The following is a 69,180-nucleotide window of genomic DNA, read 5'->3' on the forward strand; positions in this document are numbered from 1 at the left end:
ATAAAAAGCGTGTCTCGTTAGTGGCAGTGTTCCGCCTGATGAGAGGTCCTTGCTGACCCAGACAGCATGTTTTTGCTGTTCATTTCAGGCAGTTAACATCATTGTAAAAGCCTTAACACAGTAAATGTTTCTTCACTGACAGTGCATTTTAGACTGTCACATCTTGAATACATATTCAAGTTAGTTTTCTAGGTCTGGTTGAAGGAACGTTATTACCTGCAGTGAATTAGATTTTTTTTGTCCCCATTGTCGTCCGGAGCAGGGCTAGCTTCTAAAGCACTCACTGGCCTTCTGAAAAAAATGGCCACTTAAATTCCTCTCATTGGCAGTTTCTAGTCTCCTTTGCAGGCATTTCTGTGCTCAAGTGCTCAGGGAAGGACGGTGACAACATGATCAATACAGCCTAAATGAGCACCCAGCTAGGGACAAAGAGTTCATTCAGCAGCCCACATGACATTGGGACATCTACTTTAAAACACAATGAGCTATTTCTCAGAGTTGCCACTAAAATGAGTCACTGCTGAACACATATTTAACCTGCCTATAGCCGTTAGATGCTTCAATGTAGAGTTAATAGAGGACATCTGCCTGTTCTTTAAATGTATTTTTTTTGTTCAACAAGAGAGACTGTTGTTAAGGGTGCATTGCCAATTCCTGGTCTTCAGCCTTGGAGAGAGACTGGCAGGCTTGATGGTAGACAGGCTACACAAGTAAGTTTCGGTGGTGTAATCAGTGAGATCTGCCTAGAGCAAGGATTCTGTTGTCATGCCTGGGTAAAAGTGGAACAAAAATAAAAGGAGCATAGTTGAAGCAAGAGTGGAAAAACACACTTGAGTTACAATTCTGTAGTGAAATTAAAAGGTACTGAATTATGTCTCTGCTTGATAAATTCATATCATATCCAGCTATAAAGTACAATGGTTGGGATCATATAAATGACATTGTGCACAGTGACTACTATGTACATTAACTTTTATGTCCCAAATCGTCTCAGCAACTACACAACGGGATGTATTGATTGCTACTGCCAATGCACTACAGTCCATCCGTAAATTATACTTGCACTCAACTCCCACGAACAGCCAATGAAATAAAGAAATTGGTCACGTCATCTCTATCACAAAACTGGGTGACGTACACATTGATTAATAGTTACAGGATGCGTGGTGTGTGTGCGCGCGCAGTTTCGAATTACAGTCTTGAGGAACCAAATAAAGATGGGTTAGAATAGCATACACATATATAACTAGATTGGTTCGTATTTCCTTAGTTTGTATTAGTAGGCCTACTACTGTAACTAAGAAGAGCAAAAGGATTGACGTTACTACGCCTCCAAGTGGGCAACTCATCAACTACACTTTTGTGGATGTGCTTCTTGTACGGGTTAGTCGCCATCTAGTGGTCATATTTCCTTCACTTAGTCGACGGAGGATAAAATCACAAAATTATCAAAATCAGAATCTTTATTCGCCAAGTTTGCACAAACAATTAATTTACCATGGCAGCAAGATGCATACTGTAGAGAGTTAGTAGTTAATATATAATAGTTTTAAATATAGAATGTAGAAAATATAAAATGTAGAACATTTTATCAACACATTCAAGCGGGTTATAAGGATGTGTCTAACCGATCCACCCTCTCGGTATAAGCGGGAGTTTTCTGCCCTGGCAACGACCATGCTGTATTCGCAGGTGCGAGCGCAGGTGTGCATAGACCTTCACAAGGGTATGTTTATTCGATAAACCGTTTCTTTCCTTCCTTTTTTCTTATCAGACAAAACATCTGTACGTACTGTGGTACTCTGTGAGCGGTAACTGTGTGGCCTAGATTTATGTTTATTTGGAAATTACTTTACTGTGTAAATGATCAGAGTACATATGTATTATCATTAAGATGTTGAAAGTCTCTTGAACGTGGAATAATTACATTTTAAAATGACTTGAACAAGTTTGATCGAGGCCTCGTGCCTTTGCTGTTTACATCGGAACATCCAATCTGCTTTCTTACAGCAACGCGCATCACCAGCCTGTGCAACCAATCAGTGGCGGCAGTTGGCAGTCACCGCCAAGCTTGTGTGCGGACTCTTGCTCTCTCAGGAAGTGGCGGAAGAGACAGAGAACGGTCGCTTCGTTGACAGAAAGTAAAGAAAGTGACTTTCCCGTCATCTTTTTGTTTACGGTATCTTACGGGACTTGATCAGTAAATGCACGGATACCAGGCAAAGGTAATTTAACATGTTTTTCCCCCCACATTTACACCAGTATTGTTTATCTATTTTCTATCAGAAACGGTGTGTCAGAGGGTGTCTAGAAAGCGAGCTAGCTGTACATCCATTCTAGGTTAGACAAGTGCAGACTGTTCAATGGACTGCTGGGACTGACATACGACCTGGCTAGGTTGACTAACAAGTAAGCCAAAAACGTTTTATTTCGTAGATTGCGCACTTTATTTCATAAATTCTAAAGTACTTAAAGCTACTATTCCACATGGGAATGCAGTTCGGTTATATTGTGGCTAGTTGGTCATTTTAATTGACATCGCCGACGGCGTAGCTTGCAACTAGCCTAGCTACTAAGCTAGACTAACTGACGAATGTGTGGTATATAAACTGGTATAGTCAAAAAACAAGTCCAGTTTAGGCAAATTAAGGTTACTGACTTTATATTTCAGGTCAACAACCCAGTCTACCAATTTGTAGCAAGCTCTCGGCTAATTGGGACAGCACTTTTGAGCTAGCTAAAGCTACTGGCTATGTACTAGTATTCTAGCTGAAGTTAATGTCCTAGCACTACTGTACTGTAGCTAAATTACTGAAATTTAGCTAGCTACAGTAGCATGGCTAGCTGATTAACAAGTTAGACGTGCTATATTTTGACTATCCCGCAAACATTCCACGTAATTATCATTTGACTTCATTGTTTGACATTGTTTTTTCAAGCTGCTTGTTGCGAACGTGTTTCTTAAAAAATACAACCGCTTATGAGGTAATACAACCTATCCAAGGTCGAAACATTTTTACCTGTGAATAGCCACCCACACCGATTATTTGCTGCAATCTGTAAGGCACTAGCTGTCCCATTTTGACACCAAAGAATTGGCTCTAACTAAATTGAACGTGAGCCTTTGTAACCCCCACCGGAGGAGATAATACTATAAAGGACACATAAGGTAGTTCACACAACTACGTTCGTTTATGTGGAATGGTCTGCTATAGAGAACAAACCCAGGGTATATTGTGCTGGTTTACTGTGCCACTCAGATTGAGGACAAGCTGTCAGATCTCAGTGCGACATCTGCTGTTTCTGCATTCAGAGCGTAGACATAATCCTCTAACAGTGGAGGAAAGGGGAAAGAGGAGACCCTTGCACATAAGGTCATAAAATGTGGCACAGGTGTCTTCCTGGTATTCAGGCTGTACTGTTAGGTTGGAGCTGTGTACTATAGCGTCAGTGAGCAAGTGTTCCCCACAGTGTGCTATTGCTGGAAAGGGAGCCTCTCTTTAAAATCCCCATGGTGATTCAACCACTCATTGTGCTTTATGAGATTATGTAGCTCTCGAGAATGGGGGGTGGGGGGTGGGGGGTGTGTCAGTGGCAGCATGTGTGTGATTTTTTTTTTTGCGCGCCAGTTTTCCCAGCTGTCTTGGGCACCGTCTGTTTCCAAAGTCACTGGCATGTCCCTGGGGTTATTAGCAGTGTTCGGAGAGGACGGAGTCTTGCAAAGTTGGTTTGACACCGTTAGACGATTCAACCCAGCCACCTGTAAACCCCTAAAGTGGGCAAGCCCACAGATCTAAGGAATCACTCACCCTGCCCACAGTCCGCTTACAAACTAAATGGTGCATACATGCATATGTTGCCCATTTGTGTCATATAATATGAGATGTGAATTGTTTTATTTAGGATATGGTTAAGAGATGAATTGCATATTGTGTGAATTTGCCTCATCACAGCTTTTAGTGCGCAATATTAATACGATTTGTAGAAAAACAGGCTGACCTTGTTGCTTAAAGGGGGCTGGGGTGGATAATGGGCTTGGTGACAGATGGAGGAGGTCACTGTTTAGAGTGTCACGTACGCCTCATCTTCTAGTCAGTTCATTCCACCCACCCCCCAACACAAGCATTGTTCTCAGTGGTTGCTGTGTCAGAATAGTGCTTGTCCGGATCCACAGATTCCAGGTCAGTGGCCTTCATTCTTGAGCTTAAGGCTGTTGGGGGCGGGGCTTGTTACAAGGCATTTAAATGGAAGATGCCTGCCATTGTGTATTAATGCTGAGTGGGCACTCAATCTCTGAGATACCAGCTAGTATTTGTAGACTGACAATAATAATTTGAGTATACTGTCCAACTTTGATAACAAGAAAAGGATAGTGTACGTTTTACAGGACAATATACAGACATAACTGTTTGATTTTGAGGATCTCAACCATTCCACGATTTGTTCCCCGATTGGCTATATATTAAATAGGAGATGTTAGGCTACATTGACTACTGTGCTTTGATTGATTGAGTTCCACATGATCTAATGTGTACTTCTTTATTTTGTTTCCATCTAATTGGAGAAGAAGCAGTGATGGAAAAAGAGAAAGACCTCCAGCTACTCTAAACCTTCTCTTCTCCCTCCGTGGGCTCTTTCCATGTTGGACAAAAGCCCATTATGTGGAGTGCAGCCAGGGGGCCACGGGGGGGGCTATTGTGGGTTTGAACGTGGGCGGCACCGCCCTTTTCTCTGCTATTGATCCATTGAGTGGAGGCTCCGTCTCTCTCTGTGGCCGAGCTAGGCTCGCCAGCTGTCCACTTTATGGCCTTCCTGGGGTTCTTGTCGCGGTGGCGACAAAGGCCTGCATTCGCACGCTCAGAAGGCATTTAACAGCGTTGTGACGACGACTCCTGGCGTGCGCATCCTGCATCATAATGATCCTGGAACTCTGGGCCAATAATACCAGTGTGTCAGTATGTGCCAATGATTGTAAAGTGTCATTAGGGACATGAAAGGTTGTCCCTAGACCATACACACCTGTGATCTTAACATCTAGACCCCAAAATTAAATAAGCGTCATAAGTCATGTTGGTTCATTTACAATTTTCTAGGTATTTTGACTGAGTAGGCGGTTAGTTGTTGATAGACAGAAGGAGGAGCTACCATTACCCTGGGCAAGGGTGGTTTGAGTTGTGAGAAGCTGGAGGGGAGCAGGGGCCTCCCTCCCTCCCTCCCTCCCTCCCTCCCTCCCTCCCTCCCTCCCTCCCTCCCTCCCTCCCTCCCTCCCTCCCTCCCTCCCTCCCTCCCTCCCTCCCTCCCTCCCTCCCTCCCTCCCTCCCTCCCTCCCTCCCTCCCTCCCTCCCTCCCTCCCTCCCTCCCTCCCTCCCTCCCTCCCTCCCTCCCTCCCTCCCTCCCTCCCTCCCTCCCTCCCTCCCTCCCTGCCTCCCTCAGCATGTCTTTCTCTGGCCAGTGATGCTTTCTACCAGCCTCCCTGGAGCTGCGTATCCACAGGCAGGTGTTCAGCGTCCGTTTACTGGGTTTGTGTTCATAGGAACTCTGTGTGGCCTGAGACATCGGAAGGACTGCTGTTTGGCAAGAGGAGCTGTGTGTTAGCTGCAACACGATGGCCAACACTGTAAGTGGACTTCTTTCATTACTGTGTCGTACTGTATGTCTTTTGATGGTCACCAATAGTTCATAAAAGCCATGCTTTTAAAGCATCTAATACACGGTGAATTGTAGGCCCAACACTGTACTGCATTAGCATAGATTACAGTCTGTTATGTATAGTTCAGATCATATACAGTACATCATGGTCTGTATTACTCAATATATTAGCTAAGGCTTATGGTAGTTTGCCAGACAGTGTGCAGAACGTTTGTATATTTAGTAGAATGAGTGAGAATGAATTTGATAATCCTTCTCAGTGTTTGTAGCCTGGGTAGCTCCCATGACCAGGGTATCGTGTCACTAGTGTTGATTTCACTCGTCTCTGGCTCTCTGTTTCCCAGGTGGGAGCTGCCACAATCTGTGGAGACCTGAAGGCATTCCTGAGCAATAACCAAAACCTCCCTAAAGGTAAGAACCCACGTTCATAAGCGCATCTGCCAGTTATGTAAGAGTACATGTAGGCCTTGCACGCATGTCTGTGGAGCTGTTGAGGCTTGGTTAAAACTGCTGTAACAGATCAATAAAGTTACATCTAATATGAAGCCTAAATGTCGGTATAGCTTTTTGTTGGAAAATGAATCAAATTTGAAAAACTTTGATTCTAGGAGTCTCTGATTTACTCTGCGTGGCATTTTGCAAAATGCCGTTCATTCATGTTGTTTGATAACTTCAGCTTTGGATGATTTCACCATCGCTCCCCTACTACTAGGGCATGATGTTATCTGGGGTTACCCTAGCTGTTGATGAGCAGTCCTAGACTCTGCTGGCTGAGCAGCAGGCTCTGACGTGCCCAGTGCACTACCCCCTCTCAGCTTCACAGGGAAGCTGCTGCTCTCCCAGATCAGACAGACCAAAGTAAAGGATTACCCATTAGCCCGGGATCTCAGCCTCCCCGGCCGTGCAGAAGTGTTAGAGAGGGGCGTCCGTGTGGCTGCTCAGGGTGGTGGGTGGCCGTTGACGGACGAGCAGGGCGCAGTCGGTGTGAATCGAGGCCTCATGGTCCCGGCACCCGCCTGAGTTCAGGTGGACTCTGAGCTCGTGCGGCCATGCCTGGCTGGGTCTCTCAAGTTTCCATTGAATGGTAACAAAAGAGGCAGCAAGAGGGGGAGCATGTGTGAGGAGGGCCCTGGATCCCCTGGCAGCACGAGCTGAGAGACATGTGCTCTGCACTTCAGGTAAACCGACGCTCCTTTCCTTCTCTCTGCATCTCGTCTCGTTCTAAGGGGATTTGCTGTGTGTGTCTGGGATTAGCTGGCACACTGGGAACAGGGAACAGGGGGAGGCGAGGGAAGGGAAGGGGAGGGCAATAGAGAGGGAGAGCCCCCCCCCCTCCCTCACCCACTACCACCTCCAGCCCTGCTGGAAGTTGTTCACTCGCTGCATGCCTGCGGGGGGAGGGGTAGAGTAAGGCTACTCACTGTGGGACTGGGTCTGGGGCAGAGAGGGAGAAAGAACCATGGAGGTTGTGCTGGTGCCTCTCCATAGACAGACAGGTAAATACAATTTGCTGCTCCTGCTGTGTGATGTTTGTGAAATCTTTCCCGGGATTGGCTGTTGGCGTTGATACTCGGGGAACGTTGTTCTGTTGGCTAGTTCTACCTGTAGGTGACTTTTTCTCCTCAGGAAAAAGTCATACTGAAAACTCCTTCTGTGTTGAACGACTTGTGTTGTTAACCACTGTCTTTAACTGCTTTTGCTAGTCATGGTGGCGCCCAGGTTAGTTTCCCTATGGCTCTTCTGGTTGTGTGACTGTTTGTTTTCATAGTAGCGCAGAGTGTTGTGGTTTGGAGCAGTTTCAGGCTTCATGCTGAAGCAGGGTGGTTTCCAAGAGCTGCAGGGGACTAGATTACGGTTCACACTTGTTTTGCCTCTGCATGAGCTGCACTTGGCAGAACAGTCAAAGTATGGGATCAATCTGGCCACGCTCTTTCTGTCAATGTTATTGATGACAAACATGTCTACTTTTGTGGGATTCTTGATTAGAAAGAGTGCCCTTTTTTTTGTTGGAAGGACACCAGCAGAGTGGTTGTTCTAGAACCGTGTTGCAGTTTTTTTTCTTCTGTTCCCTTGTTATGTTAGCTGGTTATGTCCAACCTGGTCTCAGGTTTCAGTTTAGTTTTCGGGTTTTTCAGAGAACAACTGGATTTGTGAATGGACAATGATTTATCTTTTGATCAAAACCCTCTCCCTGACAAGCATTTCTCCCTTTGTAAATAGATCAAAATGAACCACCACAGTAATTTCCTCCTCAAGTTGCGTCCTGTGTGTGTGGTGTGTGTGTGTGTGTGTGTGTGTGTGTGTGTGTGTGGGGGGTGTGCATGGTTCTATGTGTGCTGGTGTGTTTGAGTCATAATGGAAATGAAAGCTGAGTGCACCAGTTCAGCTGTATTCTAATGAAGCAGCCTTCATTGTTGCTCCTTAAAGCGACGGCTGCATTCCAGAGAAGACCAGCCCTCAGTCTACACACGCACGCACACACCCACACACCCACAGGGTGTACTGGTTCGCCCGGGCCTCTCTCTCCCAGGCTGGGCCTGGTGGTGGCCGGCACAGGGCCAACCTGCGCCCCCCCCCCAACCCCTCACTGCTGCCAGGGTCCAGGGGTCACTACACATCCAGCTCCAGTTAACAATGAGAGACTCTCTCTGTGATGGAGTTCAGGCTAAAGGCTATGACGTTTGACAGCAGACGAACTGTGTCGGAAGACGTGGACAGGGTCGTCCAGATTTGCCTAGAACATGTCCTGGTGTTGAACTGGGACAGTATTGTTTTCTGTGTGTGGGGGGGGTCATTCTGCCGGGGGTAGATCTTGCTGGCGGGTCACTTACTGCTGTGATGTTGGGAGTGAGGCCTTGGCATTTAAGAGTATCTACATGCGTCAGACTCCAATTCATTTGCATTTCTTACAAATGGCCACTCCATGTCTAGGCAAGCTTTTGTTCCTCAGTCTGTTGACTATGCAGTGTGGAAGTATGGAGTACAAATGAAACAGGTAGCTGTTGGGTAACATCATGGTTTCTCTCTCTTTACCCCTTCCCAGGAGTATCCTTAGTGACTCAGACAAACTACAGCCCAGCAACTAAGATCACTCTAGGAGCAGTCAACGCCAATGTGGGGTCTCAGATGGTGAGTATTTCAGAATAACTTCATTAACAATCTCTCGCAACCAGATAGCTCTCTCGAGTGGCGTTTAGGCAGCCGGGCCAGTTGCAGTTCCACTTACCGACCACACGGGGGCAACGAGAGACAAGGCTGTGGAACGGCTCCGTGGAGATTCGCCTCTGACGTTCATGGACGTTACGCATGCATGTGCAACTACTTCCGACACCCACATTGTGTTCCATGGGGGTGGCATGGGGGAAGGGCATCCCCACCGTCACTCTAGCTGAGTGAGAACAAAAGCCTGCTGTCTCTTAATGAGATCGTTAGCTGTTGGGCGTCAACGAGGGGCTCGTTAAGAAGGCCCCGGCTCGTAAGCGTCGCGAGTGACTCTGGTGCGTCGAGGTAGCGGAGCTTCCTTCCTGACCTCGGCCCCCCCGGCCTCACTTCCCCCGGCCTCATAAACGTGCGTTGGGACGCGCGGGTGTGGAGCCCCATGTTTCTGCCTGCCGCGTTTGCGCCAACTCTTTGGAGCCGTATGAATATTTATGAGGAGCCGGAATCACGGCAGTGGTTCAGTTGTGGTGGTGGGGGGAGGGGGAGGAAGGGGGCTACAAGCCGACATCACGTCCTGTTGCAGCTGTGGTGATTGATGGCTCAGGTGCAGCTGTCCTTGAGCGGAGGTCATGATCCCCCGCAGCACAGATGGAAGAGGACGCTTGATAGGCTATCCAGGCGTGGGGGGAGGGGGAGAGAGGAGCAGGAGAGAGTGAATCCAAGGATGGCTAGAATGAGGAAGCAGGAAGTATGTTCTGTAGGCATGTGTTCCTGTTTGCTGCTGTCCATTGGAAGAGCCACAGCATTGTTTCTGCTGCGACCCATTGTTTGATGTGGGGAAACACAAAGATTTGAAGATGTCGCCGAAGGAAAGTGATGAGCTCCTCACATGCATGCCTCCATCAGAGTGTCGAATGCTGTGAAGCAGTGCATTTTGGGTCCGTGGGTTCAGGAGGTCTAGGAATAGCCCCCGGTATTATTGGCATCCAGCTGACCCCCACCCCCCTCTTAGATCTGCCTTGGTCTGGCTCCGGTTAAACCCAGACTTCCAGATATCAGAGGGTGTCCTTCCCACCCTCCACCACCACCACGACCACCCTGAGTTCCCCCACTCACTGTCTCCCCAGAGCACACCTCTCCACCACCCAGGCAGTGCACCCCCAGCCCCCCGCTCACCGTAGCCCAGCCGCCCTCCTCCTCGTGGGGCAGCGTCTCAGTCTCTCTCCCCTCTGGTGCGTGTGTGTGTGTTGCAGATCCTCAGCACGCCACAGAGAGTTCCGCACGCAGGTAGCATCATCATAAGCAGCCCGTTCACTCACGCTCCCAGCATGGTGGCCCCGGGACGCCCGCAGGACCATAACGAGTGGACCCCGGGGTGAGCCCGCCTCGCTGTCACGCACGCACGCGCACGCACAAGGAGAGCTCTTTGGAACATTTCTACATCCTCTGAATGGACCGTGTATTGATCGTGTTTGTCTCCTTGTGATTCCCAGGGCCAAGAAACGCACACACGAGTACCTGGACCCATATTTCTCAGACCGGTGAGTTAATGGGTTCATGTACTTGATGACGTATGTAGATATTGATAGGATTCTTCCTCTGTTAGGGATCAAATCATTTCATTGCATGACAGTACTCAGGCTTCTAAGCCTAGTTCTAAATAACAGTATTATGACCTTGTGATTCAGTCACATACGAAGAAATGTTTCCATTAATGCCAGAGAGAGAGAGAGACACTAGAGACGTGCATTTCTCCTCTCACCACAATGGTCTCTGCTGTGAGAGAATGGTCACAAGAGGCAGGGGCTGCCAGGATCGAGAGATCCTCTGGACACATATCCCTCTCTGTCCATGTCCCTGTGTGGCTCTGTCCGTCTGTGTCTCTAATCGCGTCTCTCTGTGTCTCTGCAGGGACGGGCTCTTCTCAGGAGACTCCTCAGCCAGGTAACTCTCACTTCCTGTGAGTATCGGGGGGTCTGGCAGGGGGCTGACTGAGTGACTGAGTGAGTCGGCCTCCATCTATATCGATGTGGAGAACGTGCCAGGGCTGCTCAGAGGCTGCAGAGATGCAGACATCCTGCCCTGAGAGATCCGAGGACTGCTGACTCACCAGGGCACTGCGCCTCATCTCTCTCTTCCTGTCCTTGTTCTCCGTCTCTCGCCTCGACGCTTACCCTCTTCTTCTTCTTGTTTCTGTTCTGTTCTCCTCTGTGTTCTTACTACAGAGTCCCCCCCCTCTGCCGTTCACTGTTTGTTTCCCAGTAACGTTTCTGTTGTCAGAATCATCACCGTCTCTTCCCTTCCGTCTCTCCCAAGAAACAACAACATGAAGAAATGAGATCCAGGATTATTACTGATGAGGGTGGACAGCTGGTCAATTTTTCGTAATGTTAACAAACAACTCGATTTGACAGGGGGCTAAGTAGACAGATTGTGTGTGTGTGTGTGTGTGGAGATGGTTTCTGTGGTGTGCCACGTATTGCGGGCATTGAAATATTAAAACCCTGAGAGACTTCCCGTTTCCTGCATCCCACGTTTTCCCGAGTGAATAATTCACAGCATAGTAGGAATGATGAGACCGACCCCCACTAACTCACCCACCCCCCTCCCACACTCACTTTCAGCCTCTTTGCCCTACACCTCCCTCGCTCTCTCCCTCTCTCTCCCTCTCTCTCCCTCCATCACTCCTCCACCATTTCTCCCTCTCTCTTTTCCCAAACACAGGCTACACTCGCTTCTGTATTTTCTCTAAACGCTCCTGCTCCCCCCCCCCTCAAGCTCCACTCGCTTGCAATGTTTCCACAAGCTCCCCTCTGCCCTGCGCGTCCACAGGAATCTCCATCTCCCACTCTGCTCTGGTCATTTCTCATGTCTAGTCTCTCCTCATCTCTCTCTGGCGACACACACACACACACACACTAGGTGAGAGCAGCTCCTCACTATCAGCCCTCCCCCCCCCCCTCTCTCTCTTCCGGATGTGTCTGCTGCGTTCCAGTAAAGGGTCATGTGGTCCATTCCCAGGCTCTGGAGACACACTGTCAAGACACAAACGGTGATGGTTAAATGGAGGCACCTCTGTTGCTAGGCAGAAATGAAACGTGCCGTGGCCCTGGGGATTTGCTTGTGAGCATGTGTGTGTGTGTGTGTGTGTGTGTTTGGGAATGAGATGCACACGTGTGTGAGTGTAAACACGCATGTGCTGGCTCATGCGCCGTCACACACTGTGTCCCTGCCCCCCACTCTCCTTCATGAAATATCCTTTTATTTCTTTTTTTTTGTGTGTGTCACTACTCTCCTCCAATCTTCCCAAATTTCTCAAGCTAAGGACCCGGAACTAACATGCACTGACAACTGCCAACCCTTAGCTTCCACCATGCAGCGTGCTGCCACCCCCACCGTCATCCCCCACCTTCCCACAAGCCCCTTCTCCCCTCCCCTCCTCCTCGTGTGCTTCTCACAGCTTGGGTTATGTAACGAGTAGCTCCACAGTTGTCTCCTCTACTCTACTCTGCTGCGTGAGCCCTATCGAGCAGCACTGGAGGGGGGGGGGGGGTGCGTATGCTCCGCTACGAGGGTGGGGGAGGTTTGTGAATGGACGAGTCAAACCCTTACTCTGCCGCTTGCCTGTGTGCATGGCCTACATGTACATGTCCTTCAGTCCTCTTGCTCTCTCTCTCTCTCTCCATTTCTCTCTCGCTCCCTCTCTGTCCATTTCTCTCTCTCTCGCTCCCTTTCTCTATTTCTCTTGCTCGCTCCCTCTCGCTCTCCATTTCTCTCTCGCTCCCTCTCTCTTCATTTCTCTCTCTCTCTCGCTCCCTTTCTCTATTTCTCTTGCTCGCTCCCTCTCGCTCTCCATTTCTCTTTCTCTCGCTCCGTCTCTCCATTTCTCTTTCTCTTGCTTGCTCCCTCTCGCTCTACATTTCTCTCTCTCTTGCTCCCTCTCTCCATTTCTCTTTCTCTCGCTCCCTCCCTCTTGCGCTCTCTCTCTCTCCATTTCTCTCTCGTTCTTGTCTCCTTTTTTGTTCTCACACACATTTACGCCCTCATGCATACATACATTCTGCCTGCATCCCTTAGTGTGACATCATTTTCCCTACATCACAGCCCGTTCGGCCAATTAGACGTCACCGCTCGCGGTACATCTGTGTGCTCTGGGACTGCGTAATTGCCGTATGACGGTTGCGTAACCTAACGGAACACAAAAGCGACCCGTCTCTGAAACTCTTCCTCTTCAGACATCCTCCTCATTATCTTTCCAATGCTGCCTAATCCTTTTGGTGTCCTCTTGTTCCTCCATGTGCTCATCCAAGCCTGGGAGCCTCTGAATGAGCTTGTGTTTGAGTCACGACCGTGCGGCTAGTGTCCACTACAGCATCAGCTGGGTTCATTTCTTCATGTTCACGTGTCTTTTTCTTTCCCGGCTGATTTCTAGAATCTCTTTTTCTCAGGTTGTAAGAACGGCCGCTGCCTCTGACACATCAGGGTGCCATTCAGTAAAATAATGAATGATGGTGGTTGTGCCATGTGGAGCTAACTAGGGTCATGAAATATGAGCCCCCCCATCCCCCCTCTCTCTCTCTCTTGTCTCTCTCTCCTCCCCCCCCCCTCTCTCCCCCCCCCTCTCTCTCTCTCCTCCCCTCTCTCTCTCCTCCCCCCCTCTCTCTCCTCCCCCCCTCTCTCTCCTCCCCTCTCTCTCTCTCCTCCCCCCCCTCTCTCCTCCCCTCTCTCTCTCCTCCCCCCTCTCTCTCCTCCCCCCCTCTCTCTCTCCTCGCCTCTCTCCTCTCCTGCCCCCCCTCTCTGTCTCTCCTCCCCTCTCTCTCTCCTCCCCCCCCTCTCTCTCCTCCCCCCCCCTCTCTCTCCTCGCCTCTCTCCTCCCCCCTCTCTCTCTCCTCGCCTCTCTCCTCTCCTGCCCCCCCCTCTCTCTCCCCCCTCTCTCTCTCCTCCCCCCCCTAAAATAATGAATGATGGTGGTTGTGCCATGTGGAGCTAACTAGGGTCATGAAATATGAGCCCCCCCATCCCCCCTCTCTCTCTCTCTTGTCTCTCTCTCCTCCCCCCTCTCTCTCCCCCCCCTCTCTCTCTCTCCTCCCTCTCTCTCTCTCCCCCCCCTCTCTCTCCTCCCCCTCTCTCTCCTCCCCTCTCTCTCTCTCCTCCCCCCTCTCTCCTCCCCTCTCTCTCTCCTCCCCCCTCTCTCTCCTCCCCCCTCTCTCTCTCCTCGCCTCTCTCCTCTCCTGCCCCCCTCTCTGTCTCTCCTCCCCTCTCTCTCTCCTCCCCCCTCTCTCTCCTCCCCCCCCCTCTCTCTCCTCGCCTCTCTCCTCCCCCTCTCTCTCTCCTCGCCTCTCTCCTCTCCTGCCCCCCCTCTCTCTCCCCCCCCCTCTCTCTCTCTCTGGGGTAAGCCTACAGGGGGCCCGGGTTAGACTGCAGCCTTGTGAGAAGGAGGACATGTGTGCTCTGCTGCCCAAATGCCAGAGGCCCAGCGTGGCAGCGTGCCTCACGCCATGTGCTCGTCATCAGCAGGCTGCTCTCTGCAACGCTCGGGACAGCCCTCCAAGGATCACACACAGCCCTCCAAGGATCACACACAGCCCATAGTGGGGAGATGGAGCCGATCCATGGGAGGGGGTGTGTGTGTGTGTGTGTTGTTGGGGTGTAGAGGTGGTCTGTTACCCCAGATTTATGAGGAGCCAGATTTGACCAATGATATCCACCCGGGAGCAGACGTATTACATCCTGGGTAAAGCTCATGGTCTCAGCGCAACATCAGATGGGTTCTATATCAGGAGTGGGTTGAAAGGGCTGTTGTGATTGGCTTCTGTTCACATGACCAGAAGCTGAGAGGTTGTTCCGTTTTGGGGGGTCCTCGCGCACGTCGAGAAGATTTAGTTACATAGGTCGGGGCGGTGAACGTGTTTAAAAAAATATATATATATTAAGGACCCTGCATGTTTTGTGTTCCTTACAGCAAGAGGATGAGGAAGGGAGACAAGAACGGCAAGGGCCTGAGGCACTTCTCCATGAAGGTGTGCGAGAAGGTGCAGAAGAAGGGAACCACGTCCTACAACGAGGTGGCAGACGAGCTGGTGGCCGAGTTCACCAGCGCCGGCAGCGTGATGCCCACCGACTCGGTGAGTTTGTGATGCGGAAGCTGTGTTCAGGACCATGGCAACGCTCAGCTCTCCGGCTCTCACGCTCTTCTCGGAGGAAGCAGGAAGGGCCGGCGTTGACGCCTGAAATCCGAGTCCGTGTGTTTGTTTTCCAAAGCAACCCTTTCCCTCTGACTTCTGCGTGTGCTTGGCGAATACTTTCCATTATTACTACTGACAGGCCACTCAGAATACCCTCACCCAAAGCCTTAATCTGCTTTACTTCCTGAGGAATGCCAAGAGCATAAGTCATTAAAAAAGATTTAGTATGTGCCTGGGCTCTGGAGGACGCACACCCGAGGAGCGGTCCAGGCCACGAGGCCACTGTCCCAGACACCCCCCCCCCCTCCTCGGTCCTCTCTGTAACGCCCCTACCCTCCCCGGTCCTCTCTGTAACACCCCCACCCTCCCCGGTCCTCTCTGTAACACCCCCACCCTCCCCGGTCCTCTCTGTAACGCCCCCACCCTCCCCGGTCCTCTCTGTAACGCCCCCACCCTCCCCGGTCCTCTCTGTAACGCCCCCACCCTCCCCGGTCCTCTCTGTAACGCCCCCACCTTCCCCGGTCCTCTCTGTAACACCCCCACCCTCCCCGGTCCTCTTTGTAACGCCCCCACCCTCCCCGGTCCTCTCTGTAACGCCCCCACCCTCCCCGGTCCTGTCTGTGACGCACCTGTCCCGCCCCCTTCACCCACAGCAGGTGTACGACCAGAAGAACATCCGGCGACGTGTGTACGACGCCCTGAACGTGCTGATGGCCATGAACATCATCTCCAAGGAGAAGAAGGAGATCCGCTGGATTGGCCTGCCCACCAACTCTGCCCAGGAGTGCCAGACCCTGGAGGTGAGCTGGGCGCTGAGCAGCACTCTGGGACCTGTCCCTGTCGCCTCGCAGGGAGAGGGGGAGGGGAATGGGATTGGAAGGGGGGGAAGAGAGGATGATAACAGAGGTAAGGGATGGCAGACAAAGAAGGAAGACTAAAGACCTTGTTAGTTCTGTCTGTCAAATGTCACCCCGCACAACACTAGGCCTGGCACATTCTCGCACGCACACACACACACACACACACACACACACAAACCCTTTCAGCAGAGGGACTGGGATTCGTGGTGACAGGCAAGGAGAGATTTCTTGGTAGTTCAGCCTTCCTGCTGCTGGGCTGGTTTGACGGAACACTCTGGCCTTCTGACACTGTACAGAGGAAACTACCCCAGTGGGATTGAAATGTGTTTTCCACTCAGGTGGAGAAACAGAAACGCTTGGAGAGAATCCGTCAGAAGAAAGTCCAGCTGGAGGAACTCATCCTACAGGTACTGAACGCACACGGCCTACATTTAGACACGTGCGTGTTTGCTGAACTGAGATGGTGTCACATGGATCGAAAGCTTGATGTTGAAAGCTATCTGTGAAGATGAAGGAATCAAAATGGGCAGTCGTCTAAAAATACTATCCTCATTTGCATGTGATTAGCATATGAAAAGAATCCTTCCTCTCCCCTCTGAATGACCTCTCAAGCCCCATTGGGCCACAGGCTGGAGGAGGGGCTTGTGAGAGGGCAGCATTCTCAGCAGGAAATCAAAGGAATAGATTTTTTTTATATACAGCCAATCAGCCGCTGTTGTTCTGTTGTGTATATATTCAAGGATTGGGATCAATGATTGGTATTGGGTAAATTGACACAAGACGCTGTTTGGTGTTTGTCGAGTTAAATCAATTTCTTCTTCCCCCCCCCCCCCGTTGCTACTAACAGCAAATAGCCTTTAAAAACCTGGTTCAGAGGAACAAAGCGTGCGAAGCGGCTAGCCAAGCCCCGCCCCCTTCTGGCTCTGTCATTCAGCTGCCTTTCATCATCCTCAACACAGACGTCCACACAGTCATAGACTGCTCCATCTCCAGCGACAAGTACGTGTCACCCTCTCCTCAACGCCTGTCCAAGAGACCCTCCGGAGCTCTCGCTACCACACTGCCTCAAGTGGCCGTCTCTTAGCCAAGTGCTTGGGACGTCTTTTGTACCGATTCTTTTTCTCCCAGAGAAAGTTTACAAATCGACACAATACGCAGGCTTCCGCAACAGCGTAACATATTGCTTGAATCTCTTTCAATTAAATGGGCTGTAATCAAGGCCTTGTTTTCCCCAGATTAAAACTGTAATTTCCAGCTAACTGTTAAGAAATAGATGAAACAGTCTGTTATATAGGCTATTTAAAAAAATTGTTTAAAAAGCCTTCAAAATGTAATTTCATTGAGAAATTGTTCAATTTCATATATCTTTGGAACAGACAGATACTCCACCTGCAATCACAGACATAACCCCTGCTATGCCAATGCCAAGGGAAGATGTCTTTAAAAGGCTGTGTCCCTCTACTTCTTCTGCTAGGTGCGAATACCTCTTCAACTTTGACAACACATTTGAGATCCATGACGACATTGAGATTCTGAAGCGCATGGGCATGTCTCTGGGTTTGGAGAGTGGGAAGTGTACGCCAGAGGGGTTCAGAGTGGCCAAATCTCTCGTGCCAAAGTCTTTGGAGTCCTACGTCGCAGGTAGGACTGGGGGAAGGGGCCATGGGACATGATGTGGAGAGAGGACTGTGGTTACACGTGTGGGGGGGGGGGGGAAGAGTGTGTGTGTGTGTGGGGGGAGGGAGTGTGTGTGGGGGGGGGGAGTGTGTGTGTGTGGGGAAAAGTGTGTGTGTGTGGGGGGGGTGGAAGTGTGTGTGTGGGGAAAAGTGTGTGTGTGGAAGTGTGTGTGTGTGGGGGGGGGGAGTGTGGAAGTGTGTGTGTGTGGGGGGGGAGGGAGTGTGTGTGGGGGGGGGGAGTGTGTGTGTGTGGGGGGGGTGGAAGTGTGTGTGTGGGGAAAAGTGTGTGTGTGGAAGTGTGTGTGTGTGGGGGGGGGGAGTGTGGAAGTGTGTGTGTGTGGGGGGGGGGGGGTGTGGAAGTGTGTGTGTGTGGGGGGGGGGAGTGTGGAAGTGTGTGTGTGTGTGGGGGGGGGGGTGTGGAAGTGTGTGTGTGTGGGGGGGGGGGTGTGGAAGTGTGTGTGTGTGGGGGGGGGGGGGTGTGGAAGTGTGTGTGTGTGGGGGGGGGGGGTGTGGAAGTGTGTGTGTGTGGGGGGGGGGGGGGTGGAAGTGTGTGTGTGTGGGGGGGGGGGGGTGGAAGTGTGTGTGTGTGGGGGGGGGGGTGTGTGGAAGTGTGTGTGTGTGGGGGGGGGGGGTGTGGAAGCCTCCTTCCCTGGGGAAACCCTTCTGACCTTCGTCCCTCGTCCCTCCTGCAGGCATGAGCAGGGGCAGCCAGCACTCTGTGACTGGCAGCCTGGACTCCTCCTCTCTGAACGGCAGGAGGAGCCACAGCAGCACCGGCCGCTCCTTCGCCTCAGAGCCCCGTGGTCAGACCCCCAGCTCCTTCAACGAGGAGGAGGAGGAGGAGGAGGAAGATGACGACGACGACGAGCCCTCTTCCCCAGAATGATGGAAAGTCCATAGTAATGCCCTCCTCCATGCCTTTCCACGGTCTCCTATCTTCCTCTCCTAACACAAGAAGAAGAAGGTGGAGGAGGTGGTGTAATACAGGAAATAAGCTGCCATTCAGGTCTATATAATAAGATATTTTAGAAGCATTTATCTCTTTCCCATGACCTTCCTTGTAGTTGTTTTGTAAATACTGCTCCTGTGATTACCCCTGCAGCAAACAAAAAATAAGGTTGTGCACCATTTTCTGCCCAGGGTGAAAGGAAGTTACAGACTAGTTCTCAGAGCAATTCTGTTAAGATTTTGAGTGCTATGTTTTTCGTAGGTGCTTTCGACTAAACGAGCTGAGAGTTGTGTTGTTCCTCTGCATCTAAACATGCCACAGTGCGTGTTTCTTGGCTTGAAACATAACAGACTCAGTGCTTTATCTCATGAACAGAATGTCCTCGGGATTATTGAAGATGTCATATTTATTTCCCTCTGACATTGAAAGGTGAAACCATATATGAGTAGGACATGTGTTGGTGTATGCTAGTGTTTTTCTTTATGTTCGTTTATGGCAAAGTTTATCTAAATTGATGCCAGCTGATGCCACTCTAAGTTTCCATGAAAGTAAAAAACCTTAATTTAAAATGTTTAGATCATAACAGAAGGGGATTTATAGACTTCTTTGACACAAAAACATTTTGTAAAATAATATTTTTTAATGTTACTTATGATATTTTGCATATTTCACAGTTTACTTCTTTGCTAATGCTGCAGCTGTTTGAAAAATTTGTCAGCAACCTTTAACGCGGATAGGCATTCTGCATTGTCACGAGGAGGATAAGAAATGTTTTTTTGTTTTTTGGTGTGTATGTGAAAACCCCTTAGTCAATCTCTTCTGGATGCCTTTTTAACATAATCCCAAAGCCAAACGATGCCCTCTGAGACCCAAAGTATGTTTAGTCTAAATTACTTTTGAGCTCAGATCTCTTTAGGACCTTAGTGGACATTCCACCTAGGAAGATGTGTACTCTCTGTGGAGGGCTCAGCAGGTATAACTGTCTGTAAATATACATAAATAAACATATAATTTTGGTTACAGAAATATTTGTCATCAGTAAGAGAAGCACTTTTACAGTTCTTTCATTTGTCACATTTATTATATTGAATCTGTTGTATGTAAAGCCTATATGCATAAAACTGTCCATGAGTGTATGGCATTCAGATCTGTTGAATGACCTGAGAATAAAACCAATCGTATTTTGCTACAACCTGAGCCCTCAAATAACCTCCTTACCAGCTACAGCAGTAGGCCTATTGCGACTATCGCGGAACAATTTGGGAACTGGATTCTGGAGGAAAAACTGCGCTTGCGCGACGGAGCTTCAAACGCGTCTTCTCGGCAAATGTTCATGAGCTGCGGTGGTGAAGCTTTGTGGAGAGGTAACGGTATCGTGGCTACATTGTGACGGAGACATCAGGGAGAACACTTTTGTTAACACAAAACCGACGACCCAGCCTTCTCAGGTCTATCAATTCATCTTTTAAATTATTTTTCGGTACGCGTTTTGATTTGCCATCCCAAAACCAACTATGTCGAACAAGGAGGAGAAACCCGAAGATAAACAGTCTTGGAAAGATTTTTTCTACAATCCACGAACAGGAGAGTTCATTGGTCGTACCGCCAGCAGTTGGGGTAAGGAATCGGCTGTATTTCGGCACTCATGTTATGGTTTGGGTTACCTATTTTCAGAATACATTTCCAAAGCAGCTCAAAGATTAAAGGCAATTTAAGGTTCAAGATCTGATTGCCTTGATGGATAGAAACGGGCGCTCATCAACGTGTTGGCCAATACTAATGCGTTGATGTAAAAATATATATTTGCAATATTTGAGTCAAACTATGCGATGCATAAACAATCATAATTATGCACCCAGACTACGATGTTGTAAATTATTTTCCAGTCTAGTGTCCAGACCCTCAATTTTATTTTAACACAATTCGTTACAGTTCCAGTTTATTTAGACAAGCTATCTCTATGGGTCTTTGATCTTGTACTGGTGATCCTCCATTCTCATCTATCGCTATCTTTGACTCTGATTACCTCAAAGCTGTAAAACTTCAAATTCGAGGTTGTTGGCTATGATTTTCGTGTAATTAGCCATCAAATCACCCGTACTGAAATTAATTACAGATTTGGTTAATCTCCAAAGTGCAGGCCGAGGTTTCTGCAAATATTGCATCAATTAAGTCTCTCGATTGTAATTTGCTTCAGATTGCATTTTATAGCCTAATGGTCAATGTGGTCACGTAGTAGGCTATTGAGATAGTGAGAGGGTAATCTCAGAGTTTATTGATTTGAATGTGTAGGAATTTGCCCAATTCTTCCTCGTTAGTCAATCCGGCAGCATTACACGCGGTTGAAGGACGGCGTGGGAGGGATGGGAGGGGTGATCTACAGTAACAGGACGGTCTCAATTTAGAAAATTTCAATTTAAATGACTTTTCCGACGTGGATTGTAACCAGAAAAATAATTGATCAAGTGTCGCAGAGCTGTCATTGTTCGGCAACATTTTGGTTGCCAAACGGTGTAAAGTATTCTACCCGTAAATTGAACTCTATTGTGTCACTCGAGTCTTGGCGTGTTTGTCCTGCCTACATGCGATCCTCTTCTGTTCCGGTAGGCTGTGTAGCCTATCGGCTACGACTTCCGAGACATTTTGAAGGGTCTCTGTCAGTTCTCTGAAATGTAGTAATCATTCATGTAGCCTATCATTAATCATATATAATGAATGAAACATTTAGGCGACTATTTTGTATGACGACGTGGTTCTATTTTTACACTCTGCAACCAGAGAGACACGTTTTTCGTGTAGAACCACAAGCCTTCAGGCCCATGGACTTTATTTTTGTGTGCGCATGTGTGTGCGCGTGTGCTCATTTGTGGACGATAATTACGCACAGCTGATTCCTTCGCAACATTCTTTTATAGTCAAGGGTTATGAAACCTTTTTACTGTTAGTTGATATTAATTTGTATTATGATGGAAAATATATAAGTATTTGAAAGGCACTTTTGTTTTTGCAGAATACAGGGGCATATTTTATTATTCAAGACAGTTAAGCGTTTCCCCAGTTGTCATCAGGCGTCGGCTGTCATTCTCAAGTGCTGATTTTAAACAGGGAGGGATGTCACATGGGAGGGATGTCACATCAACGATGTTTAGGATGTTTTACAATCGTATTTGTTCACGCATCCTGTTCTCCGGGTCAAGAAAGAGTAGAGAGAGCCACGCTAAAGATGAACAAGTGAGGGCTGCTATAAAAGAGATAATGATTGAGTACATGGACTAGACTCTCACAGTCGTTCATCTCACTGCAGAGCTCTGTGGATTATCTGAGTTTTGGGCTGGTATATTGACGCTGCTCTTGTCCTGATAGCCAGCATTCACCCCCTCTTTTAATTAACAGCATATACACACACTATATCAAACCTACAGTACTACAAGGAGATGCGAAATATTTTACTTTGTCTCCTCAACGTTTTTTTTTCTGCATCTGTTGGGGGAACACTGGGAGTTGAGAGTTTAGTGCCAAAGCGGCAAATGAACAGTCCTGTTGGTATTTACTACAAAGATTTGTGAGGATCAAAAGAACGTTCTTGTTCTCCAGTGGGATCACCCATGTGGCAGTGATGCGGGTCTTTCACATCACCAACAATGACCCAGTTATGAGGCTTTATCAATGAAGTATGCTGCTGCCTTCTTCTGTGGCACTGAGTTAATAGAGGCTTGAAACCCCTGCAGGTCACAGCTGCTTGTTTCATGGATGTATATAATATGATATCATTCTAATCCGTCAATGGACCTTAAACTGTTGGGAGAAGGGGGGGGGGGGGGGAGGGGGGGCAGCGTCTTCAGTAATCTGAGAATGTTTACGATCTCCTGGTCAAAAAATAGTTTTTGTGTCACCTCTTGTGTCCACCTTAAGTTTGATTCAAGCACTAGGTTGATGCTGTGTTGGACAGTACACAGGCTTGTGACTATGGGTAGAGAAAGCTGTGCTCTCCATGCTTGCCCAGAGGTCAGCTGTTAGGAATAGGAAGCCACAGGGAGTCCCAGCTGTTACAACCTAACCATTGCTATCTCATTAACACTCTCTCTCTCTGCTCCAGTGGCTAGTCTGGTTTCTAATGCAATCACTGTGCCATTTTGCAGCAGAGACAGATTGTTTGTCCAACTGAACCAAACGGAGAGATGTGTCCTGTGCCACTCTACCCGCCTGGAACTACTCTCACATGGTTAGAGAACCTGTGGAGGGAGGGACTTCCTGTTCTACTCAGGAGTAGGAGTCGGTGAGAGGTGTGGGGGGCCAACACATTTGCTGTGAGAGGAACATTACCCACAAGTCCAGTTTGTTTATGCCAAATGCCACACCCCACCTAAAATATCGCAGGCCTATGGGGAAGATGTTGTTCTGGGGTAGGATTAGGTTTAAGTTTGTTGGCGAAGGCCTTGTCAAACTCTTGGCTGGCACGGACACAGAAATTAATTGCCCATGTGTGAATCAGACTTGTGGTATGTGTCATTTCGTGTCAAGTTTTTTTCCTGTGTTTGGTTATGTGCACGGAAAGACTAGGGATAGTATTGCCTCATGGAGACTTGGCTCATGGCTCGTCATAAAAAAAAACCCTGTCCACTTCACTGACTTCGCCAATGCCTGTTCTTGGCATTCTCTGGGTTGTGTAAAGTATACCTCCACACGCCCAGCCTCGCCCTCTCTGGGACCCAGTGCCAACCCTCCTGGCCTCCTTATCAGGGTATTTATAAACCCCTGGGCCAGCCACACCAAGGAGGGCAGAGCCACACACTTGTCAGTGGTCTGGAAGATTCCATTTCAGCCAAAACTGTAAAGAACGTGAGCTTGGGAACAGCTGGGTTTGAAAGCAACCCAGCAATGTTGGAGAGAACCTTCCCACAGGTCACTTTCCGGAGCGAGAGCTGCACGACCAGCATGGAGATGGGGACTGTGTCTGCAGCAGGGTTAGAGGATAATGAGAGGTTTGAGTGATTATTAGGGTGCTTGGCACAAGAGAAGCTGTGTGTGTGTGAGAGAGAGTGTTTTCGTCAAGTGAGCACAGGTAGCTAGACCCTTTTAGGCATGGTCAATGGCCACTCTCAGCCCACTCTCGATCAAGGCCGGATAACATTTAAACTGTAGAATGATAAATCCCTATTGCTGGCCTTTCAATTTTAAAGTCCTCTGAATGATCGGCAGTGTAATTTCACCATGACTGCTTTTAATGTCTTTGTGAACAACTGCAGTGATTAGGTGACAGTGATGTTGGCACACAATATGGCTGCAAACCTGTGCCTGTCTACAGTACATCCAATTTAGTGGGAGTGATGGGAATTAAGAGCATTATCTGGCAGTCTCACATACTATACAGTATGCTTACTGCCCACTATGGTAGATTTTCTCATGTGGACAAAAAATCCCCAAATGTTGGTCAGTACTTTTTTATTTTTTTACAGTGTAGCTTAATGTGAGGTGAATAATGATAATGGGCAGGTATACATGCACTGGATGCAGAGGAGTGGGTGGGGTGTCTTGGGGGAATGCTTCGCTGCCTGAGAGGATGAAGGTAAAAGAAGTGTGTAGCAGCAGTGGCTATAGAGAGGGACTTAAGTGGCGTCAGTGTTGTTTTGTAAAGGGAGTGTGGGTGGAGATGATTGTAAAAGGTGCACCGGAGTGTACTGACCGACCCGCTGATTGACTGTGGAAGACTGGATCCACGACCAGCTGACTGACAGGCTCGCGCTGGCCTTGGATCGATGGGGAGCCTGGATCAATGCTCCAGCTGCAGAGGAGGCAGACCACGCCCCCCGCCGGGCTACCCAGAGCAGTGTTCCTGGAAGATCACTCTTGGCTCAAACAAAATCAGGGCATCCATCAGGACCGTGTTAGTAAGGTCTTAGTTACGTTCAATATTCTATCATTATGTAAAATATTTGCACAATATATAGTCTTAATATAATTGGCGCTGGAGGCTTGAAAGGGAAGATATTCAGCTAATGAGGAGTTTTCCATTCATCTTCTATCAGTCTGGCTTATCAGGCTGTATATGGATGTTCATACCTTTATTCTGGTCGATGGGTATGATGGCGTGTGTGCTTGTGCGTGTGTGTGTGTAGCCCCGGATCCATCTGACGCTCCCCCCGAGTGAGCTCCTCTCCTCAGGCCACTGCTGTGCCATCACTTACTGTCCTCCCCCACTATCTATTAATAGTATCTGTCTACCTCAGAGACTTCAGGAGAAAAAAAAAATGCATCTATAATTAAACCATCTCTCAATTTCACTCTCTCTCTCTCTATTCCTCAGCTCTTACAGATGACAGCCATATGATATTTGTTCTTCCACTGCGTTGATATTAATTTGAGTTCATTAAACAGCAGGGAAATTTCAGCTCTGTTGTCCCTAGTATCTTCTCTGCCCAGAGAGCCCAGTTTAACCACTCCAGAATGGTTATGGTTTCTTGCTATACATTTGTATTCTTCTATATTTTTCAAAGCAATCATTTATATTTATAGTATTTAAGACCACAATGGAGACCGAGGGGGAAAACAAAACCACAGTAATTATTGCAAAAATGTTTTGCTGTTCTTTCCCCCCAATCTTTCCTTCCTCTTCAGTTTGACGCTTGTAAATCGTTGTTTTGGAAGCTTGCTGTCTCTCCAAATTAATGGAGCTGCCAAATAATTATTGAACAAAGATTCGAGTCACGTGACTGCCCTTCACTGCTGGGAAGAATGCTTTTGATCTGTTGAGCCAAGATATGTGTGATTAACAGAAAATAATTAGTCTCTCTATTTCTCACCCCCCCATCTCTCCTTCTGTCCCTCCCTCCCTCCCCTACTGTCTCTCTCTCCCCACCCCCCCCCCCCCCTCCCCTCCATCCTTTTTATAAATCCCTCTTCTCTCTCCAGCTCTGATCTTCCTCTTCTACCTGGTGTTCTATGGCTTCTTGGCTGGGATGTTCACTCTGACTATGTGGGTCATGCTTCAGACGCTGGATGACAACACTCCAAAGTACAGAGACAGGGTGGCCAATCCAGGTAACACACAGCGCACACTATTGACAAACATGCTCAGAATCTTGATTGAATTATTGATTTATTGAAGGAATGTAACAGCCAACTTAAAAACAGCCAAACGCACCGCTGCAGTAAAATATGATGTGAAGGAGTCTGACGTAACGTCACATCAGAATATTTCTGCATCTCGTAAATATTTTATATATGACACTTTCCGTTTCACTATTCGTTTCTGTCTCACTCATTCGGGCTCTCATAAATACAAAACAAAATGTTCTCCCACCCCTACATAAATGTTAGTATCTCTCCCGTCACACAGGATAGACTCATTCTTTTACACGCGTGCGCGCTCACACAAACACATCCACACACATCCACACACGCACACGTGGCTCCTGCAGTGAAGCAGTGAAGCTGGTTGGCTGCCCAGTGGGCTGGCTGGAGAGCAGAACGGCAGAGCTGTCGAGTGTGCGAGTGCCTGGACAGTGTCCCTGTGTCGGCCTCCATTCACTCAGGCTGGGTTTGCGTGACACTGGAGCCCTGGCAGAACACGCAAACAGGGAACAAGTCAAACACTGTTTAATCATGACTGAATGACGGTTATGGAAAGAGGAGCAATAAGATGTGTGTGTGTGTGTGACTTGTGTGTTTTTGTGTATTTATGTCTTTGTGTGCGTGTCTGTTTCTGTGGGTGTTCTGAGGGATGTTCTGTTGTGTGTGTGTGTGTGACTGTGTGTTTTTGTGTATTTGTCTATGTGTGCGTGTTTGTTTCTGTGTGTGTTCTGAGGGATGTTCTGTTGTGTGCGTGTGTGTGTGCGCGTGTGTGTTTGTGCTGGATAAGTGAGAGATGAGATGTCTGACTCCCAGACTGTGCAGTCTCTGTCCTGCTGGCCACCAGTACAGCACCCATCTGCTCCATCCCAACTGTCCCTAGCAGCTCCCCCAGTCCACAGAAGGAGAGCCTCCTCTGCAGGAGCAGCTTGGCCCTTAAGTATTCATCGCAAGCTTCAGGCTGGAGCCAAGTGTATACGCTTTTACATCACATCGTTCCCGAGCTCAAGCTCACTCTCTCTATTTCTCTCTCCCCCTCCCCCTCTCTCTCTCAAGCATCCAGGCCTATTCACTCACACCTTGTGTTAAGATCATTTCTTTATCAAGTAATACACAGTCGGCAAGGAATGTGAGCACCAGTATTTTCAGAATATAGTGTTACATCCTACATTTCTCCGACAACATGCTAAGGAATATTGATCTGGGTAATGTGTGAGATTTCTTCCTCCCCTACACACTCCCCTTTTAGTGGCAATTAATTCCACCCACATTGTCGCATTTTTTCCCTTTTTCTGTCATTTTCTCTGTTTCTCCCTCCTCTCCTTCTACAGCATTCCATATCTCTGTATCTTCATGCGTCCTCTCTCCATCCTTTTGTTGTGTCGTCCATCACCCATGTGGATCGGTTTTCATTGTGTTGGCACCTTGAGATCAAGACAACGACCAACTGACACCTCTTCTTTAATGGCAGATTCTCATCCCCTCAGACCGACTCTGTGGCCACATATCTGTGTCAACAGGCGTTAATCTGTAGAGCTGTTAGCAGAGTTGGCTGTTGTCTATGGTCTCCTCGTCATTGGATTTCTCACTTTGCAGTGACTAATTACGTCGATACTCACTGGTGTTGGCAGGACTTGCTTCATCTGTTATCATCGAGGAGTGAGGTAGCCGTCACAACGTACAATGATAGGATCTTTGACCTCTTGACCTTTGCCCCCCCCAAGGTTTGGTGATCAGGCCTCGTTCTATGGACATCTCTTTCAACCGCTCTGACCCTGGCCAGTACCAACAGTACATTCAGCATCTGGAATCCCAGCTGCAGCGTAAGCGACTCTCCTAGTTTTTTGACTCGTATGCTCTTTGGAATATAAGGTTGTTGATTGAAACGCATGACTAGGCAAAATGAGAACTTTGGTGCATGTTATTAGATTGACTTGAATCTGATTTACTACATGGAAACTGGTGGGAACGGGAACTTTCAAACACGCTCAAACACGCTCAGAACGTGTGAAACACGCCCAAACACGCTCAAACACGTTGTAACATGCTCAAACACGTTGTAACACGCTCAAACACGTTGTAACACGCTCAAACATGTTCTAACACGTATCCTATGTCTCCTCTGGTACCTGCAGAATACAACGACAGCATCCAGGAGCAGAATGATCTGTGTATGGTGGGGGAGTACACGGAGCAGGATGAGGTGCAGGAGAAGAAGGTGTGCCAGTTCAAGCGCAGCGTGCTCAGGCAATGCTCCGGCCTGTCCGACACCACGTTCGGCTACGCCGAGGGCAAGCCCTGCATCCTGGTCAAGATGAACAGGGTCAGTCCCAGAGCCCAGCACATCACACCTCTCACTAACGACGGGTGGACTGCCTCTTTGAGACGGCTGACAAGAAATCTTGATCTTCTTCTGAAAGGTTGTTGTCGTAATGTTGGTCCTGATTTTCTTGTTTCCTTGAAGATCATAGGACTGAAGCCGCGCGGAAACCCCTATATCAACTGCACAGCCAAGGTAAAGCCAACTGACGTGTATATGGAGGGGGAGGGGGAGGGGGAGGGGGAGGGGGAGGGGGAGGGGGAGGGGGAGGGGGAGGGGGGGGGTCTGTGTTAAAGATCTCTCCAAGTTCTGTTTTCTCCCCTGTATGTCTATATACATGTTTTGTTATACATGTAATATGTGTTTTGTAGCGTCTACAGTATGAATGTAAGCACATGTATGTACCTGTCTGTGTTTTTACACTCGTCTGTATTTGATTTCTCTCCACGCTGCCTGTAGGGCCAGCAGTTCACTGGTGGGTAAGATGTCGGGTCCTGGCCCCCCATGTTTCCCCAGGGTCCTAGCCCTAGCTCCTCCATGTCTCTGCGCTGCTTCTGTATAGCTCTGTGATGTGACGCTTCTGCTGCCTTTAACAGCATCCATAGCGGATATGTTGTAGAGCTTTGACCCCCCCCCTATGCTGTGGGTTCGGTGGAAGATCTCCACAAGTCCCCCAAAGCCAGTCAGAAAGGAATCTGGTAAATAGTCTGATCTAAAATGAAGCTCACGTAGTAGTAGGCCCAGGTGGTGTATATGCTGAAGGATCCGGAACCTTGTCGAAGGATCCGGAACCTTGTCGAAGGATCCGGAACCTTGTCGAAGGATCCGGAACCTTGTCAAAGGTTCCTCACTTTGGATCTCAAAACGTGTTCCGCTGCTCCACCGTTCCATCTAACACCTCTTCCATGGTTTCCCTCTTGCTCCAACATTCTAACCACCCTCCCTCCTCCCCTGATCCTTGTCCCTCCATCCCCTGGCTGAAACTGTCCCCTCGAGCCTCGAACATTTGTAATCTCCTGCAATCGTTCGAAAAGGCGTACAGAGGGGCAATTCGGCCGTCACCCTGCTTCCTCCGTTAGGGATGACAGAGGCTGTCCGGAGCCTGCCACTCGGCCTCCGCTCTCCGACTTGATCTGGGCTGTTTCTCCTCACCGTAGAGGAAGCAGGAACAGAACCCAATTTCTCTTTTACATGCCCCCCCCCAACTAACATGTAAAAATGTACCAGCATCTAAGCCCGGAGATGCACTGCACATTTAGTACTGAGGCATCAGTACTACATGTAGTAGTCGGCTGCTGCCGCCGTCCTTCACTTGACTGCGCGTGAGGCTCTATGCAAACAAGCGTCTTCTCTGGAAGCGCTGGGTGGGATTGTGGAAGAGGACATTCTGACGCGGGGAACTCAGGAGGGTTGAGCAGAGGTAGGCACACAGTAGGAGCTCTGCTTTAGTGTGGAGGTCGTAAAGTAGTGCGCTCCCAGGCTCTTTCTCTTCTCCAACCATCTATAGCTCCCCCCTTTCTCCCTCTCCCATCACCCAGCGCCAAACAGTCCAGTGTTTTAATGGGAGGTGTAATTACATGTGCCATATCCAACGTCGAGTGCTCCACTCTGACCTCCGTTGAGCCTTTTCCAATTATTCTAAGTTTACTTGTTACGGCCGCTGGTTTGTTCTTGAACAGTTTTTTATGCCTCTGTTGCTATGGCAACCTGGATAACAGCTGCAGTGTGTGAGGGCTGCTCAGTGGGGTTCTGTGATTCAGGTATACTATATATGTGATGGGTGTATGATCGTAATGTGGCAGTTTATTTGCCATGGTAACAGTGAAGGTCTTATCTGGAATGCTGGAAACCAAGCAGCACTGCCTGCCATCTCACTTCAGCGAAACATCCTGTGGCACACCTATCTGATCCTGTGTAAAGCTTTTGTGTGTGTGTACGAATCTAGATGTTGTGTAATATGTGTGAACACAAAAAAAAAAGCAACACATTGTGAAGATTAAAGGTCAAAGTTGTCTTTGTCAGTATAAGTGTGCGTTTCTTTTACATATTGACATATTGATCCCGCAGTGTCAACTGGGACAGCTGTTGCTGTATGAGAGGATGTGTTGTGAGCGTGTAACTCTAAACCTTACCATGCTCTATGTAGACAGACACTATGAACACCGCCTGGGGGGATACCATTCATTCATGCTTTCAAGTCTGTATCTCACTCCTCCTCCTCCTTTCCCACAGAGAGAGACCTCCCTGCAGATGCAATACTTCCCCAAAGAGGGGAGCTTGGATAAAATGTACTTCCCGTACTACGGAAAAAACTTGCATGTAAGTAGCCCTCCTGTCTAGGACAAACGCTGCTCATTCATACTGATGACTGTTTAACAGAGTTTAACCAGTGGAATTCTATCTGAGTAAACAACAAATAGAGCGGTAAAAACTTCCATCTTGACATTCTGAATAACTCCCCCCTCCCCCCAAAACAGAGGAGAACTGTGATACTGATTTGTTTATGCATGGAGGTGGGCCTTGCTGTGCATCCTTTGTCATAAAGCCAGCCATGGCGAGTGTATCGTCATGACAACCTGTGTGTGTGTGTGTGTGTCTCCTCCAGCCCACCTACGTCCAGCCCCTAGTGGCTGTGAAGCTGCTCCTGAGTAAGGAGGACTACAACACGGAGCTGTCAGTGGAGTGTAAGATCGAGGGCTCGGACCTGAAGAACAACGACGACCGCGACAAGTACCTCGGCCGGGTCACGTTCAGGGTCACCGTGTCCGAGTAAGGATTTCAGGGACCACCAGAGCACAATGCACAATGCCAGTGTTGCATACAAAATATCGAAGACCCCCCCCCCCCCCCCCCACTCTCCCCCATCTCCCACCCAGAATGTCCTCACCCGTCCACGCGGAGCCCAGTCTTTCTAGGTTCTGGCCTGTACCACTGGCTACTGAAGGGGGTGGACTGAGGGACGCTGTGGTGGTGGTGCGCTCCTGATAATTGTTTTTAACCCTAACTCATATCACTGCAGTCACTGACTCCACTTCCCTGGCTGCCTCCCTCCCTCCCTCACTGCCCCCCGGGAAGGAAGACAAGAGAATCGTAACAAGATGTCCCCCCCCCTCTCCCACACACATACACATTGTTTAGCCCCACCTCCCATTGAGTCAGTGAAGGAATAGCAACATTGTGCTAATGTAGGGACCTGTAAATAGCTGCTGTATTTGGAGCATTTTGAGTTGATGTGTTTTTTTCTCCTGTAGTGCTGTGTAGTCTGCTGTGTAATATGGTATTTGTCTGTGTACATAATTGATGGGTTTAAATGCTCTGTCTTATCTCACTATGTCTAAACGCTGTAAGAATCAAACTAAGAAATAGATAAATAGTTGTAATTTAAAAGTATTGAGTAAGAGAATACATTAAGGATGGAAATGCCAAAAAATACATATAAATATTTACATTATTTTAACCTGTCCAACATCAAAGGGAAGTGATTTTTTTTTTTTTACCCTGACAGGAAATGTGCTTTGTACAGATGCCTTAAGGTCTGTATGAGAACAAATTTGAAATAAAGATGATTTTAAAGAAATCCTTCTGTCTCATTGTTTCTGTAAATCATGTAACCTTTTCAAGACATGTATAATTGAAAGACACTTCTGTCATATTATGGTGTGCTGCCCTCTGATGGTTGGTGGAGAAACAAACGCGCACACACACACACATACATGTACCTATCCCAGCTATGCTCCAGTTCTACAAAAGAGAATACATCTAATGATGTTAAAATATTTTAATTCCATCCAGTAATGGATTGGAACTAGAACTCAAACAGAGAAACGGTAGCAGTACATAACATCCAAGGACCAAAAATACAGCCATACTCCACATGTAGGTCAAGATCTTACTGTATATCACCACCGGCTGCATCACGGGCATTGCACTGGTGTTACAAACTCCTTACACACACACACACACACACACACAGACGTAAGCCTATATATGTTTACAGACAAGGTCCTTTTAATCACCTTTGTCCACTTCAAACCCTTGTGACTAACATCACATTTGGCATGTTTGTCTCTGTGATATCAGCCACTTACTGTGGAGTGGCATGCACTTAGCCTTGCAGAGAAGCTGTGATAAACAGCGTCCAAAGGTGACCTCTGACTGTGTTTCTGCTGTTTGAGCAGTCACCACAGCGTCCAGATATCCAACCCTTATCTCCCCAGGACCAGAGACCAGGCTGGCATCAGTTCTCACAGTCCTGCTGTGGAGGCGCTTTCTGTTGCTGGATCTGTGGCCAGTCAGAGACCCTGGTCTTTTCACCAAAACTCTTGGATATTCTGGCGTTCTGGTGTTGATATTGAACGATATTTCCGCGTTCCCCTCCTGAGCACGTCTTGTTTGAACATGGCCCGCAGAGAGAGCCTGCAGTCCCTGAAGGAACAGCTCAAATGCCCAGTGTGTCTGGAGGTGTTTGCAGAGCCGCTGATGCTGCAGTGCGGCCACTCCTACTGCCGGGTCTGCGTGCGCTCCATGACCATGGACCCCCGGGGACAGCTGCAGTGCCCAGTGTGCCGCTGTGCCGTGGACGGGGACAGCCCCCCGCCCAACGTCAGCCTGGCCAGGATCGTGGACTCCCTGAGGGAGATGAGCGGGGCAGGGCCTTCCCAGTCGGAGAGCTGCCCTGAGCACCACAACCCTCTGAGTCTGTATTGTGAGGAGGACCACACCGTTATCTGTGGGCTGTGTGGGAGCATAGGGGCACACCGCTGCCACAAGATCACCCCTGTCCACAGCGTGTACAGTCGCATGAAGGTAAGCACTGAGGCCCGACCTCGGCCTCCATCTATCTCCAATAAACAGCAGAGGAAAGTAGAGAGCGTCTATCACCCGGATAGGCTACATTATTCATTTTATCGATACTCGTGTTTATTCATTAGTTCTACGAGGAGTGCAATGACTCAGCATTAACGATTAAGGTGGATGACTCATGGCTCTTCCTGTCATCTCCAAGTGTTGAAAACCCAAAGGAGGTTACCAAAGGTCCTTCCTTCACTGTGTGCCGTGATGAGGTCATGATCATCTTTCAGAGCTGTAAACAGAAAGAGAAAAAAACTAAGTCAATGTGACCCTGGGGAGACATTGTCCCAATCTATCCTGAACTCCATCCTCCTCTGTTGATTTCCCAGGAGGACATATCCTGTTTGATGACAGAGTTCCAGACACAGAAGAGGAAACTGGAGGAGCAGATTTGTAAAATGGCCTACAATAAATCTCGCATCACCGTAGGTATCATTGTGCAGAGACTTCTAAGCTTCCAAATGCTGTGTGGGATCAACATAGTTAGTAAAAGAGCACAACTCGACTAACGACACAATCCTTCGCATGCCGTTTCACACTGTCAAAATGTGGTCCAATCAGAGAGACACGTCAGTTCACCGCTGGTAGAAAGGGGTGGTCATTCCTGACATGCACACATTCCTTCTCCCCTTCCCTCTGAGTGCATGTGCCCGCTCTTCTCCCTGTTAGAACGAGTCGGACGTGCTCAAGTGGGTGATCCGCAAGGAGTTTGGGGAGCTGCGGCGCTGCTTGGAGCTGGAGGAGGCTGGCTTCATGCAGAGGGTGGAGAGCACAGCCGCGGGCCTCATCTCCTGCATCCAGAGCCAGGCAGACGACCTCACACACACCCATGCCAAGTTCCAGGAGGCCGAGGGCATCCTGGAGGCCCTGAGCAATGAGAGTCACCTGGACTTCATTGTGGTGGGTGTCAGATGGCAGTGTCGCTGGAGACTCGAGGATTTTATTTATTTATTTTTTGTAACGCCAGTGTCCAAAAGAAAACAACGCGGCAAGTCGTACTAAAACGTAGACATTCAAATAATCCTATCTTTAATCTCTCCTTGTAGAAATACGGCTCGATTGCTCCAAGGTAAGGAACACACACCTAGGCATCAAACAGTCTAACTTGGATGAGCTGTAGGTCCTGTGACTCACAGATTCTCTTGCTTGACCTTTGATTAAGATTCAAAGAATGTCAACAAAAACAACAGAGAGAAGAGAAGATCTACAGTTCCATCAACTTCAAACCAGGGTTCAATCACAGCGATATCAAGATGTCAGTGTGGAAGAGATTACACCGGAGGGTTCTGCCTAGTAAGGCTTTGTGAGAGGGGTGTGTGTGTGTATGTATGTGTCTGTGTGTATGTGTGTGCCTGTTGGACTATGTGTCTCTGTGTGATCCCCCATCTGCTTCCCTGTCTGCAGCCCCCGTGTGTCTCAAGCTGGACCCCCTGACAGCTCACCCCATGCTGGAGCTCAGCCAGGGAGACACTGTGGTGGAGTGTGGAGCCCTCCTGAAGAGGCTGGCCAACAACCCTGAGCGCTTCAGCTACAGCTACTGTGTCCTGGCCAGCAGAGGCTTCTCCTCGGGGAAGCACTACTGGGAGGTCGTTGTCGGGGAGAAGCCAAAGTGGCGGCTGGGCCTGATCAAAGGCACCGCCAACAGGAAGGGGAAGCTGCCTAAGAGCCCTGAAAGTGGCGTGTGGCTGATAGGTCTGAAGGAAGGGCGCGTGTACGAGGCCTTCAGCACCCCCCGCGTCACCTTACCTCTCTCCACCCAGCCCGCCAGGATCGGGATGTTCCTGGATTACGAGGGCGGATCGCTAACGTTCTACAATGCTGACAGTCCTGACGAGCTCGGGGTGATCTACACCTACCGCAGCGAGTTGCAGGGGAAGGTCTACCCGCTGTTCGATGTTTGCTGGCATGAGAGAGGAGCCAACAAACAACCGGTCTGTCTACCTCAGACCGCCAGTGACAGATGAAGGGGTCAAGTGCCTGATGGATTATAACAGTGGTTCTCAACCTTGTCCACAGGGACCCCCTTGTCCTGCTTGTTTTAGATGTTTCCCTACTCCAACACGCCTGATTCAAATGCATGTTCGTTACCAGGCTTCTACAGAGCTAGATAACGACCCTTTTATTTGAATCAGGTGAGTTGGAGCAGGGAAACATCTAAAACATGCAGGACAGGGGGTCCCTGAGGACAGGGTTGGGAACCACTGAGATAGAGCACAGAACCTGAATGTTAATGATAATGTATTACGTACCTTTCTGTAATCATTGTCATGACCAAAGGGTGGCGCCCACTCTCTGTGTCATGCAAACCAACCCCTGGTGTTCATCCAAGGAATGGATTTCTGTGACAAGCAACCAGGCAGTCTTCAAGAAAGTGTGGTTTCTGCTGCCTGTCAATCCAAGTTGATTTCCTTTTTGATTTATATAAAATGGAACCATTAGTAGCCTATGTATATTTTGTTAAATTGACAAAAATAAGTATTGCTGTTTAGTTTGCCAAATAAAAATAAATACTGTGACTGACCTGGAAGTTTACGGTGAAACTGCAGAAGGCAGAAGTTGTGTATTTTATGTCAGTCATATGATCCAGTCAGTATTTTATCTTCTCAAGTGTTAGGTACTTTCCAAATCAAGGCTTCCAGTCTTTTAAAATGCAGTGAACTAAAGTCAGGGTCTTTGTTAGGGTGAAGTCAAACAAATTGAAATTCATAGGATTTCTACTTCCTGCACATGCACAAACACATGTTATTCTTAGCTTCAATACTGGAGAAACCAGTTCTCCTGAATTGAATACACAATGACATTCAAGAACAATGAGTATCAAAAGAGAAATAAAAAAGGAGGCATTGTTCAAAAACCTTTTTAGAAATAAATTTATCATAAGTCAGTAGAATGCACACGAGAAAACATTTGGTAGTTTTTCTTTTTATTCATTTGAAAAATCTTAGACAGATTTGGCTCAATATTCTGTTTATATCAGATGATATAAAAATAGAGAGAACAGTAGCATATATAAATTCTGGGTCCATAAGTGTAATTATATTTAATAACTAGTTACAAAACTTCAGTCATTAAAAATATATTGAGGAAAAACAGCAACAAATTGCAATCTAGAACTCAAATAAATCAGAGTCCATACTAGTTAAACATTAGAAGTCCTCTCCTTTAATAAAATTTTTAAAAAAAGATGAAAAGGTCTGCATCTTTTTACTGTGCAGAACATGCCAGTGAACGCACACAAATCATTTTCATTCGACCCTCTTTGATGACTCGACACCAAACACAGCTTCCTTCTCTCTAATGGTTAGTGCAATGCAGTCACACAGAAGTCTCTGGTGCAAAGTATCACGACAGAAAACATACAGAGCACACATTTAAACAAGTGTCTTCACAGGCCGTTTTTAACCTCATATAAAACAATGACTCACTAGTCAGTTAGGCCTCATGGTTATCTAGCCAAGCACACACCATTGGTCAACACGGATGTCTTATCAGACACAGTGTTGGAAGGCAGTAGATTTCATTGTGAATAATTAAGAAGTCCTTTTGTGTGAACTACAGACTCATATTTAACCAATGTGCGTTGACATTCTCGGTTTACAGTTTTTCTTGATTAACCGGCTTGGATACAAAGCAGTTTTATGTTAAAACAGAGACACTCCAGTGCAACTAGATAGGGGTAAACAGATTAGCTGAACATTGTCTTGACATACATTCAGTTTTACTAAAGAGATGACCCTTGAGCTGATAGTTATTAAGTGATTTCTAAAACCAATATACTACATTGGATGCTGTAATCCCTTAAGGCACTACTAGTGCACTGTGTGCCCACAGCCATTATGGAAGGGTTTCCCTGCAGCTATTCACTAGGACAGACTTTTAAGGCTTGATTTGCAGTAATGACAGCACTAGACCCAAACATCCCATGACTGTTGAAGAGCTTTTCTCTTTCTCTTTAAAAAGAACCCAAAACATAGTATTGCTTGCAACTTATCATATGATTTAAAAGGGGATTTCTCATGTGCGCGGCTCACCTTGGACAGTCATTAAAAGTAGTTCCGTTTTCCAGTCGTGGGGCTTGTGCGGTTTTTATTGGCAGAAAAGAGTAGGGGGGGGGGGGGGGGTCGAGTTCAGTCTCTCTGGTCGTCCGCTGGGACTCAAGGCCCCCACCTGGAGGTGGAGTGTCTGGGGAGATGAAGGCTTGGACCCGCTCAGGATCTGAACACGTGAACGGCACGCACCACATACTGCCTGCAGATGGGGCACTCGTTCATGCGCTTGCCACACTTGGTGCAGGTGACCATGTGACCGCACTCCAGCAGGACACAGTCGATAGGAGAGTCCATGCAGATCTTACACAGGCTGTCCTCCATGCCTGGGGTGGTGCTGGGGTCTGGGGAGCAAGACGTAAGGACCCTTAGGTTGTTTCACTCAGGGGACACTTATATTCAGTACATACTGTGTGTATATATATATAATGTGTTAATGGGTCATTTGACATTAGACAGTGTGGGATGAATCTGAATTCAGATTGTTCCTGATGTGAGTCTAGCATGTGCAGTGAGGGATACTGCAATTGTGCACCCGCCTCATGCCTAACGATTGAGATCACTTTGGAAAGAGTGTCGACTTTCATCCTGGCATCGCATGAAGGAGAGAAAAGAGACACTCACCACCAGTACCAATGGTATTCGAAACTGGAAGAGAAGGAGAAAACTAATCAGCTTTTAGCTTTCAAGCATTTGAAACATGGCCTACCACAACCTGTATCGTGTATTGAAGCATTGTAGTACTGGAGTGTATTATGTTCAGGTCTAATGAATGACTCTCCTGGTGTGTGAGGGGCCTCTCCAGAGAGCTGGAGTGGACTACTCCCACTCCCCAGGCTCGTGAGGTGCCAAAAGATTCCCACCCCTACTTCCTACCCATGTTCTGGAGGTCCTTCTGGTCGTGGTAGAGGCGCGTCACCCTCTCCATCAGCTCCCACTTCTCACAGCAGCCTTTGTAGTTGACAAAGTTGCGAGCCAGGATCTCCTTGAGCTGTCGGACGCTCAGGGCCTCGATGTCCTCCGCCGAGGCCAGGTCAGACAGGGACGCCCTGCGGCCAGGAGCCAGCACCTCCTCCGTGTCCGACTGAGAGAGAGAGAGAGAGAGACAGAGAGAGAGAGAGAGATCACAGGTCAAAATACATTTGAAACTCCAGACCTCAAGACTATAGCAACATAGACATACAGAGATACAATTCAACCACTCCTGATAGGAGATGTGTGTGTGTGTCAGCATGACGGACAGCAGCTGTTTCGTTTGGCAGTCCCTGACGCTGCTGGGAGTGTGAGGAGCCTGCTTGACCACGTTAGGTTGATTTGTCAGCTCCTGACTTGGTCTGAGGTCACAGAGTTTTCACAGCACAATGAGGAATCTGGGGAACGAAGAGCCACGTGCCATGCCAGCTCTGATACTCATCACTGGAGATAAGAATAGCCCCACTGCTCAGCTACGAGGAGAACATTCTGACAGGGGAGTAATAGAACACACCATGCAGAAATGGCAATCCGGCCATCACAACAAAACCCAGCTAGACAATGGGGACAGGTCCAGGCCCAAACATGAAAGTGGATAGGGACTCACATCAGCCCTGTATAAATCTACTCTTTTTAACATGTAACATTGACCTCAGCTGGTGGTTACAACACATGAGGCGTTCCCAGCAGAAATGGAACTAAAGTTATCCTCTCTTGGGATAATAATTGTACATTTATGGCACAAACATTCTAAATAACTGGGAAGCGTTGTGGAACAGATTATAGTAGGTCTACACACCATGGACTGTTAACACAACTAATACCCATATTCCTGAAATACATGTAACCCATTCATTTCCATTGTCCTGAAGAAGGGACACAAAACATCACATGGTTCAGTCAACAAAGACAAAATGTTCAGCGCCAACAGAAACACTTAGTTAACAAGAACACCACCACGCATCAACCAGCAACAAACAAGTACTGGCAAGCAGACACATTTGCTTAAGACCGCATTGTTGGAAAGAGAAACTAAACTTTATCCAGCTGTCAAGGGACAGCACAGGGTCCAGCCCAGCAGGACTAGGTGGAGGCAGGGTGGGGAGAACCAGGCTGTACCTGCTGCTCTTGTTCTGCCTGCAGCTCAGTGTCTGCCTCAGTGTCTGGTGTCTCCTCAGGACCAGAGCTCACCGACACCGACGCTGGAGTCTACAAGCAGAGGCCCAACACACCCACACACAGTTAGCAGCATGTCCATGCAGCGCCGGGGAGGGGGGGCTTGTTACTGAGCATACAACACAACAAATGTGGGGAACAAATGGTACGCTGCTTAGGAGGCTGCAGCATGGCAGGTCAAGCAAGTCTGCAGGGGACTCACCAGATTGTCCTCCTGGGCCTGTGGCTGGTGGGGGGGCTCCGGGAGGTGGGCGTGAGTGGAGGGTGCCGTGGTGACGGATGCCGTGGTGACGGATGCCGTGGTGACGGATGCCGTGGTGACGGGAGCAGGAACCGGAGCGGGTTCTTGCGGTGTCGTGGGGGCTGGAGCTGGGGTCTGGGGTACCGTGTTGTCAGACGGAGGAGGCGGTGGCGTCTGCTGGCCCAGGACCAGCTCCACCAGCTCCTCCTTCTCACGGCACATCTGTGTGGACACCTCGTGCAGGTGGAGGTAGTCGCGCAGGTCCTTCACCTTCAACTTCATCAGCTCCGTGCGCTCGAACAGGGTGCCGTGGAAACGCTGGCAGGTGTGGCACAGCCGCGGTCGAGGGTCCAGCTGGGCCGAACACCGGGCGCAGTAGGTCTTCTTACAGTCCATACAGACGTGCTGTCAGGGAGCAGGACAGGTTAGCATGCGGGCTTGCTCTCGGAGGGCAGCCATCTTGGAGGTTTTCACTCCAACACCATTTGTTAAATCGCCTGAATCATCTCATCAACCAGCAAATAACCCAAACCAGGTGTGTAAGACTAAGATCAGACCAAAACCCTCTAAGACAGTAGCTCAGGTTCAGCGCTATGGAGAGCTCGGCCAAAGGAAACACAAAATGTCCCTTAGACAGAAACAAACCCAGTTGGCACATAGTCATTGAGCAAGCCTGAGTTGGCTGTATGTGTCCAGCTATACAAAGGAGAGGAAGGGGGAGTGTAAACAAGGTTGTAGGGGGGGGGGGGGGGAAATAACTAGAATAGCAGAGGCCAGGGCAGAACAAGCATCGATTTTTGGTCTGACAAGCTCTGACGCATGTCGGTACAACGCAGACCAATGAACATACCACATTCCTTTTCAAGGCGGGGACAAGGCTGTGACGGCCACTGAGAGGCCTCGACCACAACAGGCAACATTCAGGTCTGGCTCTTCTAGCGAACTGTAATCCTAACTGGGAAAGAACTACTTATTGTTTTTTTTTTTCTTTCTTCAAGGCTTTTGAAAAGTACCACTCGCCAAGTGGCCTGCAGTTGCAACAGTAGAATGTGTTACATAGTAGATGTTGAAAACCTAATGTTTGACAGTACTACGGCACAACAGGGTGTGCCAAGCTCCAGGCCTTCCACTCGTGGCTTCCCTGGTGAGGCCCACAGAGCATCCTGTCAGTTGTGGCTTCACAGAGCACAACGTCACCTGGTCAGACAACACGTTGGGGAACTGAAGATGAAAGCATCAGCTTGTTTATGCCTACATGCTTCTAAGTTTCAAAAACATGCCACTTCATGTGAAATCAATTCAAGATATATATATACATCTCTCTCTCACTGTAAAGTGATGCAGGCCCCAGGGGTGGTAAACTAGTAATTTAGTTACATTTTCAGTATCAAGGATGCAGTTAAAACAAAAAAAAATGTAACTTCAAAGCAGTGTGTTACTACATTGCTATAAATGGTAACTGACAGCTGACGTTCGATTTCTTTAGAGCACGTTCCGTCAGTAGGCTGGATCAAACACACCAAACACCTAAGCTACATTAGTTTAGATATGTTTCATTCAGTTCTTGCCCTTGGGCCTGTTCAGTTCCACAATGGGCTGGTATATGAGTGGAAAATGTGGAAATCAGTATGGGGGGGGGGGGGGGGTGACTATTCTCTACGTTAGTCCCTGTGTACCTTCCTAGCTGGGGTGTCGAAGCGGCCTCCGCAGGCCTTGCACGTGGGGTCCGCAAGAGGGGGCGAGGGGTGGCTGCTGTAGCCTGAGTTTGTGTAGGCCTGATGGCGTGTGCTGCTGTTGGTGGTATCCTCCACGATGGCGGCATCCAGACATAACCAGTTGCAGCAGGACGCCAACATATTCCTCACCTGGGGACGCAGGGAGGGGTGTGGAGAGGAGGGGGGGGAGGAGGAGGGGGGGGGGGGGAGGAGGAGGGGGGGGGGAACGGGGCAAACACTGGGAATGTACAGTAAGATGGGTGAGACACAGGAGTTGAAAGGGCTTCGCTAACCGCACAGCAATGTAGGTTTAATGTTTACATTCAGAATACACGTGAGAGAGTATCTATAAGGGCTCAATCAATGACACTGAAACGGGATCCACAGCGAGTATGCTGCCAGCTACGAGAGCAGGTATCTGGCCTTGGGACACAGAAACAGGCCTCCTATCATTAATTCACGGCCTGTGGGCCGTCTCAGCTGCAGGAGGATAGTCACACGGCTCTCCGTACTGTGACACCCTATCTTCCTCTTTACCTACTGGGAAAGATAGCTGGCCTCGGTCTACAGCCAGTTCAGACAAGCGCGGAAAGGCAGTTTCTGTGGACATGGATTTACGACTCATTAAGGTGTAGGATAGGGTTTTTCCACACACTGACCATTTCCAACCAGTAACCTTGTCTTACCTCAACGTGTGACTCTTTCTGTTCCTGCATGCAGTTATGAATAAGTAGAGGAAATCACAAATGAGGCTAGCATTGTCCATATGCAATGTTGGACATCTGTTTAATCTACTGTAAATTAACTTCCCTACCCACATTTTCCACTTACGTGGACTTTGGTAAAACAATGACTCTCATGTAAGACTTGTCTCCAGCAGTAGACTACAAATGTAATACACAGGTGGCTGTTTGCATTAGAGACCTGTGCTGTCATGGAGACCAAAACTAGACAGAACAGACAGTTAGGTCACCAAGCTCTTCCATGGTAACAGCTGCTAAGACCATGCATCCCACAAGACTGCAACAGGTCAGTGGACACAGAAAACAGCTGAGGGGAAAGTGACTAAGTGCCTCGGGCCTTTAAGGTCTTTCTAACTCCAGTTAGTCTGATAGCCTCATCTGGATTATCTTTTGTCTCTGAAAACTACTTTTATAACTTAAAAGTAAGTGGGTCAGAAATGTGTGGATTTACACTCCAGGTTTGATTGGTATAGACAGATGAGGATTTAAAGGCAGTTTTGGACATTCATTACTGCAGTGTGGTCTTCTGACTGTGTGGATTAATTTAGTTGACATGGTTAAAACAATTTCTTCCAAAGCTTCCCACTAGAGAGAGTATGATGACTATTGGCACAACTAATTAGCTTACGACTAATGAGAATTAGCTATACAATCACAAACTAATTTAGGTAGTCTTGGGCTAGTCTACTGTAGTCAAGCGTAGCGCTAGTTTGTCACTCGTTCTTGCTAGTCCAGCTAGTTAGCACTAGCTATGATGATGTATGCTAGCTAACTAGCATAACTAGCATTACTTTAACTAGTATCCATCATAAATGTAAATTATACCAAAACAACAGACAATGATGTAGTTAACCTCTAGTCAAGTAACGCCCCTAAGAACCTATGCATTTCAAATGAACTAATAACTAGGCTAATAACAATGTGCTAACTAGCTAGGAAAAGTTGTCAAACAGCTCGAAAGCCGAGGAGCTAGCAGGACTAGCAGCGCTATGTTAGCTTACCTTGAAACGGTCAGCCAGGCAAGGCACAACAGCCAGAGCGTGCCAGCCTCTGTCGAGCAGCACAACAATTTTCCGACAACTCTCCAGATGGCTGGCTGACAACCTATTCAATTTTGTTCTCACTGGTATTCTGACTGGTACAACGCAAATAAGTTTGATCAGAAACGAAACAGGAAGAATTGGACTCCCGGTGACATTCGACACTCCCCCACCCTCCCTCTGGCGTCGGTAGTCAGTCAGTTCGTTAATTGCTCAACTTGAAACGTTGCCTCGAGAAGTTTTAAATCACTAGACAAGTTACTGACGAAAACCAGTAATGTAGCGTCCTCTGCTGGACTGAGTGATTCTTTATTGGTTCACCTACAGCAGGTGAGATTGGAGTGCAAAATATTTTGACAGTAAGTAACTACGTAATATGTGGTACACACACCAAAACATGATTTGACTTTTGAGCGTAGATTTATTGACAAATATGGTCAACACAATGGCCTAATACTCAATCTTTTGAGTATGTTACGCAATGTTTTTTATTCATGCAAAACTGTTCATACTGGTACCGTCATCTGATAAAAAAAGGCTCTAAATTTGAGCAGCAACAGAGACAATAATTCAATTAAGTTGTTTTATTCAAAAGATTAAATACCAAAATACCAAATCCTGTGATGGTCATATGGACATGAATTCCACCTGAAGCACCTGCCCTCTATACACACCAGCTCATAGCAAAGCCAACTCTTGGTTCAGAATGACAACGTCTTCAGCCTGACTTTCATACTCTTGCAGAAAAAACCGAAGATATCCAAACAGTGGGTCGGTTACCTGGACACAGATTAACCCGTTTCAAAACCACCCCGACTGAAATCCACAGAAACATGTTTACTCAACTGGGCCCAATCTGTGTCCTGGTGATCATCCCTGCATGTCAAGCTACTGTGGTCTTCGGTGCATAGTATGCTGTCCCCAATGGCGTTTAACATGATCCTCTGCATTATTTAGCAAAATAGAAATCGTGAGGGGAAAGCACTGGAGTTGGGAACAAGGTTCACTGCATGCTTTTGGAAAAGATCTCCTTTACACTGCATGTGCCATTGGTAGAAATTAGATTTTAATTCCCCACTTGCAGAGAGAAGAGTCTTGGGAGTTTTTTTTTCTTTCTAAATTGCCATCTGACAAGTTCTTCATCTTAACTTAATATTGTTAAGAAGTTCTCCAATGACTCCTCACTCACCCCTCCCAAAATTTAAACAGATTCTTAAGAAATAATGTAAGATGATACATTTTATTGCCAAACAGTGTAGGAAAAATGAACCAAAAAAAATAATAAAAACAGCTGATCCTTCTATAGTACAGTAAGAAAAAGTATCACTTTCTCAATTTCATATCCAGTAAAATGTAAATAAAAATGGTTGCAACACACAAATTCTCAAAAGCAATCTACACTTGATCTACGAGTAGGCAAACTACAGCACATCTTGGCTGAGTTTCCGTCGGACAAATGAGAGCAGTTGTATCTTTTAGTCTTTTTTTCCTGTTTTTTTTCAGCACATTTCCTATGTTAAAAATTTTACATTTTGCAGTGGTTTAAGTGATCCATCCTGTTTTGGATAAAATGCATTAACTGTCAAGCTGTGGAAGAACTTTGCAAGACAACGACTGTAGCATTACCTAAACCATGTTTTGATTTAATCAAGTGAGCATTCATTTGCTCTTGTAGATACTCCATTATTACAGGAAGCCATTTCGCATCAACAGACTAAGATCAAAAATCTTTCAAAAATTGGGTTCCAAAATTACACAGACAACAATAACGGTTCTGTTTTTTTTCTTGGCATTGTAATCATTTAATATTTTAAGACAGTGGAACTTTGAATATGAAATGATAATCATTTCACAAAGAGCAGAAATTTAGCAGGAAAATATATAAAAAGACCAAAACAGCAGCCTTAACGGCAATGTCTAAAACGGCGAATCATTGGTGAACACAAAACGATTGCCTTTGGAAAGGTAAGATCATTACACATCAACATCCTTACCCAAAGGCAACAGAATCAAACTGAAGCCACTGTCCAGAGTTCCTTTTGATGTGTGGCATGGGTCAGGTTCACATATGCCTATGCCCTGCCCCTCATGGCAACCTTGGGTCCAATTGCTCTTTACCCAATTAGATGCTGCTGTATGTTAGTGAGCAGTGAGGAACCCAGTGCCTGACTCCACCAGTTCTTTGGGAGAAGTCTTTGAAAGATTTTTGGTGAACAAAGCCAGTCGATCCAATGTAGCCTTCCAGAATAATGCAGTTATTCTGCACTCTTTAAGAACAGGGGAAAAAACAAGAAAAAACAAAAAAGAAGAAGAGGGTTAGATAGTGAACTCCCAGCATTTTGAACCTAACGACTTGACAAGAAATCAAACAAATCCTACACCGGAATTGGATATTCACAATAGGTAACAACCCCACTGATAATATTCTGCACTTTTTTCGGAAAACTATACAATATAACTAGAATGCATCTTGGCACGCCAATCATGACGTTGGAGAGTTCTAATTATTAAAGAAACAACCTTCTAAACAGCGGTGTGTGGAGCAGGAGGGGCGGAAGGATCCGGAACACATTCTCTTAAGACAATGAGGGTGCAATAACCCATAATTCTCAGCCTCATTAAGAAGCAGCTAAGTAGGCCAAGTACCTGATGCTAACCACACAAGCATCAGAGAAAAGTGAACTATTTCCAACTTCATTGGTGATTCTGTTACAGTGACATTGGTGATCAATTCCATATCATTCCATATCAACACAATGCAAGCGTCTAAAATATGGTAAATCATACAATACAAATCTAAAATGTATTTGGGAGTTGTTGCTGAAATGTCTCTTTTACTGCACCAACATGTGAATGACTGTCCCCCCCAACAGAACTACAGGACAAAAGCAGGCACTAAATCACATGGAAGCAGAGGTGTACGTAAAAACCATTTTAACATGCATTCACAAGCTGCTCGTATGTGTACATGTGAGGGTGTGTTGTATCATTTCTCAAAGAGTGTATGTGGTGTATTTCTGGACTTTTATTCCTTCATTAATAAATATTTAGCTCAAACTGAACTCTGAGGAAGAGAGGTCTTTCTGCTCAACTGTCAGGAAGAAATGCCAACGGAAGCCTTATCGTGTTCCGTTGGCATTGTTCGTTTTTAACATTGTCCCTGTCCTCCCCTCCCCTGCTCCAAGACTTGGCCACAGTCTCTTAGGGTTGGTCTTTGGGAATTACCTCCTCCCTCGGCTTTGCTCCACCAAATATGGCAGAGTTGGGGTTGGCGACTTGGTTTAGTGGGGCAGCCACTGTGCGTGGCTTCAGCTGTAGCCTCGGTCTCTGTGCCCTTTCCTCTGCGGAGAGAAATACGACAACGACACAAATGATGAGTCAACAACCAAAGCTTAGCGCTGTAAAAAATGGGCAGTCGGGCATGTTAAACCTCAACGTTCTAGAAGCGAGATGCCTCATTCGACTTTTGGGGCCCAAGATGAACCTTAGGCTAAGTGCTAAGAGGACAAAAAAAAAGGAAAGATTGTGCCACCGTCAGAGGGTTCTCTGAAGTCTGTCTGGCCCCCGCGAGGTGGTCCATCTCTGTAACGTCCCATTCCTCCACCGCCGCCGCCAGCTCCCCTTCTGTCGCTAGGGCGACCACCTCCTCGACCCCTCCCTCCCATGTAGTCGTCGTCTCTGTATCCTGTATGTACGTACACACAGAAACGTATGGCAGGAAACGGAGGTTAGCAAGTCTTGGATTAAACACCTGTCCTTGTCACCACACCTGGAGCAGTCCTGCAATGTGACTAATGAGGATGAGGTGAAGCCCCTGTAATGGTTATGAGGGGGAGGATGACAGGGAGGATGACAGAGAGAAAACAACAACCCTCTGTGCAGAATCTGTGTAGACCTGAGGGGGAGGGGAAACGTCACGTGCCTACTGCACATACCATTAGAAGCAGACGATTTTGACAGTACGATTTACATTAAAAGAGACCACAGTGAATTTTGTTTTCCCCCAGCGGATTACTCTACAACCTGCACTGCTTGACTCATCATTCATCGCACCTCCTCCAGAATGATCGTAGTCATCTCTGGAATCGCGCCCTCCTCTGGGACCACCACGAGTGCCGCCACGGCCTGTGAGGGGACAGGGCTGAATTTAACACAGGGTGGTGGCGGGGTCAGAGGCCAGGCCGCATCCAGCTAGGGACTAGGGGATAGCAAAGACAGGAGCATGCAGGTTATTAGTACTACTGCAAAGTCCTCTTTTCCTAGAAGTAGAGAAAAGGACTGGCTTTGGGTAAAGTTACATCTGAAGACGAAGTTGTTGAGGTAAAAAGAAAGAGCTCAAGCACTAGAGGGAAAAGGAGAGAAAGCATCAGGATGGATCTTGTTGGTGAAGGGCTAAGGCACGAGACGTGTGCTTGCTGAAAATGTTTTTGCTTAGATTGTACTGAGAACCCCAGAATAGTACTTCAAACTAAACAGGTGAAAACTGAAATGGTGGACTTAATGACGAAGTGTGACAAAGCAACTTCAAGTGCCTCTAAAGAAAATGTAATTAGCATAGATAAGCTGTTTTATCTAAAATAGGATACACACTGACTACTGAATCTGTTTATTGGGCATAAAATAAATGACAAACTAATTAAAATTACCATTAGAAGATTTCATACACCTGTATGGAATCATAATTATTGAGAAACGTGTTGTTTATAGTTAAGGAGTACAGACAAAATAGGGGGAAATATTTTTAAGCTAGGTATACAGCGTAAGCAAGACAAATTTTCAGCAAACACACAAAGGGAGTCATGGTTAAGATGTAGTATGTATGGATGAATAATGGCGTTCTTTGTATTCTCAGTTCCAAGTCTGTGGCTAAATGCAAGGCATTTTAAGATTCAATATGTTTATTATATGTTAACTGTATGCACCTGCTCACCACAGTAAATGCCTTGTTTGTGAACACTTACTTGGCGAATAAACACAATTCTGATTTTGATAGCTTTACTGGTCATGAATGTAAGAATTATATATCATGACTTTATACTACACAAATCTTGAAGGCAATAAAGCTCATGTAAAACGATGACTTTTTTCTTGGTAACTAGTGTAAATAATGCTCAATTACAGCCTTGGATTTGAGTATGACAGAATAAAATACACTCAATACACAAGGACAATAATAGCATAGTTTGAATTCAGTTAACCAAGGTAGTTTATAGAAAGTTGTAAGGCAGAGTGGACATTTGAAGTGGAACAGGTACCTCGATCATCTTTCCTGAAGCCAAATCCTCCTCCGCCACCCCTCTCTTGCTTTCGACCTTCAGCTATGTCAACTCTGAGTGACCGGTCTCCAAGAAGCTGGTAACAAAATCAAAAGATTATATTTGTTTAATTCTTAATAAAAAATAAAATAATAACAGAAACAAACAAGTTGAAATACAATAGCATATTATAGCACTCACAGCACCATCATACGTCAAAGCCTCTTTTAGGGATTCCAAGTCATCAAACTCTACATAACAAAAACCTAAAAAGGAGGGAAAGAAAAAAAGATCACTTAAAAATACACCATTAACAGTGTAGAATCAAGCCTCAATTACTTAACTGGAAGGTTCTTACCTTTAAACTTGTCTGTTTCTTTGTCTCTGACTAGTCGGACACTCCTGACGTTAAGGTCTTTGAAAATCGCGTCTATATCTCCTTGTACAGTGTTGAAGGGCAGGTTGCCGACATATGCTGTGTAGGGGGGCTCTGTGGGCAGTTCCTTCTGCCTTCGGGGTCCACCAGAGCCGCCGCCACCTCTGGGTCTGGGGAAAACAAACCCCCACATGAGAGAGTGCAGACAACCGACCTAGAATGATGTCCTATGCTCATATAACACATCTTAGATAAGATAGTTACTGCCTTATGTCAGACAAGTGGACAGGTAATTTGCATTCACACCAACAATCTCAAGATGATTACTCTTCAAGGAATCCTCAGCCCAGAGGATTAGACGGACACTAGTTTACTTTATACTTGGCATAAGAGCTTAACATCCTTTTGTACTTTTCATATCATGTACATAAAATTAATATTTAGAGTAGACATGTTTATGATGCAAGTAGGCCAAAGTCTTATGTACAAGATACCAGGAACTTGATACCTCACAAAACATTGAAATCCTAAGGGGTAAGCAAAATAAGTTATCGAGTACAACCCATATGCCATGTTTAGTCTTTTTTTTCCAGATGGAAAGGCCGCCACTAGAGCCATGGAAACAGATAACATGTTCTCTTTAGATTGGCTCTTGCCGCCACTACATATTGGGAATGGTGAGGCGGTTCCAGAGCCAATGAGGCTCCCTTGCTGGCAGCGCCACTCAAACCTGAAGACAGGCCTGAGAGAAATGCAGATGGGGTCTAGCATACCCCCAGCATTCCTTTGGAGTCAAAGCAAACTGGACGACGACAACGCATATTCTGAAGATAGACTGGGCTAGACTTAGGTTGGTCACATTGGTCTTTCCAAGCTGCTAGATTTGAGACACGTTTTCCATCTAGACTGGGAAACTTGACAAACGTTCTCTTGGAGCCAACGGGCGGGATGTGATATACCTTGTCATGGTCACGAACCTTATGTCGCATCCCCAAATGTTTTGATCCAATCAGTTGGATGACGTGGGTCGTTGCATTGTTTTACATTTAAATTGTCCAGCTTTCCTAACTGGATTCCTCTTCAACTTCATGTGTTGGGCAAGTCTGATTAAATGACTTCGTCTTGAAAGCGTGACATAAACGCGTTGTTAGGTGCAATTAGTTACGAGATAATGTAGTAAATAGCAAGAAGGTATGAAACGCCAATTGATTGGCAATCGGGCACAGAACGCAATTGCATATATGAAATTAGAGTGTTCGTTTTCCTTGCTCTGACTGTACGTGATGAATAATGGAGGCGAGACACAGGGCCCAAATGCTAGTTAGCTACCAAAAGACTGACTTGCTTATTTCTTTGCACTACCAATAGCCAGCTAGATTGTTTTTAGGAGACTGATTTACCAATCAATTCATTGCCCTTCTTAAGCCAAAATTTGCAGTGGTTAGCTAGCTATATGCAGTTACAGCTTGCAGGAATGTTGCAGGTTCACACCATCACGCGCTAGTAGTTGCTGTAGCTAAAATAGCTAGCTAGCTTGCTTGGACGGTCGGCCATTCCGCACAGACGACTGTTGCTGACTACTAGCACAACATGCAGTCCATGTGGACTGTTTTTTTAGGAACGCTGGCGCCAAGTGCCATGCTGGCAAGATTAATTAACTCGTCATGCGTGTCGATAGGTTGTATTACATTTGTTCGCGGTGTGTACTGCATAACTCTGACTATTAATGAGTAGCATGCGTTCCGCAATGAAAAACCTCACGCTTAAAACGTCTCGGCTGTGGCTAGGCAGCAGCTAGCTATGCATTACCAATCCACGGGTTTTCCACGCCCTCAACCCCGGCTTCCATTCATATAAGCGGCTAAAAGCCTGGTTACGTGCTAGCGCAGCTAAAAAGCTACTGCCTGTCTGGATTGGTTCACACAGGCCTACCTTTGCACAGTAATTCAAACACGCTTTTACATTCTTGAGACACAATACCTATTTTTTGGCATGGTCCCATTCCAACACTTACACACTCAAAATGCAGAGGCATTTACTCACCCACGGCCTCCACCAAAGCTACCGTAAGCCCGATCCCTGTCATCGTAGTTATCGTAATCCGCCATTGCCGTGATTGCTGTCCAGGAGAAAGCGGTAGGGGGAAGAAGGACCTTCAATATAGTTGCTGATGCTAAAGTAGTTGTCCTTTCAGTGCCTGAGCTATTGTGCAGATGGTGGCTGACATGAAGGCAAAGACGAAGTTAATAATTTTATTGTTTTTATTCATGGAACCTTTTATCACTTATTGTTTCAAGTTACACGAAATGGACTAGCTCTTTATATTTAGCAGGCTGTATGCTTATTATGACATGTATTCTCATTTTACTTTGCATTAGGCTATTATTGACGTTTGAATCAGCTCCACGTGTCTTGAAATTCAAGAAAAAAAGATGCATGTATTTTATTGATAATATTCACGCCTCTGCAAACCGTTTACTCAAATGTTGGTGGTCTTTAAATAACGAATCTTAGCTATTACAACCTTATAATTTGTACACATATTATACAACCGTATTATTGGGCTACAGCGTATCCTGTGCTAGAGAGACTACATGAACATTCCAAACGTAGCCTACATTTTTCATGATGAAACAGGTTAAAAAGTAATCACCGTTTTTGATTTGGTATAAAAAGTAATTCTATGAACCACTAGATGGAGATGATAGTCCACAGTGAGATACAGGACAACCCTAACCTTGTTATAAGCTACAATAATTCTGGTTTTGTCATTACAGTCCTAATTATGTGCTTGTCAATCTGCCAAGAGTGAAAGGGACTGCAGCTAAGTGAGTTAGATTCAAAGAATGCCACGAAAAACACCCTTGAATGGTTGATTATAATTCGTATTAAACGTCAGACAAAAACAAGGCTCTTGAGATTGTGATTTATGCAATCAGGTTCAAGATTAAATACAGATGTTTTTACAATCACTTGATGTTGTTAATGTGTTGGTTGTGTACATATCTGCAGTGTACATATTGTACAATAATATGGAAAATATGCGTACAAAACAGTAATATATAATCTTTTTCTGAATGGGTAAAGGTGGGAGGTACTTGTTTAAATTACTGGTAGTGAATCACACATGATTGAGTTCATGTCTTTGAGCAGTCACCTCTGAGTCAGTCATTGCTAAAGGGCAGGGGTGGACAACCCTGGTCCTCGAGAGCCCCTGTCCTGCATGTTTTAGATGTTTCCCTGCTCCTGCACACGCGGCCCTCGACGACGAGGATTGGAGAACCCTGCTATAGGGCTTGGCTTTGTGTTGTGTATGTAAACAGCTGTTCATTTTCACATACAGGTGGTGTCATCTTTGTACTGTGAGTGAAATCAACTAGCCGACTCCAAATCAACATTATGCTGTAATTAAGATCACTCCGGTGATTTGGATTATATCAAAAACAATGAGGCCCCCCTTTCACTAAATGATTTATGGAAAGAGTCTGAATAACAGATTAGTGAATCAACTGAAACAAATTGATTGGTGTTTTGTTTTCCACTATTTGAATGGGGACATTGTCCTTGTGGAGAAGCTGTGTGTGGTAGGCTGCTTGTCTCTGTCCACAAGCTGAGCAGTGGAGCTCACATTGACAACGCTAAGGCAAGATGCAATTATTTGATAGCGAGGTCTTGGAAAACCCGGAGCAGATTAAAAGTGCTATAAATAAGTCTGTTGGCCTTATCTGTGTTTTAAGTAGGAGGCTCGAACAAATACGTGTGGACAAGCGGCCCTCCTTAGGCTTATTGTCATAAGACTTTAAATGGAGAAATCCTTTGCCAGCTATGTTGTCTCCCAGTGAGTTTCAGATAAAGGACTGAATATTTTATATTGGGTTAATATACAACTATTTGTTTCATTAACTGTGTGTAAGTATGTATTTAGTAGTATTGCACATCCTCACACACCGTTTGATATATCCATGTGCACAACTTATGTTTTAAGTTATGTGATTACAGGTGCCATAGAGAACCATATTTGCCAGCCCACCATGAAATGTTCTAATTCAATCACACCTCCACAGTAGTAACAGCCTACTGTATGTGAGAGATGTTGTGATAATAACGTTCTTACACACAGGGTTAATGTGTAGTGGGCTTGAAGAACTGTTTTGTGTGGTGGGGTAACATTTAGACTAATGACCACACATTGAGAGTAATGGTTAGACCAAATAATGTTCTTCAGCCATCCATTCTTTTTGTGATCATCAAATGATTGATTCTTAAATTACAGAAGATGGAAAGAATAACATGAAAATTATTTTGTAGATATATAGTCATAACAGAAGTGTTATATCCCTAATAGCACAGAGTTCTGTACATCCTTTTTCTTTACAAACATTTAAAATGTTGAGGAGGCTTTAAGATAGCCGTATGGGCAGTTCAAGACATAGGAAACTGTTTTTTTTTTCCAGTCTTAATTTAATGCAAGTCTTACTAGTTAGTGTTAAGGTCAAGATTGGCAGGACAAAACTGTTCACGTTTTGGTGTCCACCTGGAGAAGCACTGGCCACAAACCACAAAACTGGTCACAGCTCATTTAATGAGTCATATCTCATAATAACTCCATTGAAACTAAATGACATGTAATTAGGCTTATTGACAGTAATCAGTTTACTAAGGTTCTCTAGAACACTTGTTGCTGTCAATCAGATTCTGGCAAATAGGTCATGATGGTCCCACAAAAGCCCATGTGTCTCTTTTTGTCTGCAGAACAAAACAAAAAGAGAATTTAGATGTTAAAAAACATATTTATTAGATTACATAAGGTACACTTCAATATTCCTACTCTAAAATTGAAATTATTCATATGTATTGATGTGATCCAAAAAGCAGAACAAACACAAGAAACTGATACATGAGTAAATCAGGATGCCTCATTAAGAACACTTAAATATCGCAATTAGAATACAGTGCACTGACTAGAAGAACAAGGCTAAATATACCAGGCTAACTACTAACAGCAGCAAGTACATTAACAGTCTCAAAAATAGAATAACTAGACATAAGAAAAAGGTCCTATATGGTTATATAATTGACTTGAATGAACATAAACTGTATACATCTCGTAGTCTTTACTCCAAAAGGTGCTATAAGTTGTGTAACAATTCATAACAATTGAATTTCTGGAGAAAGGTCTCCTATTGAGGCGTTCCAGAGAGTGGGGGTTCTAGCCTCATCAAGAGATAAATGTTCTATGTGTATCTTTTTGGAGGGTTCTTCTGTGGTTAGAATAGTTCTGTATAGCTTCCCCTTTTGAGAGTGTATGAATAAATAATAAAAAGGCCAAATTAAACCCGTGACCAATAATTTCTTCTCTCAAGCCTTTTCTATGGAATTAAAGCACTACCATCGCTATTGCAAGCCAAAACAAAATAAAATCATTGGAGTATTTAGAAACGCATGACGTCGAGAAGGGGGAGATAATATCTTGTTACATTAGCAACAACACATTGTCTAATCATTTCAGCACTTCAGCACTGGACAGCGCCACCATAGTTATAAAGATGAAGCTGTCAGCTTTGCCTTTCCAATATGCTCGCCACTGGACCACGTCGGTGTTGATTTACAAAATACACAATTCAACACTCAGCGTCCAGGCTTGGAATAGCCTTTAACTCCACCCCATTACTGCATTTATGCATTTAGAGCAATCATATTCACATTTAATTCCACTTACGTGTGTCATTTTGTGACACCCACAATCCCTCTTGCAGTCAGCCTGTACAAGCCAGCACATTTTACAGTCCAAATAGATGGATTGACCACGTGTACAAAGTCATTATGGTGTTCGTATCGTCCTATGAAGACTGTGGTCTTTCATTTGTGGCATACTGCGCCAACTGATTATTCTTAAAACTATAATTTAGACGGTTCATGCTTAGTTCTTAACTATCGCTATCTGCCTAGAGCAAATAATATGGATATAGGCTTATTGTACTGTATGTATATGTACATGTTTTAAGACAAACACAGTGTGCATTATCAAGAAACGTCAACGGATTTCAAAACATTTCCATTATAATTTCGGTCCTTCGTGTGTCCAGTGTCAGCTTTTGAGCTGTTGTCTGGACCAGGCGTTACATCGAAGTCAGGACACGACATGTTGGGCTCACTTTTCCGGACTGCAGTGGGCGCTCGTTGTCCGGGTCTCACCATCATGGTCTGCCTCACAGCTGGCTTCCCTTTCACAGCTTTAGGACAGCAGTTATCCCGCTCATACTCCTCCTGGGCTTTTTTAATCTTACGCTTTTTCATCTTCCTTTTGTGGAGATGAAATGTAATCAGAGAAATAATTATGATCCCAATGATAACTGCAATGAGCACAATGAGCACCACAGTGGACGAGAAAGCCTGGAATAACCGATCCACATGGTCAATGCATGTTCCATTGGTTTTGGAAGTCCCGTTGAAGGTGCAGCGTGGTATAGAAAGCACCACATCCTCGGAGGTCCTGGCACTCATCTAGCCTATTAGCCTGTCTTGGTTATTAAATCAAATCCGCTAGTAAAAGGGGAGCGAATACAACTTTGATTCACAATATAACTATATTGCAACCATTCCTCTGGCGTGCTTATAATTCCCCATAAGACGTGCCTGAAAAAAACACATATTATGTAGATATTATGCACATGCAGGCAGTCTGTAACATACACTAAAGGACCAAAAGTAATATTAGACTATTTACTAATCAAATGCATTCAAAAACCAAACACAGCAACGCACAATCACTTGAATTTGCAGGAAGGCATGGGCGAATATCGGCACGGTCAATTTCGTTATTTTGACCTTTGACACGATTAAGTGATGCGTTTTGTCATATCTACAATGACCAGTATCAGCAGCGATAGTTCATGTCTCCCAATTGTCAAATCTGTAGGGTTTATAGTATATATAGGCTACTGCGGCATTCCTTCAGACAGACAATAGCCTACAGTTACCCGAAGTCACGAATTGAAAACCGAGTTTTCAAATTATGTAAAAGAAAACGTATTTTCAAGTTTTACAGGCTTAAAATGTAAGATAAACATTGGTAATATAATATTATGTTACCTGAAGGAAGAGCCTGGTAGAAATCCGGCTGCTGTTGAGGACAGGTCCGAATACCAGAATTCAGAGAAAAGGCATACAACGCAGCCAATCCCTGTTGATCGCAATGACGTATCGCATTTGGCAACCCAATTGCTTTATAGTCAGCAACCTCATTCATATATTTCCTCATGTCGACACTCCCAATGTAGTCGTCCAGAGAAGGCAGCAAAAAGTAAACAATGTTGTATTGTAACATATCTTCTGTTTCAATTAAATACATTTGATGTACTTATTATGCCTTTATTTACGTTTGGTTTTCTGCTATCTAGACTATGTTTTTTCTCCAGTGGGGGCAAATCCTTGGATCCCCCTCCCCCCCATGTTCAGAGTTCACCAACCATAGTATCAGCCAGAATTTCAATCAATACTTTCACCACTGCCAATTCACCGACGACCAATTATTTTAAGTCACAGCAATCCTGGGGACAGATGTATGCGGAGGTGCAGACTTGGCGCTGCTCATGTGGCAACTGGCTGCTTTTTGGCGTGTTGTTTGTCAAAGTTTTCTTGAATTTATGGTTTTAAAGACAATGTTTTACGTAATTTCTTACGTGCTTGCAACATGGTCAATTGTGGTCGATTTGTGATACGGCTGAGATAGGTTTTTAGATGGCTATTTTCGGATTTTGAGTAGAATTGCTGACTGAACCAATGGATGCTTGGACACTTGAGAATCAGCTACTGCTACACCTTATCAGGGAAGGAAGCTCAGTTGTCAACGTAAAAACTGTCTTGCCATAATAATCATTAGAGACAAGTGACAATCAATTATTCATTGTTTGTTGTCACACTTAATTCGTACATAGTTTCAAGAATAGCTGTGTTTAAAAGTGTAAAGGTGGATGTCTGAAACATTCTAAATGCCTTTAGTGCTGAGCAACATCAATAGCATGTAACTAAAAAAAACTTCCAGTTCAAACCTTCCTAGACTGGTCATGTAAAAGTTACTTTACAACTAGACAAAAATATTTGAAATGGGGGCACTACTAATGTTCCTTGGCACGTTCAGATGTTTGGGTGTCCAGCGGGTGAAGACTGAAAACATCATGTCTGAACCTCTGACCATCTCTAAAAGTGCGCCTCAAGGCTCCATCTTAGGCCCTATTCTGTTTTCCATTTATATTAATGAGGTAGCCAAAGCACCAGGTAATTCCAGGATTCATCTTTTTTTATGCTGACGATACCATCATATATTCAACTGGTCCTTCACACAATTCTGCTGTATCCACTCTTCAGCAAAGCCTAACCTCCATCTAACAGTTTTTCCACAACCTCCATCTGCTTCTCAACTCCAAGAACACCAAATGTATGCTGTTTGACCGGAAAAACCTCATCATCCCCAGCCCTCCTAAGATCTACAGTGCTGTATTCTCAGAGCTGGAGTTTGTCAGGTCCTATAAATACCTTGGCTTCTGGTTGGACTCATCTCTCTCATTTAATACACAAATCAATAACCTTCTAGCTAAAGTCAAAGCTAGAATGTTTTTTTTTTGTATCGAAACAAGGCCTCCTTCACACACTCTGCCAAAGTTACTCTTGTGAAAATGACCATCCTTCCTCTATTTGACTACGGTGATATAATTTATAAAATGGCATCAAAGACGACCCTCAGAAAACTGGACACACTCCACCATTCAGCAATCCGTTTTGCCACAGGTGTCCCCTTCACCACCCACCACTGTGATCTCTACAGTCTAGTGGACTGGCCCTCCCTTCACACCAGACGGCTGCAACATTGGCTGCTCGTGGTCTACAAATCCATTTTGGGAATGACCCCTCGCTACCTCTCAAATCTTCTGCACATCTCTGACAGTAATCGACACTTAAGATCAAGTGACTTCATTAGGCTCATCATTCCAAAAGTTTGTACTGTGTTTGGTCATAACACCTTTCATTTTGCCGCTGCAAATGACTGGCACTCAATTCAAAACACACTCAAACTTACAGCTCTTATCTCTCTTAACATGTTCAAACTAAAGATGAAACGAATCATAGTTGACTGTTGTACCTGCTGACCGGCCCTTGCTTCTCTTGCTCGCTCTCCCTTTCTTTCGCCCCTCTCTCTCTCGCTCTCGGTCTCTCTCGCTCTCGGTCTCTCTCGCTCTCGGTCTCTCTCGCTCTCTCTCGCTCTCTCTCGTTCTAATTTTTATAAAGAAAATCCAGTAATCTGTGTTTTTCTTTTTATTTATTTATTTTTATTATGTATTTTATTGTTTATTTAGGTATATAGTGTTAATGTGTGTTTGTGACTTTTCCTCATGTGTTTGTCATACTGTTTTGTATCTGTGTTTGTTGTTTCACTTGTGCGGACTGTGCTGCCGCCTCCTGGACAGGTCGTCATTGTAAATGAGAAATAGTTCTCAACTGATTTTACCTGAATAAAAAAAAAAAAAAGTGAAAACACAAGTCTGAAGAGTGACCAACTCAGCATATTTTGGCTTGTTTGTATTTAACAATTTACAACCTTTAAGACCTGAAGTATTTGTTGTTAATGTAGGTTAACATCATAGGTTAACAAACTAGGTTTCAAAATACTATTGTACATTAACCGTATACAAACTAGCAACTGGTTATTAATGTCAATCAAGTGTAAACTTTGTGTGGCAAAATGGATCATTTATATTTCTTAATTTTTTCCCTTCGGCTACTTTATACACTGCAAGGTTTCATATTTGAAACTGCTTGAAAACATCAATGGAGGACTGTATTCCTCTGGCACATTGATGCACTGTTAGACATAAATTGGAATTCCTGAGCACATGATCAGATCAGAGGGCGTGAGGGATTGAGACAATCATAGTAATTTAATATTGGTCCGAGAAAGGAGAAAGCAGGCATGACTAACTGAGGGATATTTCACCTCAGTGTGCATACATGGGCACATGCACACACAGGCAATGTATAATATGACAAAACACACAAGTCTAGTATTAAACACAGCAAACATTACTGTCGCGTCACAAGGCAAACTGGTAGTGTCTACTGGTAAACTCAAACTGTGCTGGGCGATGACGCGGGTGTAAAAATCGTGGCATGTCTGCTCCAAGGACTCTGCGAATCAGTGGTGAGCTCTTCACCCTTTCAGAGCTTGACCTGTACGTCCCGGGTCTCAGGGGAGTGAGAGTGAAGACAGGTTCTGAGTGCTGCTTACCAGTACCAGCCTCTAGTGTTTGTGAAGAGCCTGTCACACAGCTGTAGAGGCTTCTCTTATCCTCCCACAGCCTACAACAAAATGGACTCCTACATGCTGCCAGCACCAAGCACTGATTACACCTCTGCCTCCACACTCATTGTCTTCTCATAGGGCAGCACCATTTATCATACCCGAGCATGAAATTAACAGGATTTGATCAAAACAGGGAGAAAAAAAAAGTCATTTATGTGAAGGCCAGTTTTAAGTGCTGCAGTGATTCACATTTAAATGGTGAGACTCGGATGAGGTGATTGTGACACAACAGATGATAGCCGACGTTAAAAAGTTGTGTCCACTTGCTATACTCTCTGCTGAAACGCTACTGTGGAGAGACTCACTAAGGCAATTCATAGCCTTTTATGTCACAAAGCAAAAGGTTTATCACAGCTTTGACATGTTCACTTAATCTTAGTAAAAGAAACAATTAATTATAAAATCTGCAGACCTTTGCCATTCAGTTTCATGTTTCTAGAAAATCTTCACCCCACAATTCCATGACTTTGGCTAAATGTGTATACACAATAGAAGATAGGTTTTCATCTAGACAGCATGTGAAATTGAATGAATTAAACATAGCTACCACCCCAGAATTCATTATTCATGTTCAGTGTTGCCCTTTTTAAATACAAGCCATTCCAAGGGTGAGATTCTGTAGGGATACAATGATGTAGTGAGGCTTATTACGGTTGGGTGAAGTAAATGCAGAGAACACACCAAAGGGTTAAAAGAGAAGAGGAAAAGAATGGGAATATAGAAAATAAAGGATGACATTGAAGTGGATGGGGCCAAAGAGGAATAGACGAAAAACAGAGGGGTAACATTTAAGAAATAGAAGCAGACTAAGTTAGCAGTTCTGCATTCATTAAATCGAAATGTCTGAGGGGAACTGCTAAAGCCGTTTTCCGTGGTGGATAACTGGCATCCCGAGCTTATGACAGGCTGCTCTGCTAGTGGAGTCTGTGGAGATCTGCTAATGAGCAAAGTAAAAGGCAGTATTTAAACACGCTGACTTCAGCAGGGGGTCAGCACGCTCAACCTCCGTTGTCTTTGAGATTGCATGTAGGCAGAACCCAGCCTCATTAAAACTAAATCACACTGTCGGACTTCCAGCAGGAAAAACATGTTTTTTTTTACCCTCCAACTACAGTGTGAGAAATTAGTTTGTGTTTTTTTTTATTTTTTTTAAAATAAAATATTGTTAACTGAGCAAGTGTATACATGTGCATTGGTCAAAGGCTTATTTAAAGTTGTTGGATCCACAATGCACAAGAAAATCTGAATGCCAACACAATGCAAATTTTTGAGGAGGTTGGAATCTGTATTTAAACTACCAATCACAAGTACAAGATGTTTATAGTGCTAATGAGTCTCGCTAACAATGAGTATAAATCTGCAGCTTTTGGTTGATGCCTTTTCACATAATTTGTGTCTTTGTGTGAATTCCCCTCTGCGGTTAATTAACTACCTTTTTTACTATCTCAGAGGAGATGGCTTCTATTACCCCCATGACAAACAAGCTCACACAAACCACTTGAGGCAATTTCAAAGAATAGGGATAGCGAATAGAATTACCAAGAGTGTTTTGTTTGAGCAGAACATTGTCTAGATGGAGAGCGGGAAGGGAGCTCAAGATTACGGTTGCTCATAGTGCATTAGGGGAGAAGGGAGGGTTACGGAGGAAGGATCAAGACAGAACATAAAATATCAAGTTTTACTGAGTAATGCCTCACAACTTGGGATTTTTAAAGACAGCAGCTATTGATGTGAAAATCAGAGTTCTACATACTTCCCCATTGTTATCTGATATATCTACCCACAGCCAATGTCCTCTCAAAGGCATGTATATTTAGTCATCTCATACAGACTTGGGAAACCAGGTGAATTAAGTCTTTTGGCTTCGGAATGGGAGTAATTGGTCCATGAAGACAAGGCACGTCCACAGTGAGGACCCTTCTCTTTTGCAGGGGTGACATGGAAGAAAATAGTAAATCCCTCAGCTCCAGTTTGACAGAAGAGCGACGTTCCAGAGCTTTCTACCCTTGTGTGGGGGCTTAAAGAGATTGAACACTCTTGTGGGGACAGAAGACTCTCTCTCCCCCCCTCCCCTCCCCCTCTCTCCCTGTGAGTATGGCAGGAGCCAACATCAACCATGCACTTTTAACGTGATTGAAAGCGCACAATGCTGTGTGCAGAGCGTCCATATTGTGTGTGCAGTTGTGCCTGTATTGTCCCACTAAATCATGTCCAACCTGGGTGGCTGGTGATTGACTTATTGTGTCCTCCTCCATACCCTCCCTCTTGGCCCGGGTATAGAGATTTATTTAAGTGAGAGTAAAAAATACAAAAACAACAACAACAACAACCTGTCCTCTGAGCCCGCAGTGACATCCTAGAGATGTCTAATGGAGGCAAGCAGGACAACGTGTACGGTACAACAGCACTCCTTCTGAAAGCAGATTTCTGTGAATTCAGTTTGTTTCCGCTCGTTGTATTATTTTGTTGATGTGCGCTCAAGGAAGTTACCCTGGCTCTGGCACAGCCAGCCACAGGCTTTACCAAGGTCAGAACAGGTACATGACGTGGGTCAGAAGCAGCTGGAGCATTGCTAGAGCACCCCAAGGACTGTGAACCGCATCCCAGACCGCGACACCCATCAGCAGGTAGGCAAGAAACACGTAACCATGGCGAGTGAGGTGTGAGGCCGCAGTGACTGAGACAACTAGAGGGTCATTAGAAGACACCGGGGAAGATGGTATTGTGACATGAATGAATTAACTGGAGGGGAAAGAGCCGTCGAGTCCTTTGTTATATTGTGAAACTGAGCCGGGGTGGAGAGAGGACCGCCATAGATCAGCTCAGTAAGTGGATGTGCTTCAGATTTACAGGGTTCCTGCGCCCGTTGCCATGCAGTGCGTCTTGTGTTGCAGCACACTGCGCGGTCTGAGATATAAATCAACAGGATTGCTCTCTGGACAAGGACAAGGAAAGGCACAATCCCCTCCTCTCAAACTACGTACCACGCGTACACACACACACACAGGCAAACACGCAAACCTCTTTTCCCTCTAAAGAGGATGAGCTCACAAACCACCTAAAATGTAAGCAATGATTATGAACCCAGTTCACAGAAAAAACAACAACCTGAGAAATTATCCTAACACAACCCCACAAGTATTCTAATGCAACAGGTCAAACTGATATCTATCTGGATTTCCATTTGCCACCCCTCCTGTTTCACGGTCTGCCCTCTAACTGAATTATTATGTAAACATGTACATTAGATAAGGCCTAGTTGGCTAGTTGGCAATAATTGTTATTTCAGCAAACAGACGTTTTTTTCTCCTGCTTAATTTAACTGTAGTGGGCCATACGGTGTAAATCAACAAAGTGCATGCCTCTATGAAGGTCACTCAGTGCATTACTGAGAAAACAATCCACTCTTCCAATCTTTTGATTGTCCTGGCTGAGTGAAGCTTATTCAAGATGGATAATCATCTTCACATTCATTAGAAACTAGAACTTAACCTGTCTAACCTGAGCTAGGCATCTCTTGAGAAGATTATCCTGATGAAATTATTTTGCTCATTTGTTTCATTAGAGGTTGACCCTCCCTATTGTAATCGGAGAACACAAAACAATGTACTAATGTAAACGACTACTTCACTGTAAAGAAAAACAATCTGCAGTTGACAAGCATCATGTGAAAAATGCCACGACAATCGTAAATACTTTTTGTGCATATTTTGTGGATATAAAAAATGGTGCTGCCAGATGGTTCACTCCAGGTTCTGAATCCTGATGAGATGTGTTTCCTGACTCTAATGACTTTCCCCGTGTGAAATATGATCACACATTTCAGCAGATAAGAGGGGATGCAATAAAGACAGGAGCTCAGATACAACAGATCAACTGTTGGAGCCAAGCACCAAGAACAAGATGGTATCGGAAATGTGGGATATAAGTGCTTGTCATTTTTTGGAGTCTTAACATGAGAGTCAGTCTACTTCCTTGCTTATACTCTAGGGTCCAGGTATATCTGCACGCTAAGCAAAGATGCATGTGAAGAATATCTGCATCACACAGTGCCTGCCCTACACCCAGAGAACACAAAGAAAGGGCTCCCTCGGTTGATCCGTCGTGCTTCAGTTGGTACTTCTGTTTCTGCAGAATGAGCTCCCATTGTCTCTTACACAGCACTCATCCCCCGCTCAGCCAGAGATCTGACGCCGAAGAGAAGGTAGGGAAAATAAATGCTAATATTTGACGAGTGGGCGATTAGACTGCAACAAGGTGTAGGATTATAGTCCATAACAAAAATGACAGAACTTGTCAAATAAAAGGCAGGGTCTGATGTATTTGATATTTGTGGCACATTCTGTAGTCATGGAGCTTGGTGTTCAAAAATATTTACAAAGCATGTAGGAATGATGCCCAAAACAAAGTCCCAAGTTTGACAACAAAACAGTTGTTGATTTGATTCTGTTTCGCTCAGATAGGAGATAAGCTTAAGATAGAACCCCAAGCCAGTGTATAAGAGCAGAAAGCCATTGTGAAATGTATTCATATGAAGGTGCAGTGTTTTTCAAAGCTGGTAGGTGGGCAGACAGTGTATTCGTGCTCTGCGGCACATTAGTGGTGCCAGCCGAGGTCTGGAGGAGTGGAGAACCGGGGGGCATCTCTGAGTGCAACTCCACACTCCAGTGGGAAGGCGTCTCTGCAGGGGGCCTGACGAAAAACCTCTCGCACCAACCCGCCTTTCACCACCAGCATTGTGCACACCAGCAAAGAGGAAAGACCAAAAATGGAAAGGACACATCTGTTTTGCTCTGATGAAATGCACTTCTGCTCCAGATGAATTGTGCTTGAGTGAGAGCAGAACTACTTACTCGAAATGCTCAAGTGAAAGTATCTCATTAATGCAGTTTTTCAATTTTCGTTGAAAAGGTACTCCAGCACTTCCCTTAATGAAAATAAAAGTAAAAGTAGTTTTATTTCGAATTATTTATCAACTCTGGTGACAACTTTTTGCAGTATATTAACAACATTCCAGGTCTTGGGCTTTGACCAGCAAACTGTTAAGGAATGGTTCATTTAAACTTAGACTGAGTTGAAATTTCAGTTGGACTGACATCAAATCGGGCAAATAAACATCTTCACATGCCAAGTTGAACCAACACCAGCTTGTTAGGGATATCTTTTACAAAGTCTTGGGAGCCGTTTTATGTACATTACAAGATCCCACGAGGCACTGGCTTAAAATACTATTATTGCAAGGTTATAATGAGAATACCATTCACAGAAGTTTGTTAATATATGGCAGTACAGTGAGCACACATAATCCTGGTCTCAAATCACACAAATGTAGTGTGTATCTGTCATATTCAATACAGAATGTGTACCCACATCTTGATTATATTGCTGAGGGTTTGGTACAGACCATACATTTCAAGCAATGCTTCATTGGCAGGGCTGGAAGGCCTTAATCTAGTTCCGACACCTGACCAGACACATTGAAAGTGAAACTAGTTCTGTACCATGGCATCCATATTCCTTCAACTAAGAAAGTCTGAAACACTTCTCAAGAAGTCTTTGGTCTTCATCGTACATGGAAACCTTGTGTAGTTGATGAATCAACAGGGAGGATCTGCACATTTTCAAGAGGGAAATTGTTTGGGTTTCAAGGTTTTGTTGTTTCCCCCAACACAATGGGGCCCGGTTCTTTGCCTGACAGAGAGGAAATGGCTTTTTGATGTAACGCCAGCAGGGGTGCCTCTGGTCATCGATCAACATCAAACTAGGTCCCTGACCCTCTCCAGAGATCACTTAACAGATAGGGTGCTGGCCATGAGAAAACACAATAAATACAGATCCAGAGCACAGACCCTATTTCAGCATTTCAGATTCTGCCTGCAGAGGTACTAATGGGACAGGGGAGGATGTAGGGAAATGGAGAGGGTGCGAGATATGCTCCCATAAATCTACTAATGCTGCTTCCACCTACAGCATAGGCTCTGCTTGCTCAGTCTATGCATACAGGACAGACCTCAATGTCAGTGATATTTTAAAGATGTCAAGATCATAAAGAAACATTTATAAGACATATCCGTGGGGGGGGGGGTTGTTTGTTTTATAGATATGTATATTCAACACAATATGGTTTATGTAAATGATGACATAACCTTTCAACTTTTTCACTCAAATTGTTAAACTGATATTGTCTGTAATGAAAACGTTTTTATTACATTCTAAAGAACTGCAAGTATTTTGACAGTGGTCTTTGAATGTTGGACCTTACAGTATATATATACAGGATGTAAATGCATTGAGATTGTGTGTGTATCTACTGTAAATACACGAATGCATTACAATGGTCTCTAGCATGATGAAGAGAGAAAGAATGAGAGATTACAAAAATAGATGAGAAGATAGAAATGAGGGGGAAACGGCTGCCAGTCTTTCAGTCTGACAAGTGGGTGGGCTGGCAAACCAAACTTCACTGTCAGCCTTGCCATACCGCAAAGCAACAAGTGAACCTTTTCTGCTCATACTCACAGGACGAACCCTGACACACACATGTCACATCAGAGCCCTGCTCCCTATTCGCCCTGCTCAGGGCCAACAGGACATCTTAATTGTGTGGTAATTACCATTTAGCGTGCCCACCTCATCCCAGAGGTCAGCCAAAGCGACGTGACTCATGGGATATCTGTGCAAAAGACAACTGTAACAGTGTCATTACACAGCAGCTGCAAGACGGCACAGTCATGGAGGCGGGTGCAAAATGTCTTAATTTCTTCCGGTCTCAACAGGGAGCGAGGGAGAGTGACTTGTATTAGGGTTGCGGTGATAGATGTGGGAGGGATTCCCTGGTGGGTGAACGTGCCCCTTCCGGTGCGCCAGTGTGAGCGAAGCTGCCGGCAACACAGGGAGGGTGGGATCCTGGGGAGACGGCGTGGAGATGTCAAGAGAGACAGAGAACAGTGGTGATCCGCTGGTCTCGTGTTACCTGTTTCCTCTCGTGCTGCTCCTCCGGCCCCCACAGTGCAGCTGTGTCAAAATGATGTTTTATAAGAGAAAAGGCCAAATGTTGATGATAATTGCTGCAGGATGGTAATATGGATATTTAACACACCATAGAAAGAACAGGGAGGTGGTCACATGAAGAACATAACAACTCCAAATAGCACGGTGTGCTCTGTCCTCCTACAAGCTAAAATCACTACTCATGAATGATTTCATGGTAAGGGCTGAAAGCTGCAGTTTGTAACACACAATGTCCTATTTGGAATAACAGAACAAGCCACTGTTACTGCTTCAATCCATATGATTTATTTTGTGTAAGAGAAGAAATGAATCAATAATAGAAAGATTGGTGCAGCTACTATTCCACCCAAACTAACAGAGGCTGAAAAATCAGCCTGGCCCGGCAGAGAGGAAAGAGGGATAAAGATGGAAAAATACTCTTTGAATTGCTAAGAGGGATTTGCACAATACTCCGAGGACAGCCTTAACGAGAGTTCTCTGCTCCTCACTTTTCCATCCACCGTAACAGCCATTCCATCCTCCGCAGAGGAGCATTTGCTCCTTGAGCATGCATTTGCTTTGCATCCACCATAATTAAAATATAATCTTTTCTGTTCAGTGCCAGTATGAGCCCTGTGTGGGAACACTGAGCTCTACACCTAACAACGCAAAGCATTTAGTTTGAGGTTTCGGTTTGCCCTGCTCCAAAAACTATACATTTTGCTGCACAATTAAAGTTAATATCCAATCTTAACTTCCTTACCTTTTCCATCCCAAAGGATGTTGGAAGGTACGTTTTTAATCAGGGTTTTGAAACTGTGCTTGTGTTGCACATTAATAACGACGCTAACAGCCTGTGCAAGTCCGACGTCATTGAGGTGTTGATTGTGTAGGGGGTTAAATATTGTCCAAACAACCAAAACGAATTCCCCTATGGTTTAGAGGAAGATGGGAAACTGAACAGTGTATTACATTTACATTGCATTTAGTCATTTAGCAGACGCTCTTATCCAGAGCGACTTACAGTAAGTACAGGGACATTCTCCCCGAGGCAAGTAGGGTGAAGTGCCTTGCCCAAGGACACAACTGTCATGTGCACCAGCCAGGAATCGAACTGGCAACCTTCAGATTACCAGCCCGATGCTCCACCCACTTAGCCACCTGAATCCCTCATTCAATCAGGCATTAGCATGATTGAACATGACAGAGAAGAGCCGAGACAGCGTGCACACACACGGTATCTGGAGGTTGGGGCCCAGCTGATTAGGTATGTTTGGAACTAAGATAACAAACGGCAGAGCAGGGTCATACCCATTGTGAGTCGACTCTTTGCAGCACCTGCCGTCACAACTCTGGATGGGGACTGAGGATTGAAGAAGGTCAGTGCAGTGGATGGAGTGCATGGTGGAGAGTACATTCATGGTGTTTCTCAGACCTGGATACTTTTGATTGATGGGAAATGACACCAACTGTCAACCCAAGCATAGCAGCATCTCCACAGCTTTGATATCTCAGCAGTCCCTATCAGAGATACCTAAATATGCATTAGGGTCAAAATAGTATACACAGTTAGAACATGATTAGTGTTGCAAAAACAATGTATTTTGCAGGTTGATATGCACCCCGATCAGGAAGGATTGGATTTTGCCAAAAATAACTTCAAATGCTGGCATCTCAGACATCTTAAATAATCACAAGGTGTGTGTGTGCATGTGTGTGTATGTGTGTGTGTGTGTGCATGTGTGTGTATGTGTGTGTGTGTGCAGGCGCATGCAGGTGTGTGTGTGTGTACAGAATGTGGGAATTATTGTGTGAATGTTTTGTGTTAGAAGTCAGTCAAACCATCACGGTGCATAAATTTACAATGCATGTTTTTTTGTTACATTCCTCTCAGTTCTGGTTACACAGTAGATATTCTTGGTTTCTCTGTGTAAGAGATTAAAGGTGAATTATATGAAAGCAGATGCTGAAACGTGACAGAAATAACATGTGCAGAGGCACTTTGACAGCAGTTGTTAAACTATTCCCATGATGCCCCCATGAACCGGTGTAGTTATCTTGTATGAACTAGATACAGTAGATATCTCTGTTGATTTGATACACAGTTTGTGGCAGTACTGTAGCCAAGGTTCGTGTTCACATCTGTACTGACAGGTTTATTCTTTGTGAGTAGATGATCTCCTGCTTCCAAGGGTTAGAAACTGGATTGTTTCAGAATGATGAAGTGATGTTGTATTTCACAGACCCTGTAAATCTGAGTCTGTCTACTGAATTTCACTGTTAGGATGTTGTGTCACAGATTATTTATTTATTTTTGGGTAATTCAACCGTTTTAAACTCAAAGCAAGTGTTGCAATTGTTTCCCTATAGGCGCCACAGCTGTGGTTTAATTCACGATGTTCAAGTTCCATTTAGAATATAATTTTACCTCATGGCACAGTATAAAAATAAGAACAGGCTCCAGTGGATGGAGCAACAATGACTTCAAAGACAGAGGAAGTACAAAGGCACAGGAAAGCTGTTTGTGAAAATACTACCTCACAATGGCCCAGTGAGAGATCTGTGTTGTCACATCCTGTAGCCACGTCCTGAGCCACAGCTGAGCTCCGAGGGTATCAACCATCTTCAGAAACAAGTGGCATGGACGACGAAGCTTTGGTATCAAAGTCAGTATTATGTGTCCACGTTTACTTCTGCCTGTGTGCTATTTTAGAAGCGGCGGGCCGAAGGTACAGACGTGGTTCTGAGTGTGATTGTTTAGAGCTGGAATTGCAAACTGAAGGAGAATAGCCCCTCACTCCCACCCACCATCCCAATTATTACAGTGAACTCATTGCAGCAAAAATGGTTCAGTACCGGCTGCATGCGCAGTCTTTAATTGTCCAGGGGATAAGTACAGTGTGTGTGTGTGTGTGTGTGTGTACATGTAAACAGTAGGCTCGTTTATATATGTGCAATAGCATCAGTACATTCATTCTATTGCAATTGTAATGTCTTTGCTTCTTAAAACAATGTTCTCATGCATTATTAAAATCTTTATTCAGAATCTAGAATGGGGCGTGTTGAAGCTTCAGCTCCATCAACAATTTGTTATCTCTAACCGTGGTACAGGTAAAACAAGCTGCCATCCCCTTTGAATCATTTCACAAGCCTTTCTAAGGTACAGTTCACACAGGTGCAATTGGATTGAAGGACAAAATCATACATTTCCAGAAAATCGGTGAATAAAAGTTAAAAATATAAACAAATGATAATAAGAATACAAGGCCTGCATCCTCCATGCTGATAGCACAGGAATATAATGAGGCTTTCACAGGGAGACTGGGTAACGGCACAGCTTGTTAGCCACACTGTTTATTTAGTGTGATCCAACTTAGAGTTATCTGTTGTGAAATATCATTGCAGACCTAGAAAATTCCCTGAAAATGGGTTATTTGTCAGTATGACTTTTACCTCCACCCTCATTACAGAGTTCAGGTAGGCAGCATGTACTCATGATGGGTCAAGCCTATTGACTTTTGTCACTATAATGGCTGTATGTCAGTTGCGGCC

At 45.6% G+C, this 69,180-nt stretch overlaps 5 protein-coding genes across 19 annotated transcripts; 3 read left to right on the forward strand and 2 right to left on the reverse strand.

Moving 5' to 3' along the window:
• The first annotated feature begins 2,037 nt into the window (after window positions 1–2,037).
• tfdp2 (transcription factor Dp-2) lies at window positions 2,038–19,504 on the forward strand. Of its 4 annotated transcripts, none has more exons than XM_084675000.1 (13): window positions 2,038–2,225; window positions 5,534–5,617; window positions 5,994–6,060; window positions 8,693–8,778; window positions 10,062–10,183; window positions 10,302–10,349; window positions 10,720–10,752; window positions 14,771–14,933; window positions 15,650–15,793; window positions 16,192–16,260; window positions 16,701–16,852; window positions 17,328–17,494; window positions 18,222–19,504. In XM_084675000.1, the coding sequence occupies exons 2-13, from the start codon at window positions 5,606–5,608 to the stop codon at window positions 18,413–18,415; spliced, it is 1,257 nt and encodes a 418-aa protein (XP_084531126.1). In that variant the 5' UTR covers window positions 2,038–2,225; window positions 5,534–5,605; the 3' UTR covers window positions 18,416–19,504. The 4 variants fall into 4 exon arrangements, with proteins under 4 accessions (XP_084531126.1, XP_084531124.1, XP_084531125.1 ...); XM_084674998.1 differs by having other exon boundaries at window positions 2,040–2,225; window positions 15,647–15,793; XM_084674999.1 differs by lacking the exon at window positions 2,038–2,225 and adding an exon at window positions 2,339–2,409 and having other exon boundaries at window positions 15,647–15,793.
• A 282-nt stretch (window positions 19,505–19,786) lies between these two features.
• On the forward strand, window positions 19,787–31,443 carry atp1b3b (ATPase Na+/K+ transporting subunit beta 3b). The gene is made up of 7 exons (XM_084674499.1): window positions 19,787–20,095; window positions 25,388–25,516; window positions 27,271–27,369; window positions 27,682–27,869; window positions 28,011–28,061; window positions 30,099–30,185; window positions 30,472–31,443. The coding sequence occupies exons 1-7, from the start codon at window positions 19,993–19,995 to the stop codon at window positions 30,637–30,639; spliced, it is 825 nt and encodes a 274-aa protein (XP_084530625.1). The 5' UTR covers window positions 19,787–19,992; the 3' UTR covers window positions 30,640–31,443.
• Window positions 31,444–32,264: 821 nt separating this feature from the next.
• LOC146257714 (E3 ubiquitin-protein ligase TRIM50-like) lies at window positions 32,265–34,681 on the forward strand. Its single transcript, XM_084674781.1, has 6 exons — window positions 32,265–32,672; window positions 33,047–33,142; window positions 33,387–33,617; window positions 33,764–33,786; window positions 33,880–34,010; window positions 34,122–34,681. The coding sequence occupies exons 1-6, from the start codon at window positions 32,265–32,267 to the stop codon at window positions 34,679–34,681; spliced, it is 1,449 nt and encodes a 482-aa protein (XP_084530907.1).
• A 942-nt stretch (window positions 34,682–35,623) lies between these two features.
• rffl (ring finger and FYVE-like domain containing E3 ubiquitin protein ligase) lies at window positions 35,624–42,886 on the reverse strand. Of its 6 annotated transcripts, XM_084673784.1 has the most exons (9): window positions 41,699–42,605; window positions 41,554–41,577; window positions 41,405–41,467; window positions 40,829–41,017; window positions 39,114–39,557; window positions 38,855–38,944; window positions 37,640–37,847; window positions 37,388–37,411; window positions 35,624–37,107 (listed from the first exon to the last, which is right to left on the reverse strand). In XM_084673784.1, the coding sequence occupies exons 4-9, from the start codon at window positions 41,006–41,008 to the stop codon at window positions 36,926–36,928; spliced, it is 1,128 nt and encodes a 375-aa protein (XP_084529910.1). In that variant the 5' UTR covers window positions 41,009–41,017; window positions 41,405–41,467; window positions 41,554–41,577; window positions 41,699–42,605; the 3' UTR covers window positions 35,624–36,925. The 6 variants fall into 6 exon arrangements, with proteins under 6 accessions (XP_084529910.1, XP_084529909.1, XP_084529908.1 ...); XM_084673783.1 differs by having other exon boundaries at window positions 41,554–42,605; XM_084673782.1 differs by lacking the exons at window positions 41,405–41,467; window positions 41,554–41,577; window positions 41,699–42,605 and adding an exon at window positions 42,612–42,886.
• A 333-nt stretch (window positions 42,887–43,219) lies between these two features.
• eif4h (eukaryotic translation initiation factor 4h) lies at window positions 43,220–50,482 on the reverse strand. Of its 7 annotated transcripts, none has more exons than XM_084673789.1 (8): window positions 50,325–50,482; window positions 48,264–48,451; window positions 48,107–48,171; window positions 47,906–48,002; window positions 46,674–46,775; window positions 46,183–46,335; window positions 45,876–45,991; window positions 43,220–44,917 (listed from the first exon to the last, which is right to left on the reverse strand). In XM_084673789.1, exons 1-8 carry the CDS (start codon window positions 50,387–50,389, stop codon window positions 44,906–44,908), a joined length of 798 nt encoding a protein of 265 aa, XP_084529915.1. In that variant the 5' UTR covers window positions 50,390–50,482; the 3' UTR covers window positions 43,220–44,905. The 7 variants fall into 7 exon arrangements, with proteins under 7 accessions (XP_084529915.1, XP_084529919.1, XP_084529918.1 ...); XM_084673793.1 differs by having other exon boundaries at window positions 46,704–46,775; window positions 48,264–48,445; window positions 50,325–50,481; XM_084673792.1 differs by lacking the exon at window positions 43,220–44,917 and having other exon boundaries at window positions 44,924–45,991; window positions 46,704–46,775; window positions 48,264–48,445.
• Between the last annotated feature and the right edge of the window lie 18,698 nt (window positions 50,483–69,180).

The sequence above is a fragment of the Hypomesus nipponensis genome, chromosome 15 (assembly GCF_054491055.1).
Source record: "Hypomesus nipponensis isolate SF chromosome 15, ASM5449105v1, whole genome shotgun sequence".
In the NCBI taxonomy this organism is placed as follows: Eukaryota; Metazoa; Chordata; class Actinopteri; order Osmeriformes; family Osmeridae; genus Hypomesus; species Hypomesus nipponensis.

Excerpts from the sequence above, each read along its gene's own strand:
- tfdp2 (XM_084674998.1), top strand. Across the intron at positions 6,061-8,692 it reads TAACCAAAACCTCCCTAAAG|GAGTATCCTTAGTGACTCAG; the intron begins GTAAGAACCCAC and ends ACCCCTTCCCAG. Across the intron at positions 16,853-17,327 it reads TGCTCCATCTCCAGCGACAA|GTGCGAATACCTCTTCAACT; the intron begins GTACGTGTCACC and ends TTCTTCTGCTAG.
- LOC146257714 (XM_084674781.1), top strand. The coding sequence starts at position 32,265 with ATGGCCCGCAGAGAGAGCCTGCAGTCCCTGAAGGAACAGCTCAAATGC. Across the intron at positions 32,673-33,046 it reads GCGTGTACAGTCGCATGAAG|GAGGACATATCCTGTTTGAT; the intron begins GTAAGCACTGAG and ends TTGATTTCCCAG. Across the intron at positions 34,011-34,121 it reads ACACCGGAGGGTTCTGCCTA|CCCCCGTGTGTCTCAAGCTG; the intron begins GTAAGGCTTTGT and ends CCCTGTCTGCAG.
- atp1b3b (XM_084674499.1), top strand. The coding sequence starts at position 19,993 with ATGTCGAACAAGGAGGAGAAACCCGAAGATAAACAGTCTTGGAAAGAT. Across the intron at positions 27,870-28,010 it reads TCCTGGTCAAGATGAACAGG|ATCATAGGACTGAAGCCGCG; the intron begins GTCAGTCCCAGA and ends GTTTCCTTGAAG. Across the intron at positions 30,186-30,471 it reads ACTACGGAAAAAACTTGCAT|CCCACCTACGTCCAGCCCCT; the intron begins GTAAGTAGCCCT and ends TGTCTCCTCCAG.
- rffl (XM_084673782.1), bottom strand. The coding sequence starts at position 41,008 with ATGTTGGCGTCCTGCTGCAACTGGTTATGTCTGGATGCCGCCATCGTG. Across the intron at positions 38,945-39,113 it reads AGGCCCAGGAGGACAATCTG|ACTCCAGCGTCGGTGTCGGT; the intron begins GTGAGTCCCCTG and ends CTCTGCTTGTAG. Across the intron at positions 37,412-37,639 it reads GAAGGACCTCCAGAACATGG|TTTCGAATACCATTGGTACT; the intron begins GTAGGAAGTAGG and ends CTTCTCTTCCAG.
- eif4h (XM_084673787.1), bottom strand. The coding sequence starts at position 50,389 with ATGGCGGATTACGATAACTACGATGACAGGGATCGGGCTTACGGTAGC. Across the intron at positions 46,776-47,905 it reads CTTCAGGAAAGATGATCGAG|GCCGTGGCGGCACTCGTGGT; the intron begins GTACCTGTTCCA and ends GTCCCCTCACAG. Across the intron at positions 45,992-46,182 it reads CTTCAGAGAACCCTCTGACG|AGGAAAGGGCACAGAGACCG; the intron begins GTGGCACAATCT and ends TTCTCTCCGCAG.